Source organism: Manihot esculenta, chromosome 10 (genome assembly GCF_001659605.2).
Source record: "Manihot esculenta cultivar AM560-2 chromosome 10, M.esculenta_v8, whole genome shotgun sequence".
Classification (NCBI taxonomy): domain Eukaryota; kingdom Viridiplantae; phylum Streptophyta; class Magnoliopsida; order Malpighiales; family Euphorbiaceae; genus Manihot; species Manihot esculenta.
The window spans coordinates 21,225,652-21,297,740 of NC_035170.2; the positions used below are offsets into that span (position 1 = coordinate 21,225,652).

Below are 72,089 nucleotides of genomic sequence, written 5' to 3' on the forward strand. Positions count from 1 at the left end.
ACACGATATCTAGTTTGAACATAAGTCATGGTCAATGTCAAACTTATAATGTTCAAACTTATGATTTCTCGATCTCTAAGTAGACTCATAAATTCAAATGATATTGATCACACTATCAATTCATTTGAGCACGGCCATGCATTTCTCAGTCTCACTTATCGAGGGGCCCAGAAGATATCTCTCTCAGAGAGAGGGACAAATCCTATCTAGATTGTTCATTATCCTCTAAATAATTTCTATTATGCTCAATCATAACCTTTATGATTGTCTGATTAAAGACAATGTTTGGTTATGTTAAAACATAATAGTCCTCATATTAGAAACTATGACAATTTCAAGTCAAAGGATTAAGACATAACTACTTTGAGATTCACTTATGACAATAACCCATGTAGTGATTTCAATGCGGGTCCATCCAATATTTTATTCTCTAACAATTATCTATGATTATTGAATTATATCAACATATACTGTAACGACCCGAAAATCTGGACCGCTACCGGCACTAGAATCCAGATCGGCTTAAGGCCGCCGGGACCCGTAGCAAGCCAAACATACATCCTGTGAACCTGTTTAATCCCATACATGATCAACATCATACATAAAAATTTGAACTTTTCCTTTTCATTCATGAACCAAACTCAACATTTGCATGCATTAACATAGACATTAACATTAACCCCACCTTGGAGTCCTCATCAAAGCTCCAATGGGGTGACATAATCATGCATTAAGTTTGGTTAAACATAATCATCCATAAACATTTAAGATCATGTATCTAAAAAGGGATTTACAACATACTATGGTCAAGCACACTTCTAAACCTCAATATCATCATTACATTACATAACTCAACATTTCATTACAATATCCATCATGTCCACTACTAGCTATTACATGACCAAGACTTTACTCTATTCGACCTCCTGCTCTATCCTGTACCTGCAAACCTGGGGGTTAAGGGAGAGGGGTGAGCTAACAAGCCAAGTGAGTAGAACCATAAAAACATGTTAACAAACATGCTCATATGAAATGCATCATAACTCAGACAAATTCACATCAAGGGTTGGGTGAACTTGTCACCAAATAGTCCCAGCATCATTTCGTGCCAGGCCATAGCATGGGGTCCTGGTCTTCCTGTCATATCATACATTACTTACCATTGCCCCAGGGCCTCCTCTGGGCACCTGGTCTTCGAGTCCCATATCCGTGCCAGGCCGTAGAATGGGGTCCTGGTCTTTCCTCTGGGACTAATTGGGTCATCCAACATTCACCCACATCAACAACAAAGAATGCGATGCAACATATTCATGAAATCTAATGCAATCATTCTATTGCATAATCATGATGCATGAAACATGATAAAACATTTAATTTCTCAATTTAAAAGATTAAGTTCAGTTCCACTCACCTCTGGCTGACTCAGACAAACACCGAAGTAGCTGAACTCACTGCTGGGGTCCTTGGTTCCTCGGGTCCGAACCTACACAGGTGGACTCAAATGAGGGACCTAACATACATAAACATAACTCTAAGAACATCCTCTAAAAACCCCCTGAAACACCTTAAAACAATCAAAGAATTCATGCAAAGGAGGGCTGAACAGGGCACTTTCGGTGGCAGGTTCGGCGGCCGAAAGTCTCTCCAGAGCCGAAAGTCAGGCAGGTTCGGCGGCACCTTCGGCGACCGAAACTCCCAGACAGAGACGAAACTCATGCATGTTCGGCGGCACTTTCGGCGGCCGAAACTGCCCTCCAGAGACGAAAGTGCTCTTTCGGGGGCAGGCTTCGGCAGCTGAAGGCTGCCTCCACAAGCGGGTTCGGCAGCCGAAAGTCCATTCGGCGGCCGAACCTGAGTTTCTCCAAAGTGGCAGAAACTCAACTCCAACATGCACAAACGCCTCCCAAACCTTTCAAACATGCATAAACCTGATCTACAACATGCATACTCAAGCATACAAGCTCCTAGGGGCTTCAAACCATAAAAAACCCCAACTACAACACATCAAGCAACCACAAACATCATACATTGCACAAAAACTTAACATAACCCAAAAAACCAACCAAAACCTAAACATGCATTTCTACCCCATAGATCAACTTAAAACTTGTTTAAAACATACAATGAGCTCAAGATCGGCCCTTACCTCTTGAAGATCAAGAGGAAAAACGATCCTAGCTCGGAGATGGGAGAGATCAAGTTCCTTGAACCTCAAAGCTCCAAAACTTGCTATATGCTCAAAAATCTTCAAAACAAAGTGAAAACTCGTGAAAATCATGAAAGATTTGAAGGAAGAAACTCAAAATCGGCGAGGGACGGCGGAGGGCTCACCTTGGCCGAAAATGGGGAGAAAAACTCACCCATTTCGGCTAAGGGACCTCTTTATAGGTGACTAACCAGGCCACTTTCGGGGGCCTAACGTGCCTCCGCATGCATGCCATGTTCGACGGCCGAACTTAAGGTTCGGCGGTCGAACCTGGACTTTCGTCACTTATGCCTTTAGGGGCCTAAAGCACACCCGAAGAGCAAGCATATTCGGAGGCCGAACCTGGGTCTTTCTCCAAGGCTATTTTCATTCAAAACTCATTTTCCTTTTTACTTAACATCATCAAAAACATGAAAACATTTTATAAATACATCATTTTACCCTTTTAGAGGTTTCCGACATCCGAGATTCCACCGGACGGTAGGAATTCCGATACCGGAGTCTAGCCGGGTATTACATTCTTCCCCCCTTAAGAACATTCGTCCCCGAATGTTCACCAAACACATAAGCATAGCAACAGTAAGAACATACCTACAAAGCACATAAAACTAACCTTAGAAGAGATGAGGATATTGCTGGAGCATAGACTCCCGTGTCTCCCAGGTACACTCTTCGATGTTGTGGTGATTCCAAAGGACTTTCACCATCGGGATTTCCTTGTTCCTTAGCTTTCTGATCTGGGTGTCTAGGATCCGTACTGGCTGTTCAACATAGGTGAGATCCTCTTGGATCTCCATATCAGGCTCACTAAGAACCTTGCCCGGATCTGACACGAATTTTCTTAACATGGAAACATGGAAAACCGGATGGATTCTCTCCATTGAAGCAGGCAAGTCCAGCTTGTACGATACATTCCCAATCTTTTGCAAGACTTCAAAGGGTCCGATGTACCGTGGAGCTAGCTTACCTTTCTTCCCGAACCGAATCACCCCTTTCATTGGAGACACCTTGAGCAATACCAAATCCCCCTCCTGAAACTCTACTAGCCTTCTGCGGATGTCTGCATAACTCTTCTGTCTGCTTGCAGCAGTCTTGATCCTTTCTCTGATTATGGGCACCATTCTGCTGGTGATCTCTACTAGCTCAGGCCCTGCCAAGGCCTTTTCTCCTACTTCTTCCCAACAGACAGGCGACCTGCACTTCCTTCCATACAAAGCTTCATATGGGGCCATCCCTATGCTGGCATGATGGCTGTTGTTATAGGCAAACTCCACCAAAGGTAGATGCTGCCTCCAAGAACCGCTAAAGTCCAGCACACACATTCTGAGCATATCCTCTATTGTCTGGATGGTCCTCTCTAACTGTCCGTCCGTTTGTGGATGGAAAGCAGTGCTAAAATCCAACCTGGTACCCATAGCGTTCTGCAGACTCCGCCAAAACCTGGAGGTGAACTGGGGCCCTCTATCGGACACTATTGAAACAGGGACCCCATGCAGCCTGACGATCTCATCAACATACACCTGCGCCAACTTGTCCAAAGAATAGCCACTCCTGACAGGGATGAAGTGAGCAGATTTGGTGAGTCTGTCCACAATCACCCATATGGAGTCCAATCTGTTGGACGTTGCCGGTAACCCCACCACGAAGTCCATAGCTATATTCTCCTATTTTCACCTGGAATAGGTAGTGGGTTAAGCATTCCAGCCGGCTTCTGATGTTCCAGCTTCACCCTCTGACACACTTCGCAGGCTGACACAAACTGTGCCACTTCTCTCTTCATAGCTGGCCACCAATAAACCTTCTTCAAATCTTGATACATCTTGGTGGCTCCAGGATGAACGCTGTATCTGGCATTATGAGCCTCTCTCATAATGTCTCCCTTTAGCCCTACATCATCTGGTACACATAATCTGCTCCCATAGCGGAGGATCCCCTTACTGTCGAATCTGAACTCACTATCTTTGCCTGACTGAACAGTCCTGGCAATCTTCACTAACTCTGGGTTCTCATGCTGTTTCTGAGCCACCTGCTCTAGAAACACGGGTGCCACTCTCATCTGGGCAACTAAAGCACCTATACTAGATAACTCCAACTGTAGCCCTTCATTCAAGAGCTCGAAGAACTCCCTTACTACTGGCCTCCTCTCTGCTGAAATATGGGACAAACTGCCAAGTGATTTCCGGCTTAAGGCGTCTGCCACAACATTCGCCTTACCCGGATGGTACTGGATTTTGCAATCATAGTCACTGAGCAGTTCTACCCATCTTCTCTGCCTCAAATTCAAATCTCTCTGACTCAGGATGTACTGCAGGCTTTTATGATCTGTGAAGATCTCACATTTAACCCCATAAAGGTAGTGCCTCCACATCTTGAGTGCAAAGATCACCGCTGCCATCTCCAGGTCATGTGTAGGGTAATTCAACTCGTGCTTTTTTAGCTGCCTAGAAGCATAAGCAATCACCCTTTCATTCTGCATTAGCACACAACCCAGTCCTACACGGGACGCATCACAATAGACTGAGAAGTCTTCATTACTAGATGGCAGAGCTAACACTGGTGCTGAAGTCAACCTCTTCTTTAGCTCCTCAAAGCTCTCTTCACACTGGTTGGTCCACGCAAACCTCTGGTTCTTCTTAGTCAGTCTGGTCATGGGAGCTGCAATCTTAGAGAAGTCCTGAACGAACCTCCTATAGTAACCTGCTAAACCCAAGAAGCTCTTAATCTCTGTCACTGTAGTGGGTCTAGGCCAGTTTGCTACAGCTTCCACTTTCTTGGGGTCTACCTCGATTCCATTTTCTGACACCACATGCCCCAAGAATGAAATGCTCCTCAGCCAGAACTCACACTTGGAGAACTTGGCATACAAGCCATGTTCCCTCAAGGTCTGCAAAACCAACCTCAGATGATGGGCATGCTCCTCTGCATTCCTGGAATACACTAAGATATCATCTATGAAGACAATAACAAAGTGATCCAGGTATTGACTAAACACTATGTTCATGAGATCCATGAATGCTGCAGGGGAATTGGTTAACCCGAACGGCATCACAAGGAACTCAAAATGCCTATATCTTGTCCTGAATGCTGTCTTCGGCACATCCTCTTCTCTTATCCTTAGTTGATGGTACCCCGATCTCAGATCTATTTTGGAGAAACAACCTGCTCCGGCTAGCTGGTCAAATAGATCGTCGATCCTTGGCAACGGGTACTTATTCTTGGTAGTGACCTTGTTCAACTGCCTGTAGTCGATACAAAGTCTAAGGGATCCATCTTTCTTTTTCACAAATAGCACTGGAGCACCCCAAGGTGAGGTACTCGGTCGGATGAATCCTCTATCTACCAGCTCTTTCAACTGTTCTTTTAACTCTTTCAATTCTGCTGGTGCCATCCTGTAGGGAGGGATAGAGATCGGTTTGGTTCCAGGCATCAATTCTATCTCGAACTCTATCTCCCTAGCAGGTGGTAAACCTGGCAACTCATCTGGGAAAACGTGTAAGAACTCACTGACCACGGGCACTGAGGCGGGCTCTCTAACATGACTATCCAGCTCCCTCACATGAGCCAGAAAACCCTGACAACCCCTCCTGAGTAGCCTATGAGCATGAAGGGCTGATATCAAACCTCTAGGTGTACTCCCCCTGTCTCCTCTGAAGACAACCTCTGACCCATCCTGACATCTGAACCTGACTACCTTGTCTCTGCAATCCAAGGTAGCACCATGGGTAGATAGCCAATCCATCCCTAGAATAACATCAAAATCTGTCAAATCTAGAACCACAAGGTCGGCGGACAGACATCTTCCCTCCACAAAAACTGGACTACACTGGCAGACCAACTCTGCCACTGACGGGTCACACTTGGGTCCCCTGACCCATAGGGGACACTCTAACCCAGAGACCATCAATCCCAACCTCTCGACGGCCCTCGGAGCTATGAAAGAATGCGATGCACAAGGGTCCATTAAGGCATAAATATCTGAACACCCAATGATGAGATTACCTGACACCACGGTGTTGGATGTATTCGCCTCCTGCTGTGTCATGGTGAAGATCCGTGCCGGAGCTGATGGACCCTCACCCCTGAATCCCGCTGAAGAAGAGGCTGCCCCTCTCCCTCGGCCTCTGCCACTAGCCTGAGTCGCGGCTGGAGCTACTGGCTGTGCCACACTGCCTGAAGCTGTCTGCTGAGACTGTGCCCCAAAAGCTGGCCTAGGACACTCCTGTGCTATTTGTCCCTCCTGCCCACATCTGAAGCAGGCTGACGTCCCAACTAGACATACCCCTTTGTGCGGCTTTCCACATTTCTTGCATACTACATTATCTGCACCAGAGCTTGAGCCACTCCCTAATCCCAGACCTGACTTGATCTTGCTCCAGAACTTGCTCTTCTTAGACTTGGCTTTACTCCATCTCTTACTGCCTGAAGCTGCTGCACTCAAGGTAGAGGGATCTAACCTTCCCCACCTGGGGTTTTAGAACCAGAAGACTGTGCCACTGACTGTTTGACTTTCCCTTCGATGATAGCACTAGCCTCCATCCTCCTAGCTGTAATACCCGGCTAGAATCCGGCATCGGAATTCCTGTCGTCCGGTGGAATCCAGGGTGTCGGACTTCTAGAGGAGGGTAGGATTTATGTTTTCCTATGTGTTATGATGTGTGTTAATATGGTAAAGTTTTGAGCTGAAATGACCCAAGGCTGTTGAGCCAAGTTCGGCCGCCGAAGATAAGTTCGGCCGCCGAAAGTGCTCAAGGTTCGGCTTCCGACGTGCAAGTTCGGCCCCCGAATGTTGCATGAGTTTGCATGCGATTGGGCAGCCGACGCTGAGGTGGCCAGCCAGCTGAGTCATGTAGTTTGACAGATGTTGGCCTCAGATTCTTGCCCTAGAGCAGGCCACGTCTCTCATGACTCATCTGCACATATTTTGGTTGATTATACAGAGAGTTGAGGTGTTTGCAAAGGTGTTGAAAGTTGAGAGAACTCAAGCTACGTTTTTGAGGTTGGAGAGTTTGAAGAGAAGATTGATCCGTTTCCCTTGTTCAGTACGTGTATCTTCCTGTTTACAGAGGTAAGGGAAGATCTAGAACCTGTTTATATGTTTTCTGAAGGTTTTATGGGGTTAAAGGAAAGAGATGCATGCTTAGATTTGGAATGGTAGTTTTGATGATTTATGCATATATACATGATTATGTGTTATGTTTGATTTGTTGTTTGGGGTTATTAGATAGTTTTGGACCCCTGTGAACATATACTTGCGTATATGTGTGTGGAATAGTTGAAGTATGCATGTTGGGAGATGTTGAAGGGAAGGAGGAGCTTGGTTTGCCGTCGGGCTGGGTTCTGGATGAACTCAGGTTCGGCAGCCGAAGGTTCATTCGGCCGCCGAACCTCTTGCATGGTGGCTTAGGCTGCCACAGCTTGCCCCCGCGAGTTTTGCATGTTCAGCTCTGTTTGGGGGATTCGGCCGCCGAAGGTGCCGCCGAAGGTTAGAGACTTTCGTCTCTGGAGTGCCTTTTGGCCCCCGAAACTTGCCCCCGAAAGGGTTCGGCCGCCGAAGCTTGAGATTCGGCCGCCGAAAGTGTTCTGTCCAGCTTTCTTTTGCATGCTTTGCATGAGGTTTAGAGTGAGTTTAAGGGGAGTTTTGGAAAGTGTAATAGAGTTGGTCAGCAGTTAGTTTGGTCCCTCATTTGCGTTTATCTGTATTTGTACAGACTAGAGGAACCAGAGAGAGCAGCAGTGAGTACTGCTCCAGAGTTTTCAGAGCCTGCTCAGTCAGTCAGTCCAGTTAGCCAGAGGTGAGTGGAACTAAACTTAATTCTTTTACTTGCAAACTGGAATGGTTTAGCATATCTCATGCATCATGATTATGCCTTAGGTTGATTGCATTAGTATCCACGTATATGTTGCATTGCATCATTATTTGTTGATGTGGGTAAATGCTGAATGATCCCATAGTCACAGACAGGAAGTCCAGGAGCCTTTGACTACGCCCTGGCAGGTATAGCAAGTCCAGGAGCCTTTGACTACGCCCTGGCAGGTATAGCAAAGACCAGGAGCCTTTGACTACGCCCTGGCAATGGTAAGTACAGAGGTGTTATATACACATATACATATATGACAGGAAGACCAGGTGCTCGATTCTACGCCCTGGCACAGAGTTACTGGGACTATGTGGTGACAGGTTTACTCTTGATGTGGTTTGTTTGTGTTATGACGCATTCCATGAGAGCATGTGTTACTGAAATGTTTTACTATTCTACTCACTGGGCTATAGAGCTCATCCCACTCCCTTAACCCCAGTTTTGCAGGTTCAGTGGTCAGTGTACAGGGACAGTTCAGCAGAGTACAGAAAGAGTAAAAGAGCTTGTAATAGTATAGAGTGGACATGTAAATTGTAAAGAGATGTTATAGTTGTGTATAACGTTAGAGTTGTGTTTGATTTAGTTGTATTGTGTTGTAAAGCTTTTGTTACATACATGATCTGTATATGTATATATGTTTTATAACCAGGCTTAACAGGTATGAGTTAACCCATCTAGAGCAAGCTCTAGTCAGGGGTACAGAGTACAGAGTACAGAGTACAGAGTACAGAGTACAGAGATAGTGCATGCACAGGTTAAGCCTTGGTTCAGCAAAGAGTTTTTATTTTCACAGAAAATGTATCATGTATGAGTTTTACAGGTACACAGAGAGTATTGCAGGCTTGCTACGGGTTCTGGCGGCCTTAAGCCGACCTGAATCCTAGTGCCGGTGACGGTCCATTTTGGGGTCGTTACACTAGCCATTGCCCTTGGCAATGCAGGACCTACTAGACATTGCCCTTGGCAATGCAGGAGGACGGGCATCAGTGCCCTCGTCCTGGGGTGGTACTCCAGTCAATCGTGCAGATCGACGAGTTCCTCTCATCCTGTTTTCTGAAAAACAGTACACGTCACGTAGAACATTAGCATCAAATGGTTCATGTGCAAACACATGAACCCGCATCACATACATCACATATCATAGCATAACATTAATGCACATGCATATAATCATGGCATTTCACATCATCATTCAAGACAGGACTCTTTATCCCATCCTAGTGGACATGATCTTCCTATTGTGCTTGACCTTCCATAACATCTATGAGCCCGACACTCTAGGTCCGACCATATGAACCTAGGGCTCTGATACCACTCTGTAACGATCCGAAAATCCGGACCGCTACCGGCGCTAGAATCCAGATCGGCTTAAGGCCGCCGGGACCCGTAGCAAGCCAAACATACATCCTGTGAACCTGTTTAATCCCATACATGATCAACATCATAGATAAAAATTTGAACTTTTCTTTTTCATTCATGAACCAAACTCAACCTTTGCATGCATTAACATAGACATTAACATTAACCCCACCTTGGAGTCCTCATCAAAGCTCCAATGGGGTGACATAATCATGCATTAAGTTTGGTTAAACATAATCATCCATAAACATTTAAGATCATGTATCTAAAAAGGGATTTACAACATACTATGGTCAAGCACACTTCTAAACCTCAATATCATCATTACATTACATAACTCAACATTTCATTACAATATCCATCATGTCCACTACTAGCTATTACATGACCAAGACTTTACTCTATCCGACCTCTTGCTCTATCCTGTACCTGCAAACCTGGGGGTTAAGGGAGAGGGGTGAGCTAACAAGCCCAGTGAGTAGAACCATAAAAACATGTTAACAAACATGCTCATATGAAATGCATCATAACTCAGACAAATTCACATCAAGGGTTGGGTGAACTTGTCACCAAATAGTCCCAGCATCATTTCGTGACAGGCCGTAGCATGGGGTCCTAGTCTTCCTGTCATATCATACATTACTTACCATTGCCCCAGGGCCTCCTCTGGGCACCTGGTCTTCGAGTCCCATATCCGTGCCAGGTCGTAGAATGGGGTCCTGGTCTTTTATTTCCGTGCTAGGCCGTAGAATGGGGTCCTGGTCTTTCCTCAGGGACTAATTGGGTCATCCAACATTGACCCACATCAACAACAAAGAATGCGATGCAACATATTCGTGAAATCTAATGCAATCATTCTATTGCATAATCATGATGCATGAAACATGATAAAACATTTAATTTCTCAATTTAAAAGATTAAGTTCAGTTCCACTCACCTCTGGCTGACTCAGACAAACACCGAAGCAGCTGAACTCACTGCTGGGGTCCTTGGTTCCTCGGGCCCGAACCTACACAGGTGGACTCAAATGAGGGACCTAACATACATAAACATAACTCTAAGAACATCCTCTAAAAACCCCCTGAAACACCTTAAAACAATCAAAGAATTCATGCAAAGAAGGGCTGAACAGGGCACTTTCGGCGGCAGGTTCGGCGGCCGAAAGTCCCAGACAGAGACGAAACTCATGTATGTTCGACGGCACTTTCGGCGGCCGAAACTGCCCTCCAGAGACGAAAGTACTCTTTCGGGGGCAGGCTTCGGCAGCTGAAGGCTGCCTCCACAAGCGGATTCGACGGCCGAAAGTCCATTCTGTAATACCCGGCTAGAGTCCGGCATCGGAATTCTACTTTTCGATGGAGTTTCGGATGCCGGAAGTCTCTAGAGGGTTCGATTTATGTTTTTCTATCTTGTTTTGATATGTTCATAAGTTTTAAAACATAAGAAAATGAGTTTTTGAGTGAAATGAACCAAGGCAGAAAAGCCAGGTTCGGCCGCTGAAGTTGAGGTTCGGCCGCCGAACATGCATGGCTTTCGGTTTCACGTGTGGCCGCCGAAGGTGGTCTGGCCAGCCACCTATAAATGGCCCTCAGTCGGTTGAAACGATAAGATCACCGTTTCTTCGACCTGCTAAGGTGAAACCCTATCCTTTTTAGAGTTTTCTTCATGTTTTCATTAAATCATGCAAAGAGTTGAGTGAGTTTTATGTTATTTTGAAGGTTTTGAGCTTTAAATACAAAGTTGTGAATTTTGGTGAGTTTGGAGGAGTTGTGCTTCAAAACTCCACGTTGGGATCATTCATCTACTTGATTTCGAAAGGTAAGTGAAGATCCTGAGCTTGTTTTTATGATTTATACTGGTTTTATGGGGTTTATGGAGAGAGTTGCATGAATAGGTTAAAAGAAGAGTTTTTTATGATTTTGTGAGAGAGGCTTGTTTATGTGTTATAAGTTTTGTGTTGTTGGGGTTTTCGGTAGTTTTTTACCCCTTTGAGCATATTCTTAGGTGTATGCAAGTTGAGGAAGTGACGTGTGAAGTTGGAGAGGAGTTTGGTGCATTTGGCGAGAGGCAGGGCAAGTTTCTGCCCTACTGATGAACTCAGGTTCGGCCGCCGAAGGTACATTCGGCCGCCGAACCCCTGAGGAGGTGAGAGGAGGTGACTTCGGCTGCCCAAGCTTGCCCCCGAGCTTTTGGACTTTCGGCTCTGGAGGGAAGTTCGGCCGCCGAAGGTTAGCGACTTTCGTCTCTGGAGAGGACTTTCGGCCGCCGAATCTGCCGCCGAAAGTGTTCTGTCCAGCTTTTCTTTTGCATGCTTTGCATGAGTTTTAGAGTGAGTTTAAGGGGATTCTTGGGGAGTTTCTTGGAGTTGCTCATAAGCTAGGTTGGTCCCTCATTTGAGTCTATCTGTATAGGTACAGACCAGAGGAACCAGAGAGAGCAGCAGTGAGTTCTGCTCCAGAGTTTTCAGAGCCTGCAGAGTCAGTCCAGTTAGCCAGAGGTGAGTGGAACTAAACTTAACGCTTTTAATTGCACAATGGAATGTTTTAGCATATCTCATGCATCATGATTATGCAATAGGTTGATTGCATTCGTATCCACGAATATGTTGCATTGCATAGTTATTTGTTGATGTGGGTGAATGCTGAATGATCCAATAGTCTCAGACAGGAAGTCCAGGAGCCTTTGACTACGCCCTGGCAGGTATAATAAAGACCAGGAGCCTTTGACTACGCCCTGGCAGTTATAGTAAAGACCAGGAGCCTTTGACTACGCCCTGGCAATGGTAAGCACAGAGGTGTTATATACACATATACATATATGACAGGAAGACCAGGTGCTCGATTCTACGCCCTGGCACAGAGTTACTGGGACTATATGGTGACAGGTTTACTCTTGATGTGGATTGTCTGTAGTATGACGCATTCCATCAGATCATTTTTTTAATGAATTGTTTTACTGTTCTACTCACTGGGCTATAGAGCTCATCCCACTCCCTTAACCCCAGTTTTGCAGGTTCAGTATACAGTATAAAGAGGAGGTCCACAGAGTACAGAAAGAGTAAAGAGATTTGTAATAGCTTAGAGTGGACATGTAATATTAAAGAGATGTACTAGTTGTGTATAATGTTAGCAATGTGCTTGACTTAGTGATGTTTGTTATGTACATGATCTGTATATGTATATATGTTTTACTGTATGTGAAAAATCAGGCTTAACAGGTATGAGTTAACCCATCTAGAGCAAGCTCTAGTCAGGGGTACAGAGTACAGAGTACAGAGTATAGAGTACAGAGTACAGAGATAGTGCATGCACAGGTTAAGCCTTGGTATAGAGAAAAGAGTTTTTTTATTTTCACAGAAAATGTATGATCATGTATGAGATTTACAGGTACACAGAGATTATAGCAGGCTTGCTACGGGTTCTGGCGGCCTTAAGCCGACCTGAATCCTAGCGCCAGTGACGGTCCATTTTGGGGTCGTTACAGATTGGTATCAGAGCCCTAGGTTTACATGATCGGACCTTTAGAGCGAGTGTAGGGCTCATAGAGGGTAGAGTTGGTCAAGCACAAGGACATCATGTCCACTAGGATAGGGTATTGAGTCCTATCTGTTTGATGTTATGAAATGCCATGATTTATGCATGTGCATTAGTGATATGTGATGTTTTCTATGCGAAATTGCTATGTTATGTTGTTTTCCAGAGTTAGGATGAGAGGAACTCGTCGATCAGCTCGATTGATTGGAGTCCCACCAGATAGTGAGAGAACTGCTGCTCGTCCTCCTGCATTGCCAAGGGCAAGGTCTCAGAGATCTAGCAGGGAAGGTATGTCAATAGACCCTAGAAGGTCTGTAGACGAGAGCAGAAGAGGTACAGCGAGAGGAGAAAGATCATAGGAAAGGAGGGAGGCTATGGAGATTGACCAGTCTAGAGATGACAGCATGGGTATAGGCAGATTTGAGGAAGGTATGGGAGAGTCGCAGGGAGGCGCTCAGGCCTCAGGTTTTGGCTATCCAGCCTTTCCGCAGGACCCAGAGTATCCGATGGGAGGTATGTCGGAGTACTCTAGTTTTGTCCCATATCCTCCTTACATGCCCTATATGCCTTATCCTCATTATTACCCACCATATCCTATGTATCCACCTTCCCCTACCCATTCAAGTGCAGCACACCTAGAGCTGAATGAACCCGTACTTCCACCACCACAACCAGAACTAGTAGCCCCTGTTGTTGATAGACATCAACCTAGCTCATCTGGAGGTAAGGTACAAATGACAGAGTACTTGAAATTGGATGCTCCTAAATACAATACGGGAGATGATCCATTTGAATACCTCAGATCAGTTAGGATGATAACCAATGAATTGGGAGCAGATGATAGTAGAGCCATTGAGATGGCAGGGTTTACACTTAAGTGTAAGAAAGCTCGAGAATGGTTCAAGAACTATATGGAGCCCAGGGTGAACAGTATGTCATGGGGAGAGTTCGCCAATGAGTTTGCAGGGTGGGCTTTTCCTAGATTTGAGCAGTTGAGACAGACAGATGAGATGAGTGTTGACGAGTTTACAGATAAGTTCCTAGATTTGCTTCAGTATGTGGGTCAAGCCTATGATACTGATCAGAAGAAGGCAAGGAGATATACTATGTGCTTGCATCCCAGGTATTCTTCCTTGATTCTTCCAGCAGAGAAGGAGAGTTTCCACACTATAGTGGACGCAGCCAGGAAAATGGAAGCGAGTGCCAATATTCAGAAACCGTCAAAGGCACAGGCTTCGGGTTCTAAGGCCCCCAGTTCAGGCACTTCAGGCAGCAAGAGATGGGATAGAGCAAAAGGAACAAAGAGTAAGTTCTGGAGTAAAGTCAAGTCAGGTCTGGGAATGGGTAGTGGCTCACGCTCTGGCACAGCTCCAGTATGCAGAAGATGTGGAAGACCACATGGAGGAGCTTGTCGGTTGGGATCTACAGCTTGTTTTAGATGTGGACAGGAAGGGCATATTGCTCGGGATTGTCCTCAGGTGACTTTTGCACCATCCCAGCAGATGAGTTCAGGCAGTGTGGTATAGCCAGTTGTACAGCCAACAACTCCAGTCATGCCTCAGAGTAGTGGCAGAGGTAGAGGGAGAGGGGCAGCCTCTACTTCAGCAGCAGGTTCCCGAGGTGGAAATCCGGTAGCCCCAGCACGGATTTTCACTGTGACACAGGAGGAGGCTAACACGTCGAACACAGTGGTGTGTGTATGCTTTGATGGACCCCGGTGCTTCTCATTCCTTTATTGCTTCGAGAGCCATAGAGAGATTGGGTTTGATCAGTTCTGAGTTAGAGTATCCTCTCTGGGTCAGTGGACCTAAGTGTGACCCATCAGTGGTAGTATCAGTCTGTCGTTTCAGTCCAGTGTTCTTAGAGGGTAGATGCCTTCCAGCTGACCTTGTGGTTCTAGACTTGACAGATTTTGATGTCATTCTAGGGATGGATTGGCTATCTGCATATAGTGCTACTTTGGACTGTAGAGAGAAGAGAGTTAGTCTCAGAGACCAGGATGGGTCAGAGTGTGTCTTCAGAGGAGACAGGAGAGGTACACCCAGAGGTTTGATTTCAGCCCTTCAGGCTCGTCGGTTGCTTAAGAGGGGTTGTCAGGGGTTTCTAGCGCATGTGAGAGAGCTAGACAGACAGGTTAGGGAACCAGCCACAGTACCAGTAGTCCGAGAGTTTCTCGATGTTTTCCCAGACGAACTTCCAGGACTACCACCTGGTAGGGAGATAGAGTTTGAAATAGAATTGCTGCCTGATACCAGACCTATCTCTATTCCTCCCTACAGGATGGCGCCAGCAGAGTTAAAAGAGTTAAAAGAACAGTTGCAGGATTTGGTAGAGAAGGGTTTCATCCGCCCCAGTACCTCACCTTGGGGTGCTCCAGTGCTCTTTGTCAGAAAGAAGGATGGATCCCTCAGACTTTGTATTGACTACAGACAGTTGAATAAGGTCACTACCAAGAATAGGTATCCTCTACCTAGGATTGATGATCTATTTGACCAGCTAGCTGGAGCAGGTTGTTTCTCGAAAATAGATCTGAGATCCGGGTATCATCAGTTGAGAGTCAGAGAGGCAGATGTGCCAAAGACAGCTTTCAGGACCAGATATGGGCATTATGAGTTCTTAGTGATGTCGTTCGGGTTGACTAACGCCCCTGCAGCATTTATGGATCTCATGAACAGAGTTTTCAGTGAGTTTCTGGATCACTTTGTCATTGTTTTCATCAATGATATCTTAGTGTATTCCAGAGATGCAGAGGAGCATGCCCAGCATCTAAGGATAGTTCTACAGACACTGAGAGAGCATGGTTTGTATGCCAAGTTCTCGAAGTGTGAGTTTTGGTTAAGGAGCATTTCCTTCTTGGGACATGTGGTATCAGCAGAGGGTATTGAGGTCGATCCCAAGAAGATAGAGGCTGTAGCTAACTGGCCCAGACCCACCACAGTGACTCAGATTAAAAGCTTTCTGGGACTGGCAGGTTACTACAGGAGGTTCGTTCAGGACTTCTCAAAGATAGCTGCTCCTATGACCAAACTGACTCAGAAGAACCAGAAGTTTGTCTGGTCAGAGCAGTGCGAAAAGAGCTTTGAGGAGCTCAAAAAGAGATTGACAACAGCACCAGTGTTAGCTCTGCCTGTCAGTAATGAGGATTTCATAGTGTTCTGTGATGCATCTCGAGTGGGATTGGGTTGTGTTTTGATGCAGAGTGATAGGGTGATAGCTTATGCTTCTAGACAGTTGAAGAAGCACGAGTTGAATTACCCCACCCATGACCTAGAGATGGCAGCAGTTATTTTTGCAGTCAAGATGTGGCGGCATTACCTCTATGGGGTTAAATGCGAGATCTTCACTGATCACAAGAGTTTATAGTACATCTTGACCCAGAGAGAGCTGAATTTGAGGCAGAGAAGATGGGTAGAATTGCTCAGTGATTATGATTGTAAGATCCAGTATCATCCGGGTAAGGCGAATGTTGTGGCAGACGCCCTAAGCCGGAAGTCACTAGGCAGTTTATCCCATATAGCAGTAGAGTGGAGACCAGTAGTGATGGAGCTTTACAAGCTCTTAGCAGAGGGGTTACAGTTAGAGTTGTCTGGTATAGGTGCATTGATAGCACAAATGAGAGTGACACCTGTGTTTCTGGAGCAGATAGCTCAGAAACAGCACGAGGACCCAGAGTTGATGAAAATTGCCAGGACTGTTCGGTCAGGCAACAGTGCAGAGTTCAGATTTGACAGCAAAAGGATCCTCCGTTATGGGAGTCGACTTTGTGTACCAGATAGGAGCAGTGTGAAAGAAGACATTATGAGGGAAGCTCATAATGCGAGGTATAGTGTTCACCCAGGAGATACCAAGATGTACCAGGATCTGAAAAGAGTCTATTGGTGGCCAGCCATGAAGAAAGAAGTGGCGCAGTTTGTGACAGCCTGTGAGGTTTGCCAGCGGGTGAAACTAGAGCATCAGAAACCAACCGGAATGCTTAACCCACTGCCGATACCAGAGTGGAAATGGGAGAACATAGCTATGGATTTTGTAGTGGGTTTACCAGCAGCGTCCAACAGGATAGACTCTATATGGGTGATTGTGGACAGACTCATGAAATCTGCTCATTTTCTTCCAGTACGGAGTAACTATTCTGTGGATAAGTTGGCACAGATATATCTGGAGGAGATAGTGAGATTACATGGAGTTCCAGTGTCTATAGTCTCAGACAGAGGACCTCAGTTTACCTCCAGATTTTGGCGAAGTCTGCAGAGTGCGATGGGCACGAGATTGGATTTTAGCACTGCTTTCCATCCACAGACTGATGGATAGTCAGAGAGGACCATCCAGACCATAGAAGATATGCTTCGACTGTGTGTGTTAGACTTTGGCGGTTCTTGGAGGCAGCATCTACCTTTGGTGGAGTTTGCCTACAATAACAGCCATCATGCTAGCATAGGGATGGCTCCGTATGAAGCTTTGTATGGGAGGAAGTGCAGATCCCCTATTTGCTGGGAAGAGATAGGAGAGAATGCTCTTGCAGGGCCAGAGTTAGTAGAGATTACCAGTAGGGTGGTGCCCATGATCAGAGAAAGAATTAGAACAGCGCAGAGCAGACAGAAAAGTTATGCAGACGTTTGCAGAAAACAGTTAGAGTTCCAGGAGGGTAATTGGGTATTGCTGAAAGTGTCTCCAATGAAGGGAGTGGTTCGTTTTGGGAAAAGGGTAAATTAGCTCCACGGTACATTGGACCCTTTGAGATCTTGCAGAGGATCGGGAATGTGTCGTATAAGCTAGATTTACCTGCTTCTATGGAGAGAATTCACCCGGTATTTCATGTTTCTATGCTACGGCAGTTTGTGTCAGATCCGAATCAGGTTCTAAGTGAGCCTGAGGTAGAGATTCTTACAGATCTCACCTATATAGAGCAGCCAGTGCGGATTCTGGACACACAGATCAGACAGCTAAGAAACAAAGAGATCCCAATGGTGAAAGTTCTGTGGAACCACCATAATCTAGGAGAATGCACTTGGGAGACGCGGGAGTCTATGCGTCAGCAGTAGCCATATTTGTTTTGAGGTTAGTTTCCTTCTTTTTATGTGTTAGTTGTTTGTTTTAGGAACATTCGAGGACGAATGTTCTTAAGGGGGGGAGAATGTAATACCCGGCTAGAGTCCGGCATCGAAATTCTACTTTCCGATGGAGTTTCGGATGCCGAAAGTCTCTAGAGGGTTCGATTTATGTTTTTCTATCTTGTTTTGATATGTTCATAAGTTTTAAAGCATAAGGAAATGAGTTTTTGAGTGAAATGAACCAAGGCAGAAAATCCAGGTTCGGCCGCCGAAGTTGAGGTTCGGCCGCCGAACATGCATGGCTTTCGGTTTCACGTGTGGCCGCCGAAGGTGGTCTGGCCAGCCACCTATAAATGGCCCTCAGTCGGTTGAAACAATAAGATCACCGTTTCTTCGACCTGCTAAGGTGAAACCTATCCTTTTTAGAGTTTTCTTCATGTTTTCATTAAATCATTCAAAGAGTTGAGTGAGTTTTATGTTATTTTGAAGGTTTTGAGCTTTAAATACAAAGTTGTAAATTTTGGTGAGTTTGGAGGAGTTGTGCTTCAAAACTCCACGTTGGGATCATTCATCTACTTGATTTCAAAAGGTAAGTGAAGATCCTGAGCTTGTTTTTATGATTTATACTGGTTTTATGGGGTTTATGGAGAGAGTTGCATGAATAGGTTAAAAGAAGAGTTTTTTATGATTTTGTGAGAGAGGCTTGTTTATGTGTTATAAGTTTTGTGTTGTTGGGGTTTTAGGTAGTTTTTGACCCCTTTGAGCATATTCTTAGGTGTATGCAAGTTGAGGAAGTGACGTGTGAAGTTGGAGAGGAGTTTGGTGCATTTGGCGAGAGGCAGGGCAAGTTTCTGCCCTGCTGATGAACTCAGGTTCGGCCGCCGAAGGTACATTCGGCCGCCGAACCCCTGAGGAGGTGAGAGGAGGTGACTTCGGCTGCCCAAGCTTGCCCCCGAGCTTTTGGACTTTCGGCTCTGGAGGGAAGTTCGGCCGCCGAAGGTGCCACCGAAGGTTAGCGACTTTCGTCTCTGGAGAGGACTTTCGGCCGCCGAATCTGCAGCCGAAAGTGTTCTGTCCAGCTTTTCTTTTGCATGCTTTGCATGAGTTTTAGAGTGAGTTTAAGGGGATCCTTGGGGAGTTTCTTGGAGTTGCTCATAAGCTAGGTTGGTCCCTCATTTGAGTCTATCTGTATAGGTACAGACCAGAGGAACTAGAGAGAGCAGCAGTGAGTTCTGCTCCAGAGTTTTCAGAGCCTGCAGAGTCAGTCCAGTTAGCCAGAGGTGAGTGGAACTAAACTTAACGCTTTTAATTGCACAATGGAATGTTTTAGCATATCTCATGCATCATGATTATGCAATAGGTTGATTGCATTCGTATCCATGAATATGTTGCATTGCATAGTTATTTGTTGATGTGGGTGAATGCTGAATGATCCAATAGTCTCAGACAAGAAGTCCAGGAGCCTTTGACTACGCCCTGGCAGGTATAATAAAGACTAGGAGCCTTTGACTACGCCCTGGCAGTTATAGTAAAGACCAGGAGCCTTTGACTACGCCCTGGCAATGGTAAGCACAGAGGTGTTATATACACATATACATATATGACAGGAAGACCAGGTGCTCGATTCTATGCCCTGGCACAGAGTTACTGGGACTATGTGGTGACAGGTTTACTCTTGATGTGGATTGTCTGTAGTATGACGCATTCCATCAGATCATTTTTTTAATGAATTGTTTTACTGTTCTACTCACTGGGCTATAGAGCTCATCCCACTCCCTTAACCCCAGTTTTGCAGGTTCAGTATACAGTATAAAGAGGAGGTCCACAGAGTACAGAAAGAGTAAAGAGATTTGTAATAGCTTAGAGTGGACATGTAATATTAAAGAGATGTACTAGTTGTGTATAATGTTAGCAATGTGCTTGACTTAGTGATGTTTGTTATGTACATGATCTGTATATGTATATATGTTTTACTGTATGTGAAAAACCAGGCTTAACAGGCATGAGTTAACCCATCTAGAGCAAGCTCTAGTCAGGGGTACAGAGTACAGAGTACAAAGTACAGAGTACAGAGATAGTGCATACACAGGTTAAGCCTTGGTATAGAGAAAAGAGTTTTTTTTATTTTCACAAAAATTGTATGATCATGTATGAGATTTACAGGTACACAGAGATTATAGCAGGCTTGCTATGGGTTCTGGCGGCCTTAAGCCGACCTGAATCCTAGCGCCAGTGACGGTCCATTTTGGGGTCGTTACACATTCGGCGGCTGAACCTGAGTTTCTCCAAAGTGGCAGAAACTCAACTCCAACATGCACAAACGCCTCCCAAACCTTTCAAACATGCATAAACCTGATCTACAACATGCATACTCAAGCATACAAGCTCCTAGGGGCTTCAAACCATCAAAAACCCCAACTACAACACATCAAGCAACCACAAACATCATACATTGCACAAAAACTTAACATAACCCAAAAAACCAACCAAAACCTAAACATGCATTTCTACCCCATAGATCAACTTAAAACTTGTTTAAAACATACAATGAGCTCAAGATCGGCCCTTACCTCTTGAAGATCGAGAGAAAAAATGATCCTAGCTCGGAGATGGGAGAGATCGAGTTCCTTGAACCTCCAAGCTCCAAAACTTGCTATATGCTCAAAAATCTTCAAAATAAAGTGAAAACCAGTGAAAATCATGAAAGATTTGAAGGAAGAAACTCAAAATCGGCGAGGGACGGAGGAGGGCTCACCTTGGCCAAAAATGGGGAGAAAAACTCACCCATTTCGGCTAAGGGACCCCTTTATAGGTGACTGGCCAGTCCACTTTCGGGGGCCTAACGTGCCTCCACATGCATGCCGTGTTCGGCAGCCGAACTTAAGGTTCAGCGGCCGAACCTGGACTTCCCTCACTTATGCCTTCGGGGGCATAAAGCACACCCGAAGAGCAAGCATGTTTGGCGGCCGAACTTGAGGTTCGGCGGCCGAACCTAGGTCTTCCTCCAAGGCTATTTTCATTCAAAACTCATTTTCCTTTTTACTTAACATCATCAAAAACATGAAAACATTTTATAAATACATCATTTTATCCTTCTAGAGGTTTCCGACATCCGAGATTCCACCGGACGGTAGGAATTCCGATACCGGAGTCTAGCCGGGTATTACATATACATAATCATCTCAGGATTATCAATTAATAATCATACTAGTTATATTTTATTATTATCAACATAATAATAAGTAACCAGGGATGATAATTATTATTATATAATATGCAAACAAATAATAATGATAAAAATCTCTTTTATTAATAACCAAAACGACATACAAAAAGGTCCAAGATAATGGCCTAGGGCATATACACTAACATCATGGTCATAAGTTCGGTGGTATTGACAGTACTTATCTGAATCTCTTCAGCTGGCCTCGGCTTTCATAGGCTTGGGCCATTGTATAAAGTCTTTATCCTCTACAGCCACAAGCACCTCCATCCTAGACACATTCAGGGGAGTAATTACCTAGGGAATCTGAGGCTAGTATGGCCTCTACTCTTTCCTCTCCCATTGGTGCTTGTTCAATGCTTCGAGCCCCTGATTCTGTCTTTTCTCCTGCCTTTCAAGTCGTTTTTCTTCTACTGCTTTCCCCCTATCTCTCATTTCCCTAGCAAACCTACTGGTGGTCAGGGCATCATCCTGCCTTATGTATTTCTCATCCCTTTTCATCAGTTCAGCCAAGGTAGTGGGTGGCTTTCTATATAATGAGCCAAAAAACTCATGGGATGTGATCCTGTGAAGCTTCATAACATATCTCCTAGACTTCTTCTGGTCTGTGTCAAGACCTTGTCCTGCAAACGGCAACAGCTCCAGGAACCTGTCCGTAAACTCCTCTACGCTCATCTCTTCCGTCTGCCTTAGCTGCTCAAACTCAAACATCTTCAGTTCTCTGGAACTATTCGGAAAAGCCCATCCTGCAAACTCATTGGCAAACTGCTCCCAGGATAAGCTCTCCAACTTTGGGTTCACATAGTTTTTGAACCATTCCCTTGCCTTCTTGCATTTCAATGTGAACCCTGCCATCTGAATGGCTCTACTGTCACTTGCTCCCAACTCATCAGTTATCATCTTCACCGTTCTGAGGTACTCAAAAGGGTCATCACCCGATTCAAACTTGGGGGCATCCAACTTGAGGTAATCTGTCATCTTTACTTTACCCCCAACTGATGAACCAGGTTTGGGTAAATGAGTTCACATGTCGCGAAAGCCATAGCTCTATATTCTGCATCTGCACTTGATCTTGCTACCACACTCTGTTTTTTACTTTTTCAGGATATAAGATTCCCTCCAATCATAATACAATATCCTGAAGTAGATCGTCTATCTGAAGGAGAACCTGCTCGGTCTGCATCAGAATAGCCAACAATTTGTTAGTGACCCTTGTTCTCATAGAGGAGTCCTTGTCTTGGAGCGCTTTTGATATATCTGAGAATGCGAATGACTGCATCCCAGTGACTACTGTATGGATTTTGAAGAAATTGACTAACTACACTTACAGCAAAAGAAATATCTAATCGAGTGATAGTGAGATAATTGAGCTTGCCGCAGGGTCTTTAAGTGGTTCCCCCTATTCAGGAACCAATTTGACATTTGGATCCATGGGAGTATCCACATGTCTACAGTCTAACATGCCTGTTTCTTCCAATATGTCCAAAGCATATTTTCGTTGAGAAATTGCGATACCTGTTTTAGACTGTGCCACTTCAATCCTTAAGAAATACTTCAATTTTCCATTAGTTTTGAAATGACTGAACAAATGTTGCTTAAGCTGAGAGATTCCATCATGATCATTTCCTGTAATGACAATATCATCAACATAGACCACCAAGTAGATGCATCTATTGCCATTATGTCGAAAAAACACGAAATGATCAGAATCACTTCGAGACATTCCAAACTGTTGAACTACATTGCTGAATCGCCCGAACCATGCTCTTGGAGACTGTTTTAGACCATACAATGAGCGTCGAAGACGACATACTAAGCCTGACTTCCCCTGAGCAACAAACCCCGGAGGTTGCTCCATATAGACTTCTTCGACGAGTTCTCCATGAAAAAAGGCATTTTTAATATCCAGTTGATGAAGGGCCCAATGATTAATTGCAGCCAGTGAGATAAGGAGACGAACAGAAGCTATTTTGGCTACTGGAGAGAAAGTAGCACTGTAATCAAGCCCATAAATCTGAGTGTAACCTTTAGCTACAAGGCGAGCTTTAAGGCGATCAATTTTTCCATCAGGTCCCACCTTAATTGTGTAAACCCATCGACAACTAACAGTAGACTTGCCAGGTGGTAAAGAGACCAGTTCGCAAGTTCCATTATTATGAAGAGCAGTCATCTCCTCAACCATTGCATTACACCAACCAGGATGATCCAATACTTCTCTAACTGTCTTGGGTATAGAAACAGCAGACATGGTGGAAATAAAAGTATAATAGGAAGGAGACAAACGATGATAACTCACAAAATTATAAATGGGATGAGGATTGCGAGAAGAGCGAATACCTTTTCGGAGAGCAAGAGGAGTAGCTGTTGCTACTGAAGGCATGACCGAAGGAGGTGAAGATGGAACTGGAGGTAAGTCACTAGAAGTACCTGCATCAGGGAGAGAAGTATCAGTGTTAGTAGCAGATGGGTGGGGCCGACGGGTGTAGACCTGAAGGGGTGGACTGACATGAGGCCAAGGAGATATAAGAGGTGTAGGTACAGGCAAAGCGCTAGGAACAAAGGTTTTATGCGTTGGACTAGAAGAAAAGTAAGGGGAGGTTTCAAAAAAGGTGACATCTGCAGAGACAAAATATCTGTTAGTAGTGGGATCATAGCATTTGTAACCTTTTTGAAGCCGAGAATAGCCAAGAAAGATGCATTTAACTGATTTGGGCTGGAGTTTGTCTTTATGATCAAGCATAATTTAGCCACATTTTTATCATAATTATTGTTGCTTATTTACACATTTTTTAGTTTAATTTATGATTTTTATCTTGTTTTTACAGAAAAGGAAGAAATTAGAAAATGGGAGAAAAAGTGCAGAAAAAGTACAGAAGGATGATTTGCCCAGTGATTTGCCCAAGATCACCAGCTAAACTGCTCCAATCACTGCCCAGATCAAGCTAAAGCAGAAACCCGGAGGCAACAGACAGCAGTGATATGGGCAGTGATTTGCCCAAGAAACTCGAAGATCACTGGCCAAATCACTCGCAGAGACATAGAGGACTGACTCACAGAGAAGCGATCTGGTCAGTGATTTGCCCAATCACTTGAAGAAACTGGTCAAATCACCGGGCAAATCACTTCGACAGCAGAAAATACAGCAGAGCGGGAAATTGTTCAGGAAACCGAATTTCAAGTTTTCAGAAGTCCAAATCCAACTCAATCACTACCAAAACAATTCCAAGAGCCACGAAAGAGTTTCTCACCTAAGGAATTCCAGTTGCAATTAAATTCAACATCAAAAGAGGAATCACAAGCCAAATTAAAGAGGGATTTCAAAACCCTAGAAGGATGAAACTCTTCAACTATAAAAGGGCAGCCTCCAAACCAGCAAAGGCATCTTCTGCTGAGGGATTGAACTCGCCAGAAAATCTCCAGCATCTTCCTTTTTCTTTTCTTTTCATCTTTTTGTGTATTTAGTCCACCATGAGTGGCTAAACTCATTATTTTCTAGTTGAAGTTGAGAATATTCAGATTTGTGATGAATTGGGAGGTTTAATACTCCATTGTTGAACTCTTGTTTGTTTCAATATTTATGCAATCTGATCTTTTCTATAAATATTACTTTGCTTTTAGAATCAATAAGGGCCCATTGCTTTTAAATTGCTTAAGTAATATTGTTTGAATGATTTAGGTCCGTAATTGCTTAGGTTGTTCAAATACACATTTAATCAAATTGCATAATCTAAACTTGACCACGCGGTTGGCAAGGATAGAATTGGGTTTCTCTAAGTCTTAATGCAGTCAACAGTTGTTCGATGCTACAATGCCCCAAGGACGTTCCTTGGCAACTTGTTGATTAGTGTTTGATTAGCGAACGTTTCCTAATCAAACTAGAACTAAGGAGGAATTTGGATTGTGAGAAGCGTCTTCCACATCCAAAACTAATTTATTGGAATAAATAGGAGAGTTAAAGAATCAATGATCAATTCTAAACAATCTGAAATAGATCCATACTTCAACTAGAAGTTTCTCTCTTATTGATTTACTCATCTTTAAATTATTGCTTTCTTTTGTTATTTAGTGTTAATCCATCAACTCAAAACCCCCCTCTTTTAATTATTTGTTATTTACTTATCTTGGTTATTATTAGGAAGATCTTTAGTGTCAATTCCCTGTGGTTCGACCCTATTGCCACTATCTACAAGTTTATTGTTGATTGTTTAATAGGTTTATTTTTGACGGCTTCGACAACCGCTTATCACTTTACCAGGGGTATGATCATGAACAAAACATATACATCCAAAAACTCGCAGTGACAATTGGTTGGAGGTCTGGTTAGGAAAGAGAACCGAATGAAGACTCTGATGCTGCAAAACAGAGGAAGGCATACGGTTGATCAAATAGCAGGCAGTAAGGACCGCCTCGCCCCAAAAACGCAGCGGAATATTATGATGTATAAGTAAGGTGCGGGCGGTTTCAATCAAATGCCGATTTTTGCGCTCGGCAACACCATTTTGTTGAGGAGTATGGGCACAAGAAGTCTGGTGAGTAATAACCTGAGTAGACAAGAAATGAGAAAAAGAGGAGGAAAAATATTCTCGTGCATTATCACTACGCAAAACCTTAATGCGAACACCAAATTGATTATGTATCTCAGTACAAAATTTTTGAAAAATGGAGAATAACTCAGATCGATTCTTCATTAAAAACAACCAAGTGCAACGAGAATAATCATCAATAAAAGTAACAAAATACTGAAATCCCAAAGTTGTGCTGACACGACTTGGACCCCAAATATCTGAATGAACAATATCAAACATCGAAGTGGCCCTGTTATTGACTCGCTTGGGAAATGAAGCCTGAGTTTGTTTCCCAAGTTGACATGACTCACATGATAAAGAAGACAAAGAAGAAAGACTGGGGACGATTTTCTGCAATTTGAGAAGACTAGGATGTCCCAAACGGTTATGAATAAGCTCAGCGGACGTAGTAGAAACAAAAGCAACTGAAGAGGTGGAAAGGTGGTATAATTCTTGTGACTCAGATCCTGTTCCAATCATTCTCCCAGTACTCCGGTCCTGCACAACAATAGAATCAGCAGTAAAGGTTATTGAACAATTAACGTTTTTGGTCAATTTGCTAATGGAGATTAAATTATATGGACATTCAGGAGTGAACAAGACGATAGTTAAGGAAATAGAAGGAAGAAGTTGTACATCTCCTATTCCTTTAACTTGAGTTTGTGAACCATTAGCTAGGGTGACTTTAGATGGTGTAGAAGGTGAAACAAGAGTAGAGAAAAGATTGTGATTACCAGAGATGTGATCAGAAGCACCAGAGTCTAGGATCCATGGACCAACAGGTGAAGACTTAGTTAGACAAGCAAAGGAATTACCGGAGTGAGCAATGCTGGTAAATGGAGGATGTTGCTTAGCTGCTTGGAACTGCAAGTATTCTTTATAGTCCTCTCCAATTAAAGTAATTGAATCTAGGTCCTGAGATTTATTGGTAGGTTGTGGAAGCAGACCTTCTTCATTAGATTGGGCAAGATGGGCTGCCGGCTTGCCAGTATTATCAGATTGATTGGACCGTGGTGGTTGGCCATGTCCTTGATTTCCTTGTACAGCCAAAACTGAGGATTCCATATCTGTAGCATCACTCTTACTAAGGGAAATACGTAAGAGCCTAGCTGACACATCTTCTAAAGTTGGAATAACTGAACCAGTCAAAATTTGATCTTTCACAGAGCAAAGGTCAGATCGCAATCCAATTAATGCCAAAACCATAAAAAATTTATCACGTTGTCCTTCTTGCGCATCAACATCACTAGTAAGGGGCATAAGGGAATTAAATTCATCTTTCAGAGTGTTTACTTGACCCAAGTAACTAGCTATATCCTGATGATTTTATTGTAAGTGAACCATATCTGACACAAGCTTATAGATGTGTTGTATATCATTAGTATACAATGTTTTGGCCTTAGTCCAAACCTTACAACAAGTTTTACAAGATTAAAACAAAGCAAGCAATTTTGGATCTAACGAATGCCACAAAAAACTACATAGTTGAGCATCAATCTTAACCTAGTTGGGTCTATCAGCGACAGTGATATCAGTGGCATTTTTTGTTAAATGATCATTATATCCCTGTCCCACAAACCATAATTCTACGGATGCAGCCCAAGACACATAATTATTATTCCCTTGCAACTTAACCGTAGTAATTGAAAAGACAGGTTTAAGAGACTCAGAACCTGTATTGAGGGTGTTTTGCTTCTCAGACATGTTGAGAGAGATTCTGAAACAACAAAGGGTCCGAGTAGAGACCCGAATCTGCAAAAAGGAGCCGAATCTGCCAAAAAGAGCGCCTTGAACAGTAAATCTGATGACCGGACTTACTGGGCTGGGGTCGCCGGCGTCGGGCAAGGCTGGAGGAAGAGTCGCCGGCATGAAACGGTCGCCGGAGGATGTGCACGCGTCCGCGCGTGGATGACGGACGTGTGAAGGCGGGCTGATCTGACAACCGGACCTACTGGGCTGTGGTCGCTGGAGTCGGGTGAAGCTGGGAGAAGGATCGCCGGCGTGAAACGGTCGCCGGAAAGTGGTGCACGCGCCGGCGCGTGGCCAGAAGCAATCTGTGCAGGGTGGCGCGGGAGGCGCGTCCGAAGGCGGTGCTTCGCCGAAAAATAGATCGGAGGCCGGCGTGGGAATGGGCTGGGTGGTGAGACTAACTGATTTCCAGAAAGTCACCAAAGTAAGGTGGCAGGTCTGCCACTCAAAGGTGAACTAAATTTCTTGGCTCTGATACCATGAAACTTTGATGAAAAGAAGAAAAAGAGAGTAGAAGATTTGAGAGAAAATGCTTGATTATTCCCATCAAGCCAATTGGGGTATATATACTACTTACAAGAGTACATACTAGGTAAGAAAATAAATTAATTTCCTAATTATAGCCTAATCATATCCCAATCATATCACACAATCATATCCCTAATTATTACTACAAATCTATGCTATTTACAGAAATAATCTCAATATACAGAAATAATCTCAACAATATATATTTATGATTAATATTCTCTTGAATTGATCATTGAATTTATTGACATGTTCATGTAGACTGTACATGCCAAATGTCAAATTGATTAGATATTTGGCACGCATAGGTAAAGCTATTTAAAATAACTGCAGTAAAATATTTTGCTATTTTGAATTGTCACTTTTGTTTGTGAACTTATTCTTGATATTTTTTTGCCATTTCATGAATGGAACTAGACGCGGGTGTCATATTGAGCTTGTTAATCTTGGTCTAAAGTCTGAATGCGATCTTTATATTATTTTTATTGATGCATTGGTGAAGAATTTGATTGAAAGAAAATACATCTGAATAGCACAGCTCGGATTCTGAGGAGCTAAAAAAAGAAATGGATATGTGGGCATTCACAGATAATTGAACTCGGATCTCCTGCACCCTAAGTGAGAATCATACCACTAGACCAAATGCCCAAGTGAACTCAGGACATTCCTTATGCATACTTAATATGTGTACATGTTTTTTGGTACACGTTGCTATTCGTTAGTTTTGTACAACTTTGATTGGTCATTGTCAATGAACATATTTGGGCAAATTTCTGTTTCTTTTGCCTTGATGGATGGAGTTGATTCTGAATCCTATACTTAAGATGTGTGCCCCACCTGTTTATTGGCATGTGTTTCTATTCTTTAATTCAGCATGTCTTTGATTGGCCATCTTGCTTTTAATATTTGTACTATTTTGCAGGGTTCAGGTAAATTGCTGTTTTTTCCCCTTGATGAATGGATTAGATACAGGTATGAGACTGAGCTTGCTAATTAATCTAAATATCATCTTCATAAACCATAAAAAAAATGGAATTCCTAACAATCCAAACAAGAAAAAAAAAAAGAAAAAAACAAAAGAGGAGGAAATGGGTCATTCTGAGAATGGAACGTGCAACCTCTTGCATCTAAGCAAGATCAAACTACTAAACCAAATGCCAAGCTGCTGATGTTATTTGCTTCGCTAATTCATAATTTTATTTTGGATCTGGAGAACAAGATTTTAAAGCCTTATTTTTACTGTTTGGATCGAATGAAACATTTCTATGCATGTTACTGATACTGAGTGCTTGATTTATGATCAGTGATGCTGTTATCTTTTGTCCACTTGATGCCAATATCTAATTCTCTTTTTGTTTCTTTTATTATTATTATTGTTATTATTATTATTTTTTAAATTTTATTACATGGAATCTTGTTAGAAAACTAAAATTCTTATTTTATATATATATAAGATTTTCTGTTTGACTTGGGCTTTGATTCCTTTGCTCAAAAAGCAATATAAAATGAAATCATATGTGCTGCTAATTTACTATGTAAATTCATTGGCAAAGATAAAATGACCTAGTAGATCTAAGATATTAAAAAGCATGAAATATTTGTTGTCCTATTAGACCTAGGATAGAATTGACTTGCTCAAAAATGGTAAAAAAAATGGGGGCATTCCGAGAATCGAACTCGAGACCTCTCGCACCCAAAGCGAGAATCATACCACTAGACCAAATGCCCATTCATTGATACTAGTTATGTAGACTGTTGCTATTGTTAGTTTGGAAGTTTGGAGTATTATTTATGTGGTTAGAAGTGAAATTGACATACAAATTCAGCACTTGAATTTTATTTGTTGCTTTTTGCTTATTTTTAGGACATCTTTCCTGTCAGATGCTCCTTTTTCTGGTATTGGGCTTTCCTTGATTATTCTTTGAATTGAAACTAAATAATAAATTGTGGACTAGCAGTGAGTTCACTAGTTTTAAAATTTGGCATCTCTACCCATAACATAAACTCTTCAACCTTATTCCTCTCAACGTAATGGTGAAAATTCTCTTAGGAAAAAATTGCAAGTTTAGATATCTGGATTATGGATACACAGAGGTTTTGTTAACAACGAATCTGTATGCTCATATCATCTGTGGTTTCTCTTTTTTTTACCTTGCTCCACCTGTTGCAAAAATTTCATGATGCATAGCACATTTATTTTATTTTTATATGCCTAGTTTTCACTTGTTGCCTTCTCTGACCTTCACAAACATTTGGCAGGGTTGAAAATAGCTGGCTTTTTAATTGATTTCTGGTAGCAATTTATTAGTTGGAAAGTGGACTAAAAACTTGTAGTTATGCAACTCCATGACAGATACAAGGAAAAATTTTAATCTTAGCATTTGAAATGAAAAACAAGGTGGGGCATTCTGAGTTTGCTCAGGACCTCTTGCACCCAAAGCGAGAATCATACCACTAGACCAAATACCCATTTGTCAAAATTTGTTTTGTTTTAATCCATTACTAATAATTTAATACTACAGACCCATATATATATATATTTGGGTATATATATATATATATATCCTCCTGAACTTACCATTGAATTTATTGATATGTTCATGTAGGCTGTGCGTGTCAAATGTCAAATTAATTGGATATTTGGCATGCATGATCTAAATAAGTAAAATTATTTGAAATAACTGCATAAAATTATTTGTAATTTGAACTTCTTGACATATATTGCCATTGTGCAGGTTTCCAGGCAAGTTGTCCGTTCTTGAAGAATGGAACTAGATACAGGTATATGTGAAATACATCTCAATAGCATAGCTAGGATTCTGAGAAGCACAAAAAAAGAAATGAACATGATATGGAATGCGTATCATGTGAAATACATCTCAATAGCATAGCTAGGATTCTGAGAAGCAAAAAAAAAGAAATGAACATGATATGGGGGGCATTCCGAGAATTGAACTCGGGACCTCTCGCACCCTAAGCGAGAATCATACCACTAGACCAAATGCCCAATTGATGGTTCTTATTTCTTTAAATAATTCTTAATTGTCATTTCCCATTTAAGGCTTGGGCGAACAAGATTTTTAAAAAAAAATTATTTTACCCCCCTTGGATTGAATGACACATGTCTGTACATGCTACTGATACTGAGCACTTAATTTACGTTCATTGATTGAGTTATCGTTACATCTAATGCACAATTTTTTTTGGGTAAAAAAAAATATTGCAGGGAATCTTGTCAGAAAACTAAAATCTTAAATTTGTATTATAGTTTTTCTGTTTGACTTGAGCTTTGATTCTCTGCACAAACACAATATAAAATTGAAATCATGTGCTGCTGATTTGCATTGTAAATTCATTAGCGTAGTTAAAAAAGATATATAGTATATCTGAGCTATTAAAAAACATAAAATATTTGTTTTCCTATTAAACTTGACCATAGATTTATTTGCACTAAAACCTTGTAAATTGGAATAGTAAAAAAAAAAGGGATCATACCAAGAATTCAAACTCAGGACCTCTAAGCACCCAAAGCAAGAATCCTACCACTAGACCAATTGCCCATTTGTCAAAATTTGTTTTGTTTTATTCTAAAATTAATAGTTTAGTGCTCAGTCGCATATGTATACATGTTTGTGTGTGTAAATATATGTTTGTGATTTATATTCTCTTGAACAGACTGCTGAATTGATGTCTTAATTTAGGCTATGCACGCCGAATGTCAAATGAATAAGATATTTGGCACGTATGTTCTAAATAGCTAAAGCATTTCGAATAGTAACTGCATAAAGATATTGTGCAAATAGTAGGGATCATGTATGCTGGTGCACTTCCTCATTGCTATTTGGTTTCATTGTTTAATTGTGTGCCTTTGACTACAGGGTGGCCAGATTTGAAACAGAGCAATGAAAGGACAAACTTGTGGTTATGTGATTTGATTTCAGGACAGATTTTAATCTCAATATTGGAAATAAAAAACAAACTGAGGCATTTTGGGGAATCAAACTTGGGACCTTTCCCACTAGACGAAATGCCCATTTGTCAAATTTGTTTTTGTTTTGATCTATAAACTAACAGCCCCACATATAGATTACGATTTATATTCTCCTGAACTGATCATTAAATTTGTCGATATATTCATGGAGGCTATGCATGTCTGATTTCAAAAGGAAAAAAAAAAAAGATATTTGGTACGCATGATGTAAATGAAATAACTGCATAAAAATATTTTGCAATTTTCAGTTGTCACTTTTGTTGAACTTTGTGATATTTATTGCCATTTTGCAGGTAAGTAGTCTGTTGAGCAATGGAAGTCGAAACCACGAAATTTACTTTAAAATAATACTTGTGATAATGGTACTTTAAAATAAAATTTGAGATCACGGTAAGTAAAGTCGATTTTATAGAATCGATTTCTAAGTAAATTAATTCTATTGAATGAAAAAAAAAAAATAAATAAAATGGAAGATTTTGGATGTGGAGAAATAAATAAAATCGATTTAAAAAAGAAAATTAAATTTAAGAAAAAGAATTAAAATGAGAAATATTTAATTAAAGAAATAATTTTAATTTTAGTTTTTGTTGATTGAAGATAAATATAAAATAATTTTAATTTAATTATTGATAAAAATAATGTCGATTTATTTAAGTTAGATTATACTATTTCTTAAAAGGTTTTATGCAACCTAAATTACTTTATTTCAGTTTAATTCAACAATTATAGATTTAATTAACCTGAATAGCAATATACTATTCTATCAATTGAACAATGACATCTTAATACAACAATCAATAGAATAATAGAAAGTAATAAATATAGGAATAATATAAATATAAAAAATAATTGAGAAAACAAGAGAATGATATAAATTTTATAACTATTTGAACTGAAATTTTAATTATCCTTTAACTGAAAAGAAGAAATTTAGCCACACATGTTCATGGTTAAGAATGAAAGATGAAAAATGAGATGAGATGTCAGATACATCAGAATGTTTTTCTTTTATAGTGCAAAGAGTTCTAATTTAGCCTAAATACAAATAGCTAAAATCAAAGTCGAGTACATCTTGAAAGATGAGAGTTATCTGTTTGGTTTTCGGATTTCAAGCTGGATTCTGTTCGTCAAGCATGTTTATGCCCATAACGTAGTCCATAACACAGTTCGTCTGAAAATTAGAGTTCAAGTATGACTCTTCCTTATCCTTTTATGAATTTGATTGTGACCACGTTTAATCTTAGAATATAGAGTCCAAATTGGATTTTTCTCTTATTATTCTCCAACTCTACTAAAATAACAAAATTTAAACGAATTAACTTATTTTAAACGAAATCAAACTCAATATCTAAGTATTTTATAGTATTAAAATTAGATAATTATGCATATTATCAATTTCCCTACACTTAGATCATACTTGTTCTCAAGTATGTACTCATTAATCAGAAAAGACTCACAAAACCTATTCATAATCAATGACTCACAAAGTTAACTTTAATTTAATTCAAACAACCAGCATATCACAGCAAAATCTCATCAATGTATACAAATCAAAAAAAAAAAAAAATACCAACACAATCTTCAAAACTGAAATGCAACAAACTCATTCTTATTATGTGACCATGAAATTAAGTTCAATAAAATATTCTTAAGTTAGTGCATAAAGAAACATATACCCAACTAATCAAAAAAGTCTCTTAAAGTTATAATTTTCACCAAGGAACCAAGAATCCAGTTTTTATTTATTTTATTATTTTTATTTTTATGGTCTTGGTTCGAGATTTTTTTCGGCTCCTATAAAGGTATACTCTACCAACACTAATTTTCTCTATTCACAAGAGACATCTCTTGTTTAAAAGAAATGGACCTGAACCATCCAAACCAACTGGTAATGGTAAACCATATTATTAGTGGTATGTTTCGAGCTATTGACGGCCCCTACGGGGTATAATTCTCCTAATAACTAGCTTTTTCTATCCGCAAAAGACATCCCTTGCTTAAGGGGAACAAATGTCATACCATTTGAATCAGCCAATGTTGATAAACCACAAAAAAATATTAATAAATTTCTTTTTTTTTAAAAAACTTAGTTCCCTGTGTTAAGATTCACTATAGCAGGTTAAAGTAGAGTTTCAAAATGCACTTGTATAAAAAGATAGAGAATGCCATTTATACTAACTATCTAAAATAGTTCAATTTAACTCATCATCATCATCATCATCATCATCATCATTCATCATCTTAAGGAGGATAAACAAATCAAACAAAACAAAAAGAACAATTAAAACTAAAACAAATGAATAACATGTATATGGACAGACTCCCCCCTACACTTGGATCACAATGTCCTCAATGTGATAAAAAAATTCAAGACAGCTAAAGCAGGTATATGTTCAGCTTTTCCCCCATACTTGGATCACTATAAAAAGCAAGAAGAGAGTTTAGAATATGACTCGGAATGATGTCATAGCCTTCTACTACCACTGCCGATGTTGAGAACAAATTGTAGCCCGCATGTTACTGATGTTATTTGCTAGGCGTGCTAGATGAGTAGCAACACGCTCTAAGATATTTTCAAAATGACTCTTCATCTAATCAATTCTGGTGTTGAGGGCTTGAAAAGTTTGCTAGGCATCAAATGGGGATTAGCCGTGGATGGGGTAGAGGCAATAGGATTAGTGCATATAACACTTCCTCTTTTGAACACTCGGTCGGGTCGTGAGATAATGAGACCTGAAGGACAAATGGAAAATACAGCCCTATTTTTGCATAATAGACCCATTTCATCGAGACTCATTAAATCTAAGGGTGATATGTCACAAGCTTTATGCAAATTATTGTTTGTTAAGTCAATTAATCCTTCATAACAAATCAAACAAAACAAAAAGAACAATTAAAACTAAAACAAATGAATATGTATATGGACAGACTCTCCCCTACATTTGGATCACAATGTCCTCAATGTGATAAAAAAATTCAAGACAGCTAAAACAGGTATATGTTCATCTTTTCCCCCATACTTGGATCACTATAAAAAGCAAGAAGAGAGTTTAGAATATGACTCGGAAGGATGTCATAGCCTGTTGGGAAATTCTGAGATGATTGCAACCCAAATTGCGCAGCGGAAAAATAAAATCTCGGATTTCCTTTTTCAAGAATTCAAGTGCTTCGTTTAATTCACAAGAAGGATATGAGACTAACCTGTTAATCTCGTCGAGAAGATACAATGTTGGACTGATGGTGCTACTTTTTCAAACGAACACCCTCTATGGTATCCATACGAACGTCTTCTATCCTTCTAGAGTGCTAGCTCTCTCAAAGATAGATAGATTATATGCTCCACAATCTGCAACTTTTTAGACTGAGTTTTCTCAAAAAATATATCTCACTTCCATAATTCGTAGAAGGGGTATTTATATGTTTCAGTCTTTTGTTTTTCCCATAACTCATTTTCCTAAAAGGAGTTGTGTTCATAACCCACTATCACAATCTCGCAGATACTCAAATATCTTATGTGATAGAGTCCTTTATCTGTAACAGTTACAGATAGACTGCAGATCTTTTAAATATTATTATCTCATAATAATAAATGATTAATAATAATAGCACTTTATTATTATTAATTATATTAATAATTAATATTAATAATAATAACACTTTATTATTATTAATTATATTAATGATTAATAATAATAACACTTTATTATTATTAATTATATTAATGGTTTTGGACTTTTAGTCCATTAATATGACACAACACATCAACAACGTTTTTTTGTGTGTGACCCAATAGGCTCACATTAATTGGCAATAGGTCCAGTCCCACAAGACCCATAAGTCATAAGTGGCCTCTAGCAAGACATTATGACTACCCTACTAATATGAGGATCAATAGTCCAATAAAGCCTAATAAATAGAATATGAATTAATCCATTTGTCACACGATATCTAGTTTGAACATAAATTATGGTCAATGTCAAACTTATAATGTTCAAACTTATGATTTCTCGATCTCTAAGTAGACTGATAAATTCAAATAATATTGATCACACTATCAATTCATTTGAGCATGGCCATGTATTTTTCAGTCTCACTTATTGAGGGGCCCAGAAGATATCTCTCTCAGAGAGAGGGACAAATCCTATCTTGATTGTTCAATATCCTCTACATAATTTCTATTATGCTCAATCATAACCTTTATGATTGTCCGATTAAAGATAATATTTGGTTATGTCAAAACATAATTGTCCTTATGTTGGAAACTATGACAATCTCAAGTCAAAGGATTAAGACATAACTACTTTGAGATTCACTTATGACAATAACCCATGTAGTGATCTCAATGCGGGTCTATCCAATACTTTGTTCTCTAACAAGTATCTATGATTATTGAATTATATCAACATATACATAATCATCTCATGACTATCAATCAATAATCATACTACTTATATTTTATTATTATTAACATAATAATAAGTAACCAGGGATGATAATCATTATTATGTAACATGCAAACAAATAATAATGATAAAAACCTATTTTATTAATAACCAAATGACATACAAAAAAGGTCCAAGATAATGGCCTAGGGCATATACACTAACAATCTCCCACTTGCACTAGGCCTAATTATACAAGAATCTAATACCCATAGACCTAGTGTGCTGATCATGCTTGACCTGTGAAAGAGGCTTGGTCAGTGGATCTGCAATATTGTCATTTATGTCTACTTTGCATATTTTGATATCTCCTGTATCAATGATCTTTGGAATAAGGTGATATCGCCTGAGTATGTGTTTAGATCTCTGATGAGATCTGGGCTCCTTTGCCTGTGCTATGGCACCGTTGTTATCACAATAAAGGTTCATAGGATTTGCAATGCTGGGAACCACTCCTAACTCTGAGATGAATTTCTTCAACCAGACTGCCTCCTTAGCTGCATCTGATGCTGCTATATACTCAGCTTCTGTTGTAGAATCTGCTACAGTGCTCTGCTTGGAACTTTTCCAACTAATAGCTCCACCATTTAAAGTGAATACGAATCCTGACTGCGATCTGAAGTCATCTATGTCGGTTTGAAAACTAGCATCTGTGTAACCATTTACAACTAGCTCGTCTTCCAAACCTCCATCAACTAGGAATGCATCCTTAGTCCTTCTAAGATACTTTAGGATATTCTTAATAGCTGTCTAGTGACTTTCACCGGGATCTGCCTGATATCTGCTTATTGTGCTCAAGGCATATGAGACGTTTGGTCTAGTATATAACATGTCATACATGATAGATCCAATAGCAGAAGCATAAGGGATCTTAATCATCCGTTCTTGCTCATCAGATGTTATAGGACATTGATTCTTGCTGAGATGAATACCATGAGACATGGCCAAGAATCCTCTTTTAGAATCTTGCATGCTGAACCTTTTCAGTACCTTGTCAATATAAGTACTTTGACTCAGACCGATTATTCTCTTGGATCTATCCCTATAGATCTTAATACCAAGGATATATGCAGCCTCACCTAAGTCCTTCATTGAAAAAGAATTACCTAACCAAGTCTTAACCTTTTGCAAGGTAGGGATATCATTTTCAATGAGTAATATGTCATCCACATATAGGATTAGAAACACAACTGCACTCCCACTAACCATCTTGTAAACACAAGGTTTATCTTCATTCTTGATGAATCCAAAGTCCTTGACTGTTTTATCAAAACGAAGATTCCAGCTCCGAGAAGCTTGCTTCAATCCATAAATGGATCTTTGAAGCTTGCAAATCTTTCCAGAATTCTCAGGGATTACAAAACCCTTAGGTTGTGTCATGTACACATCCTCGAGCAAGTTTCCATTAAGGAAAGTTGTTTTGACATCCATTTGCCATATCTCGTAATCATAGTACGCAGCAATAGCAATGAGAATTCTAACCGACTTAAGCATTGCAACTGGCGAAAAGGTCTCATCATAGTCTATACCATGAGTTTGCTTGAAGCCTTTTGCGACAAGCCTTGCTTTGTAGGTATGCACATTTCCATCCATGTCAGTTTTCTTCTTGAAAACCCATTTGCAACCAATGGTCTTAACACCCTCAGGGGATCAATTAATGACCAAACTCGGTTGTCATACATGGATTGCATTTCAGATTTCATGGCAGAAAGCCATTTCTCAGAATCTGAACCTAACACAGCCTCTTGATAGGTAGTAGGCTCATCTTGATCAATGAGCAAAAGTTCACGACTATCAGCCATGAGAAATCCATATCTCTCAGGCTGATGACGTGTCCTATCAGATCTGCGTGGGACTTGTGTCACCCTTTCAGTTTTCACAACTGTTTGCAGTTCTGAAAGTGGTTCTATCGGCGGTTCAATGCTCTCTTGTGGTGCTTGAGTTTCCTCAAGTTGCACTGTACTCCCACTGAATCTCTGAGAGATAAATTTCTTTTCCAAAAAGGTACCATTTCGAGCAACAAACACTTTGTTCTCTGAGGGAATATAGAAATAGTATCCTTTGGTTTCCTTAGGATACCCCACAAAATTGCACTTGATAGACTTTGGAGCTAGCTTATCTGAAATTGGGCGTTTCATATAAGCCTCACAACCCCAAATCTTAAGAAAAGACAAATTGGGCATTTTGCCAGTCCATAACACATATGGTGTCTTTTCAACCGCTTTCGATGGTACTCGGTTTAGAATAAATGCAGCTGTTTCCAAGGCATAACCCCAAAATAATAAAGGGAGATTTATTTGACTCATCACAGATCGAACCATATCTAATAAAGTTTGATTTCTCCTTTCAGAAACACCATTCCATTGTGGAGTTCCTAGAGGAGTTAATTGTGAAACAATTCCACAATTTCTAAGATGTTCATCAAACTCTTGGCTCAAATATTCACCACCTCAATCAGATCGAAGCACTTTAATAGTTCTACCAAGTTGATTTTGTACTTCATTTTGAAAAGTTCTAAACATTTCAAAAGATTCATGCTTATGTTTCATTAGGTAGACATAGCCATACCTACTGAAATCATCAGTGAATGTAATGAAGTACTGATAACCTCCCTTGGCACTAATGCTTAGTGGGCCACATACATCTATATGTATTGTAATACCCGGCTAGACTCCGGTATCGGAATTCCTACCGTCCGGTGGAATCTCGGATGTCGGAAGCCTCTAGTAGGGTAGAAACATGTTTTCATAAAATGTTTTAAGGTATTTCATAGTTTTAAGTATAAAAATTTAATGAGTTTTTGCATGAAAAGTCTTTGGAGGAAAACCCAGGTTCGGCCGCCGAAAGTCAAGTTCGGCCGCCGAACATACATGCGTTTTGGAGGCACGTTAGGCCCCCGAAAGCATAGCAAGGGAAGCCCAGGTTCGGCCGCCGAAAGTCAAGTTCGGCCGCCGAACATGGCATGTATGCGGAGGCAAGTTCGGCCCCCGAACGTGGTCTGGCCAGCCACTATAAAAGGGTCACTTAGCCGAAATGGGCGAGCTTTCTCCCATTTTCGGCCACAGCTAGCTTCCGACCTCCCTCTTCCCAATCTAGTGTTTTTCCTTCAAATCCCCACTATCTTTCTTGAGTTTTAAGCTTGCATTGAAGGTTTTGAACTTTTGAAACAAGTTTTGGAGCTTTGGGAACTCAGGAGCTCATTTTCGTGGATCTCCAAGTTTAGGTCGTCTCCCTCTCGATCTTCAAGAGGTAAGAGCCGATCTTAAGCTCCTTATGTGTTTTAAGTAAGTTTTAAGTTGTTTTATGGGGTAGAATGGCATGTATAGGGTTGTATGAGTTTTTAAGCAAATGTTAGGTTTTATGTGATTTGTGAACAATGTGGCTTGCTTGTGTGTTGTAGTTGGGGTTTAAGTTAGTTTGAGGCCCCTAGGAGCTTGTATGCTTGAGTATGCATGTTGTAGAATAGGGTTATGCATGATTGGTTGTGTAGGGGGTTGAAATGGGCATGAAGAACCAAGTTTCTGCCCTTTGGCAGAAACCAGGTTCGGCAACCGAAGGCACTTTCGGCCGCCGAACCAGCTTGGGAGGCAGCTTTAGGCTGCCGAAGCCTGCCCCCGAAAGTGGGAGTTTCGGCTCTGTCCGAGACTTTCGGCCGCCGAAGGTGCCGCCCAACATGCATGAGTTTCGTCTCTGTCTGGGAGTTTCGGCCGCCAAAGGTGCCGCCGAACCTGCCTGACTTTCGGCTCTGGAAGGACTTTCGGCCGCCGAAGGTGCCGCCGAAAGTGCCCTTCCCAGCCTTTTCTTGCATGTTTTCTAGGGATGTTTTGAGGTGTTTTTAGGAGGTTTTTGGGGGTATGTTTAGAGTTATGTTCTTGTTATTTGGTGCCTCATTTGAGTCCACCTGTGTAGGTTCGGACCCGAGGAACCGAGACCCCCGGTTGTGAGATAGTCGTTCAGAGTCCGTTGTTAAAGCTTCAGTCACCAGGTGAGTGGGATAACTCCCTAAGTTTCTAAGTAAAGTAATTGAATAAATGAACAAATGAATGAATCTGAAAGCATACTCATGCATCATTAATGCCATGAAATATTCCAGGATGTTTGCATTAGAAATTCACGAATATGTTGCATTGCATAATTTGATGTTGATGTGGATGGTTGTTGGATGATCCATAGTCCTCTGATGTTATGTTATGATGATATGTTATGGAAGACCAGCGAGGCCCATTCTACGCCCCTGGTACTATGTAAGAGAAAGACCAGCGAGGCCCATTCTACGCCCCTGGCACTTTAGAATGTTATGTTATGTAAGAGAAAGACCAGTGAGGCCCATTCTACGCCCCTGGCATTTGGAGATGTTGAGGACTAATGGTGACAATACCATCCTTTATGTGATTAGCTGTGATGTGTTGCATTTCATGAAAGCATGAATAAGAAAAAGAAAAGGTTGAAAAAAAAATATGATAAGAATAATAAAATAAATAATAATAAACATAAAAATGGTGAAACTAAATCACATGTTTTTATCTTTCTGCTCACTGGTCTTTATAGCTCACCCCTCTCCCCTAACCCCAGTCTTGCAGGTGCAGTGTAGATAGAGAAGTCAGCAAGAGTAAGAGAAGTCTATGTAATAGTATAGTAGTGAACATGGTTTATTTGTAATGTAAAAGTATGTTATGTAATGTAATGAAAGTTTAGAATGTGCTTGACTGGAGTTTGTTTTAATCCCTTGTGTATATGATCCAAAAATGTTTTTATGATGTTTATGTTATCTAAGCCTATCATATGTTATGTTACCCATTGGAGTATTTGATGAGGACTCCAACGAGGGGTTTATGATATGTTATGTATGCACAGGTTAGGCTTGGAAAGAAAAGTTTTAATTTTTATGTATGTTGTTGATCATGTATGGGATTAAACAGGTTCACAAGATGTATGTTTGGCTTGCTACGGGTTCTGGCGGCCTTAAGCCGACCTGAATCCTAGCGCCGGTAGCGGTCCGGTTTCCGGGTCGTTACAGAGTGGTATCAGAGCCCTAGGTTCTTATGGTCGGACCTAGAGTGTCGGGCTCATAGATGTGATAGGTCAAGCACAATAGGAAATCATGTCCACTAGGATAGGATGTCGAGTCCTGTCTTGCATGAAAGTATGATATGCCATGTTATGTGATATGTATGTGATGAGGGTTCATGTGTTTCCACATGAACCATTCGATGCTAATGTTTATGTGATGTGTGCTGTTTTTCAGTAAATAGAATGCGAGGAACTCGTCGATCAGCTAGATTGACTAGAGTACCACCGGAGGATGAGGGCACGAGCGCCCGTCCTCCAGCATTGCCAAGGGCAATGTCAAGCAGGTCCAACAGGGACAGAGCAGTGAGGGACCCTAGAAGGTCTCTGGATCTGGGTAGAAACAGATCAGTAAGAGGAACGGTTCAAGGAGGCAGGTCAGTGGATGTGGGAGAAGAGATGGATGTGGACCAGAGGAAGGACGGTAGCCTTGGTGTAAGCATGCCAGAGGAGGGCATGGGTGAGTCTCAGGGAGGCACTCAGGCCTCGGGGTTTGTTCCACCACCCCCGTACCCACCTTTTTAACCATACCCCGGGTATTCGATGGGAGGTACATCGGATTACCCCAGTTTTAATCCTTACCCTTCTCACATGCCATACCCACCTTTCTACCCACAGTATCCACAGTACCCTATGTACCCACCTCCATCCTTCCATCCAGGCACAGCAAACCCTATCCCAGGGGATGCCGCACCTCCACCACCAGCTGAAACCGCAGTTACAGAAACCCAAAGACCTCAACCTACCTCATCTGGAGGGAGCAAGGCCAAGATGACCGACTATATGAAGTTGGGTGCTCCCCAGTTTGATACCGGTGACGATCCGTTTGTGTACCTGGAGAAGGTCAAAACAATTACAGATGAGATAGGTGCTGATGACAGCAGAGCCATTCAGATGGCTGGTTTCACCCTGAAATGCAAAAAGGCCCGTGAGTGGTTCAAGGGCTATGTGAAACCGAGGGTGGACAGTCTTTCATGGGAGGAGTTTGCGAATGAGTTCGCAGGATGGGCTTTCCCTGACAGTTCAAGGGAGCTGAAGATGATTGAGTTTGAACAGCTGAGGCAGACAGATGAAATGGGTGTCGATGAGTACACCGACAAGTTCTTAGAGTTGTTGCTGTTTGCTGGGCAACATCTGGACACAGATCCGAAGAAGTCAATGAGGTATATCATGAGGCTCCATTCCAGGTATTCCTCCTTGATTCAGTCAGCTGATAGAGTAAGTTTCCATGCCATTGTAGACATGGCCAGGAGAATGGAGGCTAGTGCAATCATCGAGGGGACAGTTAAACAGTCAGTGACACAGCCTTCAGGTTCTAAGACCCCAGGTGGGGGAAGGATAGACCCTTCATCCTTGAGTTCAGCTAGTAAGAAGTGGGGCAGTACCACTAAGAAACCAAAGAAGAATAAGTTCTGGAACAGAATCAAGTCAGGTCTGGGATTAGGAAGTGGCTCAAGCTCTGACGCTGATAATGCAGTTTGTGCAAGGTGTGGTAAACTACACAGAGGGGTATGCCGTTTTGGGACGACAGCCTGCTACAGGTGTGGGCAGGAGGGACACATGTCCATGGAGTGTCCTAGAGCAGTTCCTATGGCACGACCCCAGCAGACAGCTTCAGGTAGTGTGGCACAGCCAGCAGCTTCAGCCGCAACACAGGCTAGTGGCAGAGGCCGAGGGAGAGGGTCAGCCTCTTCTTCATCAGTTTACAGAGGGGAAGGTCCGTCAGCTCCAGCACGGATCTTCACAATGACGCAGCAGGAGGCAAACGCATCCAACACCGTGGTGTCAGGTAATATCATCATTGGTTGTTCAGATGCTTATGCCTTAATGGACCCGGGTGCATCCCATTCTTTTGTTTCTCCTAGAGCGGTCGAGAGGTTGGGTTTGATGGTCTCTGGGTTAGAGTGTCCCCTATGGGTCAGTGGACCCAAGTGTGACCCGTCAGTGGCAGAGTCAGTCTGCCAGTACAGTCCAGTTTTCATAGAGGGAAGATGCCTATCCGCCGACCTAGTGGTTCTAGACTTGACAGATTTTGACGTCATTCTAGGGATGGATTGGCTATCTACCCATGGTGCTACCTTAGATTGCAGAGACAAGGTAGTTAAGTTCAGATGTCAAGATGGGTCAGAGGTTGTCTTTAGAGGAGACAGGGGGAGTACACCTAGAGGTTTGATATCAGCCCTACAGGCTCGTAGGCTGCTCAGGAGGGGTTGTCAGGGTTATCTAGCTCATGTGAGAGAGCTAGACAGAGATGTCAGAGAGCCCTCCTCAGTGCCTGTGGTTAGAGAGTTCTTAGATGTTTTCCCAGACGAGCTGCCAGGTTTACCGCCTCCTAGGGAGGTAGAGTTCGAGATAGAATTGATGCCAGGAACCAGACCGATCTCTATCCCTCCCTACAGGATGGCGCCAGCAGAGCTGAAGGAGCTTAAGGAACAGTTACAAGAGCTGGTAGATAAGGGTTTCATCCGACCGAGTACCTCACCCTGGGGTGCTCCAGTGTTGTTTGTGAAAAAGAAGGATGGATCCCTCAGACTTTGTATCGACTACAGACAGTTGAACAAGGTCACTACCAAGAACAAGTACCCGTTGCCTAGGATCGATGATCTATTCGACCAGCTAGCAGGAGCAGGTTGTTTCTCCAAGATAGATCTGAGATCTGGGTATCATCAGCTGAGGATCAGAGATGAAGACGTGCCAAAGACAGCATTCAGGACCAGATATGGGCATTTTGAGTTCCTAGTGATGCCGTTCGGGTTAACAAACGCCCCTGCAGCATTCATGGATCTCATGAACAGAGTATTTAGCCAATACCTGGATCACTTCGTTATTGTCTTCATAGATGATATCTTAGTGTATTCCAGGAATGCAGAAGAGCATGCCCATCATCTGCGGTTGGTCTTGCAGACTTTGAGGGAACATGGCTTGTATGCCAAGTTCTCTAAATGTGAGTTCTGGCTGAGGAGCATTTCGTTCTTGGGGCATGTAGTGTCAGAGAATGGTATTGAGGTGGACCCCAAGAAGACAGAAACTGTGGCTAACTGGCCTAGACCCACTTCAGTGACAGAGATTAGAAGTTTCTTGGGTTTGGCTGGTTACTACAGGAGGTTCGTTCAGGACTTCTCAAAGATAGCAGCTCCTCTGACCAGGTTAACCAGGAAGAATTAGAAATTTCTGTGGACCGACCTGTGCGAAGAGAGTTTTGAAGAGCTTAAGAAGAGGTTGACTTCAGCACCAGTTTTAGCTCTGCCATCTAGTGATGAGGACTTTACAGTCTTTTGTGATGCGTCCCGTGTGGGACTGGGTTGTGTACTGATGCAGAATGAGAGGGTGATTGCTTATGCTTCTAGGCAGCTGAAGAAGCATGAGTTGAATTACCCCACACATGACCTTGAGATGGCAGCAGTGATCTTTGCACTCAAGATGTGGAGGCACTACCTCTATGGGGTAAAATGTGAGATCTTTACAGATCATAAGAGCCTGCAGTACATCCTGAGTCAAAGAGATTTGAACTTGAGACAGAGGAGATGGGTGGAGCTGCTGAGTGACTATGATTGCAAGATTCAGTATCATCCGGGTAAGGCGAATGTCGTGGCAGACGCCCTAAGCCGGAAGTCACTAGGCAGTTTATCCCACATATCGGCAGAGAGGAGGCCAGTGGTGAAGGAGTTCTACAAGCTTATTGAGGAAGGTCTACAGATGGAGTTGTCTGGTACAGGTGCCTTGGTGGCCCAGATGAGAGTAGCACCCGTGTTTCTGGAGCAGGTGGCTCAGAAACAGCATGAGGACCCGGAATTAGTAAAGATTGCCAGGACTGTTCAGTCAGGCAATGATAGTGAGTTCAGATTCAACAGCAAGGGGATCCTCCGCTATGGGAGCAGACTATGTGTACCAGATGACATAGGGCTAAAAGGAGACATTATGAGAAAGGCTCATAATGCAAGATACAGCATTCACCCCGGAGCCACCAAGATGTATCAAGATTTGAAGAAAGTTTATTGGTGGCCAGCAATGAAGAAAGAAGTGGCACAGTTCGTGTCAGCCTGCGAAATATGTCAGAGGGTGAAGCTGGAACATCAGAAACCAGCTGGAATGCTTAACCCGCTACCGATTCCAGAATGGAAATGGGAAAATATAGCTATGGACTTCGTAGTAGGGTTACCGGCGACGTCCAACAGATTAGACTCCATATGGGTGATTGTGGACAGACTCACCAAATCTGCTCACTTCATTCCTGTCAGGAGTGGCTACTCTGTGGACAAGTTGGCGCAGGTATATGTGGATGAGATCGTCAGGCTGCATGGGGTTCCTGTTTCGATAGTGTCAGATAGAGGGCCCCAGTTCACCTCCAGATTTTGGCGGAGTCTGCAGAATGCCATGGGTACTAGGTTGGATTTCAGTACTGCCTTCCACCCCCAGACTGATGGACAGTCAGAAAGGACCATCCAGACTATAGAGGATATGCTCAGGATGTGTGTGCTGGACTTTGGCGGTTCTTGGAGGCAGCATCTACCTTTGGTGGAGTTTGCCTACAACAACAGCCATCATGCTAGCATCGGGATGGCTCCATATGAAGCTTTGTACGGAAGGAAGTGCAGATCACCTGTTTGCTGGGAGGAAGTTGGAGAGAAGGCCTTGGCAGGGCCTGAGCTAGTAGAAATTACCAGCAGGGTGGTACCCATAATCAGAGAGAGAATCAAGACTGCTGCAAGCAGACAGAAGAGTTATGCAGACGTCCGCAGGAGACAGTTAGAGTTTCAGGAGGGGGATCTGGTATTGCTCAAGGTGTCTCCAATGAAAGGAGTGGTTCGCTTCGGGAAGAAAGGTAAACTAGCCCCACGATACATCGGACCCTTTGAAATCTTGCAAAAGATTGGGAATGTGTCGTACAAGCTGGATTTACCTGCTTCAATGGCAAGAATCCATCCGGTTTTCCATGTTTCGATGTTGAGGAAGTTTGTGTCAGATCCGAGCAAGGCTCTTAGTGAGCCTGATGTGGAGGTCCAAGAGGATCTCACCTATGTTGAACAGCCAGTACGGATCATAGACACCCAGATCAGAAAGTTAAGAAATAAGGAAATCCCGATGGTGAAAGTCCTGTGGAACCACCACAACTTGGAAGAGTGCACGTGGGAGACACGGGAGTCCATGCTCCAGCAATATCCTCATCTCTTTTAAGGTAAGTGTGAAGTGTTTTATGTGCTTAGTATGTATGTTATGTGTTGTTTGGTGAACATTCGGGGACGAATGTTCTTAAGGGGAGGAGAATGTAATACCCGGCTAGACTCCGGTATCGGAATTCCTACCGTCCGGTGGAATCTCGGATGTCGGAAGCCTCTAGTAGGGTAGAAACATGTTTTCATAAAATGTTTTAAGGTATTTCATAGTTTTAAGTATAAAAATTTAATGAGTTTTTGCATGAAAAGTCTTTGGAGGAAAACCCAGGTTCGGCCGCCGAAAGTCAAGTTCGGCCGCCGAACATACATACGTTTTGGAGGCACGTTAGGCCCCCGAAAGCATGAGCAAGGGAAGCCCAGGTTCGGCTGCCGAAAGTCAAGTTCGGCCGCCGAACATGGCATGTATGCGGAGGCAAGTTCGGCCCCCGAACGTGGTCTGGCCAGCCACTATAAAAGGGTCACTTAGCCGAAATGGGCGAGCTTTCTCCCATTTTCGGCCACAGCTAGCTTCCGACCTCCCTCTTCCCAATCTAGTGTTTTTCCTTCAAATCCCCACTATTTTTCTTGAGTTTTAAGCTTGCATTGAAGGTTTTGAACTTTTGAAACAAGTTTTGGAGCTTTGGGAACTCAGGAGCTCATTTTCGTGGATCTCCAAGTTTAGGTCGTCTCCCTCTCGATCTTCAAGAGGTAAGAGCCGATCTTAAGCTCCTTATGTGTTTTAAGTAAGTTTTAAGTTGTTTTATGGGGTAGAATGGCATGTATAGGGTTGTATGAGTTTTTAAGCAAATGTTAGGTTTTATGTGATTTGTGAACAATGTGGCTTGCTTGTGTGTTGTAGTTGGGGTTTAAGTTAGTTTGAGGCCCCTAGGAGCTTGTATGCTTGAGTATGCATGTTGTAGAATAGGGTTATGCATGATTGGTTGTGTAGGGGGTTGAAATGGGCATGAAGAACCAAGTTTCTGCCCTTTGGCAGAAACCAGGTTCGGCAGCCGAAGGCACTTTCGGCCGCCGAACTAGCTTGGGAGGCAGCTTTAGGCTGCCGAAGCCTGCCCCCGAAAGTGGGAGTTTCGGCTCTGTCCGAGACTTTCGGCCGCCGAAGGTGCCGCCGAACATGCATGAGTTTCGTCTCTGTCTGGGAGTTTCGGCCGCCGAAGGTGCCGCCGAACCTGCCTGACTTTCGGCTCTGGAAGGACTTTCGGCCGCCGAAGGTGCCGCCGAAAGTGCCCTTCCCAGCCTTTTCTTGCATGTTTTCTAGGGATGTTTTGAGGTGTTTTTAGGAGGTTTTTGGGGGTATGTTTAGAGTTATGTTCTTGTTGTTTGGTGCCTCATTTGAGTCCACCTGTGTAGGTTCGGACCCGAGGAACCGAGACCCCCGGTTGTGAGATAGTCGTTCAGAGTCCGTTGTTAAAGCTTCAGTCACCAGGTGAGTGGGATAACTCCCTAAGTTTCTAAGTAAAGTAATTGAATAAATGAACAAATGAATGAATTTGAAAGCATACTCATGCATCATTAATGCCATGAAATATTCCAGGATGTTTGCATTAGAAATTCACGAATATGTTGCATTGCATAATTTGATGTTGATGTGGATGTGGATGGTTGTTGGATGATCCATAGTCCTCTGATGTTATGTTATGATGATATGTTATGGAAGACCAGCGAGGCCCATTCTACGCCCCTGGTACTATGTAAGAGAAAGACCAGCGAGGCCCATTCTACGCCCCTGGCACTTTAGAATGTTATGTTATGTAAGAGAAAGACCAGTGAGGCCCATTCTACGCCCCTGGCATTTGGAGATGTTGAGGACTAATGGTGACAATACCATCCTTTATGTGATTAGCTGTGATGTGTTGCATTTCATGAAAGCATGAATAAGAAAAAGAAAAGGTTGAAAAAAAAAATATGATAAGAATAATAAAATAAATAATAATAAACATAAAAATGGTGAAACTAAATCACATGTTTTTATCTTTCTGCTCACTGGGCTTTATAGCTCACCCCTCTCCCCTAACCCCAGTCTTGCAGGTGCAGTGTAGATAGAGAAGTCAGCAAGAGTAAGAGAAGTCTATGTAATAGTATAGTAGTGAACATGGTTTATTTGTAATGTAAAAGTATGTTATGTAATGTAATGAAAGTTTAGAATGTGCTTGACTGGAGTTTGTTTTAATCCCTTGTGTATATGATCCAAAAATGTTTTTATGATGTTTATGTTATCTAAGCCTATCATATGTTATGTTACCCATTGGAGTATTTGATGAGGACTCCAACGAGGGGTTTATGATATGTTATGTATGCACAGGTTAGGCTTGGAAAGAAAAGTTTTAATTTTTATGTATGTTGTTGATCATGTATGGGATTAAACAGGTTCACAAGATGTATGTTTGGCTTGCTACGGGTTTTGGCGGCCTTAAGCCGACCTGAATCCTAGCGCCGGTAGCGGTCCGGTTTCCAGGTCGTTACATGTATTAAGCCCAATAAGTCTGAAGCCCTTTGACCTTGTCCAGTAAAAGGGTCCTTTGTCATCTTACCAAGCAAACAAGATTCACAATTTTCAAATGATTCAAAATCAAATGAATCTAATAAACCATCTTTATGGAGCTTAGATATGCGATTCTCATTTATATGACTAAGACGACAATGCCATAAATATGTTGGGTTTAACTCATTTGGTTTAGTTTTCTTAGAAGTTATGTTATAGATATTGTTGTCTCTAGAATCATCTAGATTTAGGACATAAAAGCCATCATATGAATTTGCAATACAATAGAGCAAACCATCTTTATTAATGGAGTATTTCTTATTCTTAATAAGAAATGAAAAACCTTCATCGTCCAAAATAGAAACTGAAATAATATTCCTACTCAAAGTAGGAACATAAAAGCAATTGTTCAAAACTAACAAAAGCCCATTGGGAAAAATAAGTTCATAAGTCCCTACAGCTAATGCGGCAACTCTTGCTCCATTGCCTACGCGTAGGTCCACATCGCTCTTTTTCAGTTTTCTACTCCTTTTGAGACCCTGCACATTTGTACAAATGTGAGAACCACATCCGGTATCCAATACCCATGAAGTAGAAATAGATAAATTAATATCTATAATATAAATACCCGAAGTCATAGTCTAACTACTCTTCTTCTTCTTACACTCATCCAAATAGAGTTTGCAATTTCTCTTCCAATGCCCTAGTTCCTTGCAATGGAAGCAAATTCCTTCCTTAGAAACTTTTGCCTTGGTTTGCCTTTTAGGCTTGCCTTGTCCCTTAGGCCCATTACCACCTTTAGACTTGGGCTTCCCTGTAATACCCGGCTAGACCCCGGCATCGGAATTCCAACTTTCCGGTGGAATCTCCGTTGGAATCCAGAAATCTCGGATGTCGGAGCCTTCTAGAAGGGTAAAATAAAGGATTTCTAAAATGTTTTTAAGTGTTTTAAGGTTTTGAATGAGAAAGAAATTGAGTTTTGAAAGAAAAGACCAAGGAGGGAAGAACCCAGGTTCGACCGCCGAATATGGGGCTATTTAGGAGGCACATTAGGCTTCCGAAAGCGGCTTCCTTTTGCTGCCGCCGAACCCCAAGTTCAGCCGCCAAACGTGGGGGAGTTGTGGGAGCAGATTTGGCCGCCGAAGGGAGTTTGGCCGGCCACCTATAAAAGACCCCTTGTCCGGAAAATGGGCGAGTTTTCTCTCTCTTTTTGGGCATAGGTGAGTTCATGCTCTCCTTTGGTTGTTTTTATGCTTTTTCTTCAAATCTCTCAAGCTTTCATGAGTTTTATCCTTGTTTTGAAGAGTTTTAAGCTTAAAGCAAGGTTTTGGAGCTTGGAGACCTTTGGAGCTCTCTTCCTCCACATCTCCAAGTTTGGGTCGCACCAACCCTCGATCTTCAAGAGGTAAGTGTAGATCCTCCTCTTTTACAATGTTTTAAGTAAGTTTTATGAAGGGTTAAGGGGTTATTGATGCATGAGTTGTTTGGATGTTCAAGTTAAGGTTTATGTGAGTTTAAGTATGTTAATGCATGTTTATGTGATATTTGTTGGGGGTTTAGGCTAGTTTGAGACCCCTATATGCTTGTTGTATGAGTTGTGCATGTTTTGGAAGTGTTGGATGTGAATGTGGGAGGTTTTGGAGGCGGATTGCATGAGGCAGAAACGGGTTTTGCCTTGCTGGGGAACCCAGGTTCGGCCGCCGAAGGTAGTTTCGACTTCCGAACCTGCCTGTGGAAGCAATCTTTGGCCGCCTAACCTTGCCCCCGAAAATGGACTTTCGGCTCTGGAAGGGACTTTCGGCCGCCGAAGGTGCCGCCGAAAGTGCCTGGCTTTCGTCTCTGGAGGAGACTCGGCCGCCGAACCTACCTCTGAAAGTGCCTGACTTTCGGATCTGTGGGAGCATTCGGCTGCCAAATGTGCCACCGAAGGTGCCCTGTCTAGCCTTCCTTTGTCTATTTTACATGCATGTTTTAGGGGGTTTTTGGGGAGATGTTTAGAGTCCTATTAGAGTATGTTTGGTCCCTCATTTGAGTCCACCTGTTTAGGATCAGACCTGAGGAACCGAGGTGATCCGCAGTGAGTTAGCTGCTCCAGAGTTAGTAAGCGTCAGCCAGATGTGAGTAGAACATAACTCTCTTTATATTAAAGAAATCAAATGTTTAAGCATGTTCATGCATCATGAATACCATGTTATATAATAGGTTGTTTGCATTAGAATTCACGAATATGTTGCATTGCATAATTTGATGATGATGATGTGGATGGATATTGGATGATCCTCTAGCCCTCAATATGATACCATATGACATGAGATGATACGATATGATATGATATGAGATGGAAAGACCAGGTGTGGCCTAATCGCCCCTGGCATAGAGTATGAAAAGACCAGGTGTGGCCTAATCGCCCCTGGCACAGAGTAAGAGAAGACCAGGTGTGGCCTAATCGCCCCTGGCACAGTTGGACATGTTATGTTATGTTAAGAGGAAGTCCTGAGGAGCTCCGTCGAGGGCCGGGCATTTATTAGATATGTAGAGGGCTATTGGTGACAATACCATCTTAAGGTGATTTACTTGTGGTGTGATGCATTTCATGATGGCATATCTTTATAATTTGTTTTTATTGTTCTGCTCACTGGACTTTATAGCTCACCCCTTTCCCCTCACCCCCAGGTTTGCAGGGTCAGAGATAGTTCAGGAGGTCAGCAGGTTATGGCTATGGTTATGTTTATGTAATAGAATACTAGTGGACATGATGAAATGTAAAGATGTGAAAAAAAATGATATGATGTAATGAAACAAATAGAGTTATGTAATGTAAGGATATGTAATGACATGTCATGGTTAGAGTTGTGCCTTGCCCTAGTTATGTATGGTTAATCCCTTTGATACATGATAGTATGTTAATGTTTAAATGATGATGATTATGTAAACCAAGCTTAATGTATGATATGTTACCCCATTGGAGCATTTGATGAGGGCTCCAGTGTGGGGTTTTGTGATATTGAGTTTGTGCATTGTAATACCCGGCTTGAGTCCGGCCTCGGAATTCCTGTCGTCTGGTGGAATCTCGGGTGTCGGAACCCTCGAGAAGGGTCACACATATGTTTTCTGAGGTATTTTGACTTGTTTTACGGTTGTACGTATAAAGGAAAATGAGTGTTGAAAGAAAAGCAAAAAAGGAGAAATGCAAAGGTTCGGCCGCCGAAGGTCACTTTCGGCCGCCGAACATTGCATGGTTTCGGGTTCACGTTCGGCTGCCGAAGGTGGTCTGGCCAGCCACCTATATAAAGGGCCAAAGGGTCGGTGGAAGGAGGATATTTCTCCTCCACTTGCAGCCAGAGGTGAGTTCCAGCCTCTCCCAAGTTGACTTTCATGTTTTTCATGTTTTTCACCAAATCTTTCAAGGGTTTTAAGAGTTTTGGTGTGTTTTGAAGGTTTTGAGTAAAAATAGCAAGTTTGGAAGTTTGGAGCTTTGGAAGAGATTTTCTTCATATCTCCACGTTAGGATCCCTTGATCTCTTGTTTGGAAGAGGTAAGTCAAGATCCAGAACCTCTTTTACTGATTTTTGAAGGTTTTATGGGAGTTGTATGCATAGTATGCATGAATAGGGTTTTGGTTGCGGTTTTGCATGATTTTGTGGTTAAGCATGTTTAAGTGTCGTTTGATATGTTTCTTGGGGTTATAAGTGAGTTTTAGGCCCTTTTATGCATGTTTTATGGTATGTGCTAGTTGGGAGTAGTTGATATGCATGTTGGCTAGGTTTTGGGTAAGTTTTGCATGAAGCAGAGCATGGTTCTGCCTTCGGGTAAAAGCCAGGTTCGGCCGCCGAAGGAAGGTTCGGCCGCCGAACGTGCTAAGGAGGTGGTTTCGGCTGCCTAAGCTTGCCCCTGAAAATTGGGACTTTCGTCTCTGGAGGCAAGGTTCGGCCGCCGAAGGTGCCGCCGAAGGTAAGGGACTTTCGTCTCTGGAGAGCCTTTTGGCCTCCGAACCTTGCCCCCGAAGGGTTTCGGCCGCCGAAGAAGGGAGTTCGGCCGCCGAACATGCATGAGTTTCGTCTCTGGAGTGGGGTTTCGGCCGCCGAACCTGCCGCCGAAAGTGCCCTGTCCAGCCTTCCTTTGCATGTTTTATGTGATTGTTCTCGGATGGTTTAGAGGGGTTTTGGGGAGTTTCTTAGATATGTTCTTGAGTTAGTTTGGTCCCTCATTTGAGTCCACCTGTGTAGGGACGGACCAGAGGAATCAGGGAGGTCAGCAGTGAGTCCAGTTTCAGAACCTGCAGAGTTAGTTCAGAGGCGATCAGAGGTGAGTGGAACTGAACTTAAGGTTTTAATATGAGAAATGAATCTTTTATCATACTTCATGCATCATGAATATGCTATAGGGTGAGTGCATTAGTGTACACGAATCTGACGCATTGCATCTATCCTTGTACTTGGCATGGCTCCTTGTACATTGCTTCTATGACGGTATGGACTTTGTGAGGATTCATTAGCCCTCGGAGGAAAGACCTGGAACAGCCCTACGGGGACCAGACAGAAAGACCTGGAATAGTCCTACGGGGACCAGGCACATGGTACTTTAGTACCCCAGATGAGATACAGTCCTATAGGCTGAACACAGATAGAGGGAGTTTTGATCCGTCCTACTGAGATGATGTGATTTACTTGTGATGTGATGCATTCCATGAGATCATATTTTATAGTTCTACTCATTGGGCTTGTATAGCTCATCCCTCTCCTTCTACCCCAGTTTTGCAGGTTCAGAGTTCAGAGAGAGTCCAGCAGGGTATGGAAGAAGAGAAAGTATTGTAATAGCTAGTGTGGACATGAAATTGTAAAGAGATAGTAGTCTTGTAATATGATGTATAGAAATGTGCTTGACCATTGATAGTATCCCTTTTGTATATACATGGTCAGTGTATGTATGTTTTATGTTATGTATATGAGAAAACCAGGCTTAACATTATGAGTTTGATCCGCCTAGAGCAAAGATGAGAGCTCTAGTAGGGATGTTTACAGTACAGAGTTAGTGCATGCACAGGTTAAGCCTTGGAACAAAGAAAAGTTTTAATTGTTTACAGAAAATGTATGATCATGTATGGGATTTCACAGGTACACAGAGTTCACAGAAGGCTTGCTACGGGTCCCGGCAGCCTTAAGCCGATCTGGATCCTAGCGCCGGTAGCAGTTCGATATCCGGGCTGTTACAGATTGGTATCAGAGCCCTAGGTTCACATGGTCGGACATATAGAGAGAGAGTTGGGCTCATAGAGGTTCTAGTAGGTCAAGCACAATAGGAAAACATGTCCACTAGGATAGGATGTTAGTCCTGTCTGTGTGATGCTGTGGAATGCCATGAATTATGCATGTGCATTGTTTATATGTGATTGATGTTTGAGGGTTCATGTATTTCCACATGGACTAATTGTTGCTGATGTGTTATGTTTTGTGCTGTTTTCAGAAAGAGTTAAGATGAGAGGAACTCGTCGATCCGCGAGATTGACTGGAGTCCCACCTGAAAGTGAGGGTATAGCTGCTCGTCCACCTGCATTGCCAAGGGCAAGGACTCAGAGGTCAAGAAGGAAGGGAACGTCACGAGGCCCTAGAAGGTCTTCTGACGAGAGTAGAAGAGGAGTAGGTAGAGGGGGAAGTTCAGAAGAGAGAGTTGCTATGGAGGAGGATCAGAGTAGAGATGAAAGTATGGGAGTAGGAAGGTCAGAAGAAGGTATGGGGGAGTCTCAGGGAGGCGCTCAGGCCTCGGGGTTTGGCTATCCACCCTTTCCACAGGGCCCAGGGTATCCGATGGGAGGCACGTCGGATTACTCCAGCTTCGCCCCATATCCACCCTACATGCCATATATGCCCTATCCTTCCTTCTATCCACCATATCAGATGTATCCACCTCCACCTTTTCAATCAAGTCCTACACAGCCTGAATCAAGAGAAACAGTACCTCCACCACCACCATCAGAACCAGTAGCCCCTGTTGCCGAAGTGCAGCAACCCAGTTCTTCAGGGGGAAGCAAGGTGAAGATGACTGAGTACTTGAAGTTGGATGCTCCTAAATTCAACACGGGAGATGATCCCTTTGAGTATCTCAGTGCAGTCCGAATGATCACAAGTGAGTTGGGAGCAGATGCTAGCCGAGCCATTGAGATGGCAGGGTTCACCTTGAAATGTAAGAAAGCCAGAGAATGGTTCAAGAATTATGTGGACCCCAGAATCGATAGTATGTCATGGGAAGAGTTCGCCAACGAATTTGCTGGGTGGGCTTTCCCTGACAGTTCCAGAGAGCTAAAGGTTGTGGAGTTTGAACAGTTGAGACAGACGGAGGAGATGAGTGTTGAGGAGTATACAGATAAGTTCCTGGAATTGTTACCATACGTGGGTCAAGCGTATGATACGGATCAGAAGAAGGCAAAGAGATATGCCACGAGGCTTCATCCCAGGTATTTCTCTTTGATTCTCCACGCAGAGAAGGAGAGTTTCCACTCCATTGTGGATGCTGCTAGAAAGATGGAGGCCAGTGCCATAAGTCAGGGAGTAGTCAAGCAATCAAAGGCACAATCTTCTGGTGCTAAACCAGGTTCCTCCTCGCAGAGTATGGCAAGTGTGAGCAAGAAGAGATGGGATAGATTCAGAGGGAAGAGAGGCAAGTTCTGGAATAGGGTGAAATCCAATCTGGGAATGGGTAGCGGCTCCAGCTCTGGCACAGAGCTTCCAGTGTGCAATAGGTGTGGGAGACAGCACAGCGGAGCTTGTATGTTGGGATCTACAGCCTGCTATAGATGTGGGCAGGAGGGACATTATGCACGAGAATGTCCTCAGGCGACTTTGGTTGCACCATCCCAACAGATGACCTCAGGTAGTGTCGTCCAGTCAGCAGCGTCAGCCCGACCACCAAGCAGTGGCAGAGGTAGAGGGAAAAGGGCAGCCTCTTCTTCAGGGATGGGTTCCCGAGGTGCAGGTCCGTCAGCCCCAGCACGGATTTTCACCATGACACAACAGGAGGCAGACACTTCGAACACAGTGGTGTCAGGTACTCTCCTCATTGGGTGTTCTGAGGTGTATGCTTTGATGGACCCCGGTGCTTCTCACTCTTTCATTTCTTCTAGAGCCGTAGAGAGATTGGGGTTGATCGTCTCCGAGTTAGCGTGTCCTCTCTGGGTCAGTGGACCTAGATGTGACCCATCATTGGTAGAGTCAGTCTGTCAGTTTAGTCCAGTGTTTATAGAGGATAGATGCCTTCCAGCTGACCTTATGGTCCTAGAGTTGACATATTTTGATGTGATTCTAGGGATGGATTGGTTATCTACCTATAGTGCTACCTTGCACTGCAAGGACAAGGTAGTGAGTCTCAGAGACCAGGATGGGTCAGAGTGTGTCTTCAGAGGAGACAGGAGAAGGACACCTAGGGGTTTGATCTCAGCCCTCCAGGCTCGTAGGATGTTGAGGAAAGGGTGTCAAGGGTTCCTAGCTTATGTGAGAGAGCTAGACAGTCAGGTTAGGGAACCGTCCTCAGTACCAGTTGTTAGAGAATTCCCAGATGTGTTTCCTGAAGAGCTTCCAGGACTACCACCTGATAGGGAAATAGAGTTCGAGATAGAGTTGATGCCTGGTACCAGACCGATCTCTATTCCTCCCTACAGGATGGCACCAACAGAGCTAAGAGAGTTGAAAGAACAGTTGCAGGATTTGGTAGACAAGGGTTTCATCCGCCCGAGTACCTCACCTTGGGGTGCTCCAGTTTATTTGTCAGAAAGAAAGATGGACCTCTTAGACTTTGTGTCGACTACAGACAGTTGAACAAAGTCACTATCAAGAATAAGTATCCTCTACCCAGGATCGATGATCTTTTCGACCAGCTGTCAAGAGCAGGATGTTTCTCTAAGATAGATCTGAGATCCGGATACCATCAGTTGAGAATCAGGGAAGAGGATGTACCCAAGACCGCTTTTCGGACTAGATATGGGCATTATGAGTTCCTGGTAATGCCGTTCGGGTTAACTAACGCCCCTACAGCATTCATGGATCTCATGAACAGAGTTTTCAGAGCATACCTGGATCACTTTGTAATTGTCTTTATCGATGATATTTTAGTGTACTCCAGGGATGCAGAGGAGCATGCCCAGCATCTAAGAATAGTTTTACAAACTTTGAGAGAGCATGGCTTGTATGCCAAGTTCTCCAAATGCGAGTTCTGGCTGAGGAGCATTTCCTTTTTGGGGCATGTAGTTTCCGATGAAGGTATAGTAGTGGACCCTAAAAAGGTAGAGGCAGTAGCCAACTGGCCTACACCCACCACAGTGTCAGAGATTAAGAGTTTTCTGGGTTTGGCAGGCTACTATAGGAGGTTCGTACAGGACTTCTCAAAGATAGCTGCTCCTATGACCAGACTGACCAGAAAGAATCAGAAGTTTTTATGGTCAGAGGAATGTGATGACAGTTTTGAAGAGTTAAAGAGACGGTTGACTTCAGCACCGGTGTTAGCTCTGCCGATCAGTGATAAAGACTTCACAGTGTTCTGTGATGCGTCCCGAGTGGGCTTAGGTTGTGTGTTGATGCAGAAAGACAGAGTGATAGCTTATGCTTCTAGACAACTGAAGAAGCACGAGCTAAATTACCCGACACACGATCTTGAGATGGCAGCAGTTATCTTTGCACTCAAGATGTGGAGGCATTACCTCTATGGGGTAAAGTGTGAGATCTTTATGGATCATAAAAGCCTGCAGCACATCTTGAGCCAGAGAGACCTAAACTTAAGGCAGAGACGATGGGTAGAATTGCTCAGTGATTACGATTGCAAGATCCAGTATCATCCGGGTAAGGCAAATGTGGTAGCTGATGCCTTAAGCCGAAAGTCACTTGGCAGTTTATCCCACATTTCAGCAGAAAGGAGGCCGGTGGTGAAGGAGTTCTACAAGTTAGTCAGTGAAGGGCTACAGTTGCAGTTGTCTGGTACAGGTGTTTTGATTGCACAAATGAGAGTTACACCCGTGTTTCTAGAGCAAGTGGCTCTGAAACAGCACGAGGACCCTGAGTTAGTGAAGATTGCCAGGACTATTCAGTCAGGCAACAGTGCAGAGTTCAGATTTGATAATGAGGGGATTCTTCATCACGGTAAGAGATTATGTGTACCAGATGATAACAGTTTGAAGGAAGACATTATGAGGGAAGCTCATAATGCGAGGTATAGCGTTCACCCTGGAGCCACCAAGATGTATCAAGATCTGAGAAGAGTGTATTGGTGGCCAGCGATGAAGAGAGAAGTGGCACAGTATGTGTCAGCCTGCGAAACATGTCAAAGGGTGAAGCTCGAACATCAGAAGCCGGCTGGAATGCTTAACCCACTGCCGATTCCAGAGTGGAAATGGGAGAACATAGCTATGGATTTTGTAGTGGGGTTACCGGCGACGTCCAACAGGCTAGACTCCATCTGGGTGATTGTGGATCGATTGACTAAATCTGCTCACTTCATTCCAGTCAGGAGTAATTATTCTGTGGACAAGCTAGCGCAGGTGTATGTGGACGAGATAGTCAAGCTGCATGGAGTTCCAGTGTCTATAGTATCAGATAGAGGACCTCAGTTCACCTCCAGGTTTTGGCGGAGTTTGCAAGCTGCTATGGGCACAAGATTGGAGTTTAGCACTGCTTTCCATCCACAGACGGACGGACAGTCAGAAAGGACCATCCAGACCATCGAGGATATGCTCTGGATGTGTGTGTTAGACTTTGGCGGTTCTTGGAGGCAGCATCTACCTTTGGTGGAGTTTGCCTACAACAACAGCCATCATGCTAGCATAGGGATGGCTCCTTATGAAGCTCTGTATGGAAGAAAGTGCAGAACACCTGTTTGCTGGGAAGAGGTAGGAGAGAAGGCTCTTGCAGGGCCAGAGATCGTAGAGATTACCAGCAGATTAGTGCCGATCATCAGAGAGAGGATCAGAACAGCTGTAAGCAGGCAGAAAAGCTATGCAGACATCCGTAGGAAGCAGATAGAGTTCCAGGAGGGGGATATGGTATTGCTGAAGGTGTCTCCAATGAAGGGAGTGGTTCGGTTTGGGAGAAAAGGTAAGCTAGCGCCACGGTACATTGGTCCCTTTGAGATCTTGCAGAAGATCGGGAATGTGCCGTACAAGCTAGATTTACCAGCTTCCATGGAAAGAATCCATCCGATTTTCCATGTTTCTATGCTCAGGAAGTTTGTGTCAGATCCAGAGAAGATTCTTTGTGAGCCTGAGGTGGAGCTTCTAGGAGATCTCACCTATGTAGAGCAGCCAGTGCGGATCATTGACACCCAGATCAGAAGGTTAAGAAACAAGGAGATTCCAATGGTAAAAGTTTTGTGGAACCACCACAACCTAGAAGAGTGCACCTGGGAGACACGGGAGTCTATGCTCCAGCAATATCCATATTTGTTTTAAGGTTAGGTTTTCCCCTTTGCTATATGTTTATGTGTTTAGTTGTTTGAGGAACATTCGAGGGCGAATGTTCTTAAGGGGGGGAGAATGTAATACCCGGCTTGAGTCCGGCCTCGGAATTCCTGTCGTCTGGTGGAATCTCGGGTGTCGGAACCCTCGAGAAGGGTTACACATATGTTTTCTGAGGTATTTTGACTTGTTTTACGGTTGTATGTATAAAGGAAAATGAGTGTTGAAAGAAAAGCAAAAAGGGAGAAATGCAAAGGTTCGGCCGCCGAACATTGCATGATTTCGGGTTCACGTTCGGCTGTCGAAGGTGGTCTGGCCAGCCACCTATATAAAGGGTCAAAGGGTCGGTGGAAGGAGGATATTTCTCCTCCACTTGCAGCCAGAGGTGAGTTCCAGCCTCTCCCAAGTTGACTTTCATGTTTTTCATGTTTTTCACCAAATCTTTCAAGGGTTTTAAGAGTTTTGGTGTGTTTTGAAGGTTTTGAGTAAAAATAGCAAGTTTGGAAGTTTGGAGCTTTGGAAGAGATTTTCTTCATATCTCCACGTTAGGATCCCTTGATCTCTTGTTTGGAAGAGGTAAGTCAAGATCCAGAACCTCATTTACTGATTTTTGAAGGTTTTATGGGAGTTGTATGCATAGTATGCATGAATAGGGTTTTGGTTGCGGTTTTGCATGATTTTGTGGTTAAGCATGTTTAAGTGTTGTTTGATATGTTTCTTGGGGTTATAAGTGAGTTTTAGGCCCTTTTATGCATGTTTTATGGTATGTGCTAGTTGGGAGTAGTTGATATGCATGTTGGCTAGGTTTTGGGTAAGTTTTGCATGAAGTAGAGCATGGTTCTGCCTTCGGGTAAAAGCCAGGTTCGGCCGCCGAAGGAAGGTTCGGCCGCCGAACGTGCTAAGGAGGTGGTTTCGACTGCCTAAGCTTGCCCCCGAAAATTGGGACTTTCGTCTCTGGAGGCAAGGTTCGGCCGCCGAAGGTAAGGGACTTTCGTCTCTGGAGAGCCTTTTGGCCTCTGAACCTTGCCCCCGAAGGGTTTCAACCGCCGAAGAAGGGAGTTCGGCCGCCGAACATGCATGAGTTTCGTCTCTGGAGTGGGGTTTCAGCCGCCGAACCTGCCGCCGAAAGTGCCCTGTCCAGCCTTCCTTTGCATGTTTTATGTGATTGTTCTCGGATGGTTTAGAGGGGTTTTGGGGAGTTTCTTAGATATGTTCTTAAGTTAGTTTGGTCCCTCATTTGAGTCCACCTATGTAGGGATGGACCAGAGGAATCAGGGAGGTCAGTAGTGAGTCCAGTTTCAGAACCTGCAGAGTTAGTTCAGAGGCGATCAGAGGTGAGTGGAACTGAACTTAAGGTTTTAATATGAGAAATGAATCTTTTATCATACTTCATGCATCATGAATATGCTATAGGGTGAGTGCATTAGTGTACACGAATCTGACGCATTGCATCTATCCTTGTACTTGGCATGGCTCCTTGTACATTGCTTCTATGACGGTATGGACTTTGTGAGGATTCATTAGCCCTCGGAGGAAAGACCTGGAACAGCCCTACGGGGACCAGGCAGAAAGACCTGGAACAGCCCTACGGGGACCAGGCAGAAAGACCTGGAACAGCCCTACGGGGACCAGGCACATGGTACTTTAGTACCCCAGATGAGATACAGTCCTATGGGCTGAACACAGATAGAGGGAGTTTTGATCCGTCCTACTGAGATGATGTGATTTACTTGTGATGTGATGCATTCCATGAGATCATGTTTTATAGTTCTACTCATTGGGCTTGTATAGCTCATCCCTCTCCCTCTACCCCAGTTTTGCAGGTTCAGAGTTCAGAGAGAGTCCAGCAGGGTATGGAAGAAGAGAAAGTATTGTAATAGCTAGTGTGAACATGAAATTGTAAAGAGATAGTAGTCTTGTAATATGATGTATAGAAATGTGCTTGACCATTGATAGTATCCCTTTTGTATATACATGGTCAGTGTATGTATGTTTTATGTTATGTATATGAGAAAACCAGGCTTAACATTATGAGTTTGATCCGCCTAGAGCAAAGATGAGAGCTCTAGTAGGGATGTTTACAGTACAGAGTTAGTGCATGCACAGGTTAAGCCTTGGAACAAAGAAAAGTTTTAATTGATTACAGAAAATGTATGATCATGTATGGGATTTCACAGGTACACAGAGTTCACAGAAGGCTTGCTACGGGTCCCGGCGGCCTTAAGCCGATCTGGATCCTAGCGCCGGAAGCAGTTCAGTATCCGGACTGTTACATGCATGCACAGGTTAAGCTTGGTGAATGAAAGAAAAAATTTAATGTTTTATGTATATGTATGATCATGTATGGGATTAACAGGAATACAGGATGTATGTTAAGCTTGCTACGGGTCCCAGCGACCTTAAGTCGATCTAGATCCTAGTGCCGGTAGCGGTCCAGTTTTCGGGTCGTTACAGATTGGTATCAGAGCCCTAGGTTCATATGGTCGGACCTAGAGAGTGTCGGGCTCATAGATGTTCTAGAAGGGTAAGCACAATAGGAAAATCATGTCCACTAGGATAGGATGTAGAGTCCTGTCTTGATTAATGATGTGAAATGCCATGATTTTATGCATGTGCATTGATGATATGCTGTGTATGTGATGTATGTTATGCGGGTTCATGTGTTTCCACATGAACCATTTGATGTTAATGTTTATATGTATATGTTGTGCCTTCCAGAAAGCAGGATGAGAGGAACTCGTCGATCTGCTAGATTGACTGAAGCTCCGCCAGAGAATGAGGGCATGGACGCCCATTCCCCTGCTCTGCAAAGGGCAAGGTCTTGTAGGACAAGCAGAAAAGGAACATCAAGGGACCCTAGGAGGTCTTTTGATGCAAGAAGGAGGAGATCAGTTCTGGGCAGAATGTCAGATGATGTGAGGGAATCAGAGGAGGATGAACAGAGAAGAGATAGTAGTTTGGGCGTGAGTATGTCAGTAGAGGGTATGGGAGTGTCCCAAGGAGGCGCTCAGGCCTCGGATTTTGTTCACCTACCCCAGTACCAACCCTATCCACAGGGCCCAGGGTATCCGATCGGAGGTACATCGGATTACTCCAGTTACAACCCATACCCCACCTTCATGCCCTATCCTCCCTTTTACCCACAGTACCCCATATTTCCACCCTCATCCTTCTACCCAGGTCCAGCAAACCCTAACCCAGGGAATGCTGCACCTCCTCCACTGCCAGCAGAACCAATAGTCCCTGATATCTAGATACCCAAACCTAGCTCATCAGTTGGGGTTAAAGTAAAGATGTCGGACTACCTAAAGTTGGATGCCCCCAAGTTTGAAACAGGTGATGACTTTTTTGAGTATCTCAAAACGGTAAAGATGATAACTGACGAGTTGGGAGCAAGTGACACTAGAGCCATTCAGATGGCAGGGTTCACATTGAAATGCAAGAAGGCAAGGGAGTGGTTCAAAAACTATGTGGACCCAAGGTTGGAAAGCTTATCCTGGGAGTAGTTTGCCAATGAGTTTGTAGGATGGGCTTTTCCAGACAGTTCAAAGGAGCTTAAGATGATTGAGTTTGAGCAGCTGAGGCAGACGGAAGAGATGGGTATTGATGAGTTTACAGACAAGTTTCTGGAGCTGTTGCCGTTTGCAGGGCAAGTTTTTGACACAGACCTGAAGAAGTCTAAAAGGTATATCATGAAGCTTCACTCTAGATATTCCTCTTTGATATAATCAGCAGAGAGGGAGAGTTTCCATACTATAGTGGATATGGCACGGAAGATGGAAGCTAGTGCCATCATTCAAGGGATGACTAAGCAGTCTGTGGCACAGTCTTCGGGTTCCAAAATCCCGGGGACAAGTGATGTTAATCTCTCCCCTCTGAGTGAGGCTGTCACAAGAGTAAGAAGAGAGGCAGAGGCCTCAGAAGATTGAAGAAGAATAAGTTCTGGAGCAGGTTAAAGTCTGGTCTGGGAATAGGTGATGGTTCGAGCTCTAGTTAGGATGGCTCCGGATGTATGAGGTACGGTAGGCCGCACAAGGGAGCCTGTCGGATTGGGACAATAGCATGTTTCAGATGTGGACAGGAGGGACACATGGCATGTGAGTGTCCCACTGCAACCTTGTTGGTACAGTCCCAACGGATAGCTTCAGACGGTATGACTCAACCAGTAGCTCCAGCCACGTTTCAGGGCAGTGGTCAAGGCAGAGGAAGGGGGACAACCCCTTCTTCAGCAGGTTCCCTAGGTGAAGGTCCATCAGTTCTAGCTCGGATCTTCTCCATGACACAGCAGGAGGTTGACACATCGAACATGGCGGTGACAGGTAATCTCACCCTCTTATATTTTGATGTGTATGCTTTAATGAACCCTGATGTTTTTCTCTTCCTTTAGTTGCTTAGAGAGCCGTGGAGAGGTTGGGTTTGATAGCTTTTGGGTTAGAGTATCCCCTTTGGGTCAATGAACCCAAGTGTGATCCATCAGTGACAGAGTTAATCTGCCGGTATAGTTCAGAGTATGTTGAGGTAGATGCCTTCCAGCCGACCTAGTGGTTCTAGATTTGACTGATTTTGACGTCATTCTAGGGATGGATTGGCTTTCTACTCATGGTGCTACCTTGGATAGCAGAGACAAGGTAGTTGTGTTCAGAGATCAGGATGGATTAGAGGTAGTCCTTTGAGGGGACAGTGTTGGGATACCTAGAGGTTTGATATCAGCCCTACAGGCTCGTAGGTTGCTCAGAAGAGGTTGTCAGGGGTTTTTAGCTCTTGTGAGAGAGTTCAGTAGTCAGGTCAGGGAACCCGCCTCAGTACCAGTAGTCAGAGAGTTCTTAAATGTTTTCCCAGACAAGCTGCCAGGTTTACCATCTGCTAGGGAGATAGAGTTTGAAATTAAAGCGATGATGGGGACCAGACCCGTCTCTACCCCTCCTTACAGGATGGCACCTGCAGAGTTAAAGGAGTAGGAAGAGAAAGTTGCAAGAGTTGGTAGACAAGGGTTTCATCCGACCGAGTACTTCACCTTGGAGCGCTCTAGTGTTGTTTACGAGGATGAAGGATGGATCCCTAGGACTTTGTATCGACTGCTGGCAGTTGAACAAAGTCGCGACCAAGAACAAGTATCTGTTACCTTGGATCGACGATCTATCTTAGACCAGGTAACAGGAGCGGGTTGCTTTTCAGAATAGATCAGAGATCCGGGTACCATCAGTTAAGAATGAGAGTTGAAGATATACCGAAAGCGGTGTTCAGAATCAGATATGGGCACTATGAGTTCCTAGTAATGTCGTTCGGGCTAATAAATGCCCCTACAGCATTCATGGATCTCATAAGCATAGTTTTTAGCTAGATTCTGGATCACTTCGTTATTGTCTTCATTGACAATACCTTGGTGTAGTCCAGAACGCAGAGGAGCATGCCCATTATCTGAGGACAGTGTTGTAGACCATAGGAGAACACGGCTCGGATGCCCAGTTCTCCAAATGTGAGTTCCGGTTAAGGAGCATATCTTTCTTGGGTCATGATATGTCGGAAAAAGGGATGTGAGGTAGACCCCGAGAAAATTGAAGCTGTAGCTGACTAACCCAGGCCTATTATAGTGAAAGAGATTAAGAGCTTTTTGGGTTTGGTGGGGTTAACTACAGGAGGTTCATCCAGAACTTCTCCTGAGTTTCTGCTCCTATGATCAGATTGACTAAGAAGAATCAGAGGTTGGTTTGATCAGGATAGTGTGAAGGAAGCTTTGTAAAGTCAAAGAGAAGGTTGACGTCAGCACCGGTGTTAGCCTGCCTACCAGTAATAAAGATTTCACAGTGTCCTGTGATGCGTCCCGTGTGGGACTAGATTGTGTGTTAATGCAAAGTGACAGGGTAATTACTTATGTTTCTAGGCAGCTGAAGAAGCATGAGTTGAATTATCCTACACATGATCTAGAAAAAAGCAGTCATGATCTTTGCACTCAAGATGTGGAGGCATTACCCGTTTGGGGTAAGATGTGAGATCTCTACAGATTGAAAGAGCTTGCAGTACCTCTTGAGTCACAAAGAGGTGAACCTGAGGCAGGGAAATGGGTAGAACTGCTTGGTGACTATGATTTCAAGTTCTAATATCATCCGGGTGAGGCAAATGTTATGTTAGATGTCCTCAGCCGGAGATCACTTGGCAGTTTATCCCATATTACAGTAGAGAGAAGGTCAGTGGTTAGAGAAAGAAGTAGAACTGCTGTGAGTCAGCAGAAGAGTTATGTAGATGTCCGCAGGAAGTATGTAGAGTTCCAGAAGGGAGAAGAGTTTTATCAGAGTGCGCAGCGGAAGCATGTTGAGGTTCAAGAGAAGGTTGGGGTATTGCTGGAGGTGTCTCCTAAGAGAGGGTGATTCGTTATGGGAAGAAGGGGTAAACTAACTCTAGGATACATCGGACCCTTTGAAATCCTGCAAAGGATTGGGAATGTATCCCACGAGTTATATTTGCCTACTTCAATGAAGGAGATCCATCAGGTTTTCCATGTTTCCATGATATGTGAGTTCATGTCGAATCCGAGTGAGGTTCTTAAGGAACCAGAGGTGGAGATCGCAGGGGATCTCACCTATGTTGAACAGCTAGTACGGATCGTGGACACACAAGTCAGCAAGTAGAGGAACAAGGAAATTCCGATGGTGAAAGTCCCTTGGAATCACCTCAGTATGAAAAGTGCACCTGAGAGACCGGAAGTTCATACTCCAGTGGTACCGTGTTTCTTTTTAGGCTAGAGTTTATGTGTTTATATGTTTATGTTTATGTTTATGATATGTGTATGCATGTGCTAGTTGAGGAACATTCGGGGACGAATGTTCTTAAGGGGGGGAGAATGTAATACCCGGCTAGACCCCGGCATCGGAATTCCAACTTTCCGGCAGAATCTCCGTTGGAATCCGAAAATCTCGAATGTCGGAGCCTTCTAGAAGGGTAAAATAAAGGATTTCTAAAATGTTTTTAAGTGTTTTAAGGTTTTGAATGAAAAAGAAATTGAGTTTTGAAAGAAAACACCAAGGAGGGAAGAACCCAGGTTCGGCCGCCGAACCTCAAGTTCGGCCGCCGAACATGGGGCTATTTAGGGGGCACGTTAGACTTCCGAAAGTGGCTTCCTTTTGCTGCCGCCGAACCCCAAGTTCGGCTGCTGAACGTGGGGGAGTTGCGGGAGCAGATTTGGCCGCCGAAGGGAGTTTGGCCGGCCACCTATAAAAGGCCCCTTGTCCGAAAAATGGGCGAGTTTTCTCTCTCTTTTCGGGCATAGGTGAGTTCATGCTCTCCTTTGGTTGTTTTTATGCTTCTTCTTCAAATCCCTCAAGCAAGGTTTTGGAGCTTGGAGACCTTTGGAGCTCTCTTCCTCCACATCTCCAAGTTTGGGTCGCACCAACCCTCGATCTTCAAGAGGTAAGTGTAGATCCTCATCTTTTACAATGTTTTAAGTAAGTTTTATGAAGGGTTAAGGGGTTATTGATGCATGAGTTGTTTGGATGTGCAAGTTAGGGTTTATGTGAGTTTAAGTATGTTAATGCATGTTTATGTGATGTTTGTTGGGGGTTTAGGCTAGTTTGAGACCCCTATATGCTTGTTGTATGAGTTGTGCATGTTTTGGAAGTGTTGGATGTGAGTGTGGGAGGTTTTGGAGGCGGATTGCATGAGGCGAAAACGGGTTCTGCCTTGCTGGGGAACCCAGGTTCGGCCGCCGAAGGTAGTTTCGGCTTCCAAACCTGCCTGTGGAAGCAATCTTTGCCCACCTAACCTTGCCCCCGAAAATGGACTTTCGGCTCTAGAAGGGACTTTCGGCCGCCGAAGGTGCCGCCGAAAGTGCCTGGCTTTTCGTCTCTGGAGGAGACTTTCGGCCGCCAAACCTGCCTCCAAAAGTGCCTGACTTTCGGATCTGTGGGAGCATTCGGCTGCCGAATGTGCCACCGAAGGTGCCCTGTCCAGCCTTCCTTTGCCTGTTTTACATGCATGTTTTGAGGTGTTTTAGGGGGTTTTTGGGGAGATGTTTAGAGTCCTATTAGAGTATGTTTGGTCCCTCATTTGAGTCCACCTGTTTAGGATCGGACCTGAGAAACCGAGGTGATCCGCAGTGAGTTAGCTGCTCCAGAGTTAGTAAGCGTCAGCCAGATGTGAGTAGAACATAACTCTCTTTATATTAAAGAAATCAAATGTTTAAGCATGTTCATGCATCATGAATACCATGTTATGTAATAAGTTATTTGTATTAGAATTCACGAATATGTTGCATTGCATAATTTGATGATGATGATGTGGATGGATATTGGATGATCCTCTAGCCCTCAATATGATACCATATGACATGAGATGATACGATATGATATGATATGAGATGGAAATACCAGGTGTGGCCTAATCGCCCCTGGCACAGAGTATGAAAAGACCAGGTGTGGCCTAAACGCCCCTGGCACAGAGTAAGAGAAGACTAGGTGTGACCTAATCGCCCCTGCCACAGTTGGACATGTTATGTTATGTTAAGAGGAAGTCCTGAGGAGCTCCGTCGAGGGCCGGGCATTTATTGGATATGTAGAGGGCTATTGGTGACAATACCATCTTAAGGTGATTTACTTGTGGTGTGATGCATTTCATGATGGCATATCTTTATAATTTGTTTTTATTGTTCTGCTCACTAGGCTTTATAGCTCACCCCTTTCCCCTCACTCCCAGGTTTGCAGGGTCAGAGATAGTTCAGGAGGTCAGCAGGTTATGGCTATGGTTATGTTTATGTAATAGAATACTAGTGGACATGATGAAATGTAAAGATGTGAAAAAAAAATGATATGATGTAATGAAACAAATAGAGTTATGTAATGTAAGGATATGTAATGACATGTCATGGTTAGAGTTGTGCCTTCCCCTAGTTATGTATGGTTAATCCCTTTGATACATGATAGTATGTTAATGTTTAAATGATGATAATTATGTAAACCAAGCTTAATGTATGATATGTTACCCCATTGGAGCATTTGATGAGGGCTCCAGTGTGGGGTTTTGTGATATTGAGTTTGTGCATGCACAGGTTAAGCTTGGTGAATGAAAGAAAAAATTTAATGTTTTATGTATATGTATGATCATGTATGGGATTAATAGGAATACAGGATGTATGTTAGGCTTGCTACGGGTCCCGGCGACCTTAAGTCGATCTGGATCCTAGCGCCGGTAGCGGTCCGGTTTCCGGGTCGTTCTTATTTTTCATGGGCTTACCCTTATTGACATTCAAAATTTGGGTAGGCTTTTTCTTGATATTTATCTCAGCTGTCTTTAGCATCCCATGCAGCTCAGGAATGGATTTCTCCGTATTGTTCATGTTATAGTTCATGACAAACTGAGAAAAACTGCCAGGTAAAGAATGTATGATCAAATCCATGGAGAGTTCTAAACTCAGAGGGTAGCCAAGCCTAGCAAGGTGATCAATGTAGCCTTTCATTTTCAAAACATGAGCACTAACTGATTCACCTTCAGCCATTTTGCAATCATGCAATGCAATGGTGGTTTCATACCTATCCTGCCTAGCTTGCTGTTGGAAAGCTTGTTTGAGATGGACACTCATCTCATAAGCCTCAAGGTGCTCTAGATCCTTCTGAAGTTCTGGGCACATAGTTGCCAACATAAGACATCCAATGTCATTAGAATCATCCATATGCTTCTTATGCTTGTTCTTAACAGCATTAGTAGCATCAGCAGGAGGTGGTTCTGGGATAGCTTCATCAAGCACATATGACTTTTTCTCTTGCTTGAGAACAATTCTCAAGTTTCTAAACAAGTCAACAAAATTAGTCTCATTTTCTTTCAGTTTATCCTTCTCAAGTGATAAGGTGAAATTGTTATTAGCAGCCATAATTATCTATAAAATATGCAAATATAATCAATTTAGTAAATTAATATTGAGGTGATAATAATCTCCCACTAAAATATAACCCTCAAAAATAATAATATTTTAGTGGGCTAAGATTCATATTTCACCTAATTCTAAGTCAGCTTTGGCATTACGCTTAGAATTAAGTTATGTAGGTAGGTAACTCCTTACCAATTACATCTAATGTAACTCTTAAAATTATGAGGTGTTGACATTATATGTCAAATGCATGTTATACCCCATCTAATGCCTTAAGCCCAAAACTGTTTTGATAGCCTAATTAAGCTCAACCAAAATTAAATAAATAAGTAACTATTACTCATCCTATCTTACTAGAATAACCTAAGCACTTTGCTTTGGCAAAACCTGCATTTTGGTGATCTTAGTCTTGATAGGTATTTAATATATGGGTGACATTAAAACTTAAAATTTTAGAGTGAGGGTTCAACTTTTAATTTTAATTATTTTATCTTGCATATATATATTATAGCATCCTATATGCATACATATATATATAGACAATAATGCATAGTATCTCATACTAATATATGATAAAATAATAAAATATAGTCATTTAAATCTGATTTAAAGACTAAAAGAAAATAATTTAAAATTTATTTTCTTATTAATATTTTTTTATTTTATTTCCAGGAGCAGAATTGTAATTGAGGCATTATCTTCTTCCTCAGGAAGAAGCCCTAGTTGCCGCTTCTTTACCAAGCAGCAGCCCATTCAATCGCCGCCATGTCCGATGATGAGCTCAGCAACTACAGAAGTGGCCACTACGCATGGCAAGCATGCGATGCCAGCGACAGGTGTGCAACACCATCATTTGTTGAATGGAGGTGCTTTGGCCTGTATCCAGCGCAGGTGATGGTTGACTGCAATTGGTCCTTGCCAATTTATGGGTTCACGATGACTGTTCATCGTGAATCCTTTTTTTTTATATTAATTAAATTTTTTAACAAAAATTAAAATTATCTAAATGATCCAATCATTCATCCATAATTATCATGCCATTCTAATAAACATATATCGCATATATAATATCAATTATGGCATAAATAATTTAAACGAAAAGCACAAGTTGGCTCTGATACCACTGTTGGGAAATCCTGAGATTATTGCAACCCAAATTGCACAGCGGAAACATAAAAATCTCGGATTTTCTTTTCCCAGAATCCGAGTGCTTCATTTAATTCACGAGAAGGATATGAGACTAACATGTTAATCTCGTCGAGAAGATACAATGTTAGACTGATGATGCTGCTTTTTCAAACGAACACCCTCTATGGTATCCACACGAACGTCTTCTATCCTTTTAGAGTGTTAGCTCTCTCAAAGATAGATAGATTATGTACTCCACAATCTGCAGCTTTTTAAACTGAGTTTTCTCAAAAAATTTATCTCACTTCCATAATTCGTAGAAGGGGTATTTATATGTTTCAATCTTTTGTTTTTCCCACAACTCCTTTTCCTAAAAGGAGTTGTATTTTTCCCACAACTCCTTTTCCTAAAAGGAGTTGTGTTCATAACCCACTATCACAATCTCGCAGATACTCAAATATCTTATGTGATAGAGTCTTTTATCTGTAACAGTTACAGATAAACTGCAGATCTTTTAAATATTATTATCTCATAATAATAAATAATTAATAATAATAACACATTATTATTATTAATTATACTAATGGGTTTTGGGCTTTTAGCCCATTAATATGACACATCACATCAACAACGTTCTTTTGTATGTGACCCAATAGGCTCACATTAATTGGCAATAGCCCCAGTCCCACAAGGCCCATAAGTCATAAGTGACCTCTAGCAAGACATTATGACTACCCAACTAATATGAGGATCAATAGTTCGATAAAACCTAATAAATAGAACATGAATTAATCCATTTGTCACACGATATCTAGTTTGAACATAAGTCATGGTCAATGTCAAACTTATAATGTTCAAACTTATGATTTCTCGATCTCTAAGTAGACTGATAAATTCAAATGATATTGATCATACTATCAATTCATTTGAGCACGGCCATGCATTTCTCAGTCTCACTTATTAAGGGGCCCAGAAGATATCTCTCTCAAAGAGAGGAACAAATCCTATCTTGATTGTTCAATATTCTCTACATAATTTCTATTATGCTCAATCATAACCTTTATGATTGTCCGATTAAAGACAATGTTTGGTTATGTCAAAACATAATAGTCCTTATGTTGGAAACTATGACAATCTCAAGTCAAAGGATTAAGACATAACTACTTTAAGATTCACTTATGACAATAACCCATGTAGTGATCTCAATGCGAATCCATCTAATACTTTGTTCTCTAACAAGTATCTATGATTATTGAATTATATCAACATATACATAATCATCTCATGACTATCAATCAATAATCATACTAGTTATATTTTATTATTATCAACATAATAATAAGTAATCAGGGATGATAATCATTATTATGTAACATGCAAATAAATAATAATGATAAAAACCTCTTTTATTAATAACCAAACGACATACAAAAAAGGTCCAAGATAATGGCCTA

The 72,089-nt window shown here is 42.6% G+C and overlaps 1 long non-coding RNA gene and 2 other non-coding genes across 4 annotated transcripts; 1 reads left to right on the plus strand and 2 right to left on the minus strand.

Annotated features, from left to right (window-relative positions):
- The first annotated feature begins 28,139 nt into the window (after nucleotides 1-28,139).
- LOC110624517 lies at nucleotides 28,140-32,178 on the plus strand. 2 transcript variants are annotated; one of them, XR_006352360.1, is made up of 3 exons: nucleotides 28,140-30,467; nucleotides 30,805-30,850; nucleotides 31,948-32,178. It is a non-coding gene; the product is annotated as an uncharacterized LOC110624517 (long non-coding RNA). The 2 variants fall into 2 exon arrangements; XR_002489427.2 differs by having other exon boundaries at nucleotides 28,143-29,041.
- Nucleotides 29,726-29,797, minus strand: TRNAP-UGG. The gene has a single exon. It is a non-coding gene; the product is annotated as a tRNA-Pro (tRNA).
- Nucleotides 31,005-31,076, minus strand: TRNAP-AGG. Its single transcript has one exon. It is a non-coding gene; the product is annotated as a tRNA-Pro (tRNA).
- Nucleotides 32,179-72,089: the final 39,911 nt, after the last annotated feature.